The following is a 70,866-nucleotide window of genomic DNA, read 5'->3' as shown; positions in this document are numbered from 1 at the left end:
CATCTTAAGAGTTAAGTCTCTTGACTTGAGAACGAGAAAGGGCTGAAAAGCTCTACGCCTTAGTGACTAACCTCAACAACGTGGAGGTAGGAAAGCCTTGGTGGCGAGCCGAACCACAGGATAAATCATTGTGTCACTTGTGCTTGATTTACATTACTGGCATGACATATTGTGGTTGATGTGATTTCTAAGTTTTTTAGTCGATTTACTTGTGTGTGATGTTTCTACCACTTCTAGCTCTTGATCTGTGATTATCATACCTGTAGTAAGCCAGAAAATTTCTCCGATCTAGGTTTTTGTTCATGGATTTTGAACTGTGACTCAAAGTTGTCTGCAGGAGCAGCAGTGTCGCTGTTCTGGTCCGGCAGTGTCGCCCTCCAGAGCGGCAGTGCCGCAGGGTTAATTTGATAAAAGTTTGAGTATTTGTTTTGACAGACCTATTCACCCTTCCTCTAGGCCAACCAGAGATCCTACAGCATCGCATATCACTTGAAGAATAAATTCGTTGAATCTAAGAAAAAATCTAGAAAAATACATGTACAAGTTAAGAACTTAAACCCAGATTAAAAAATGTCAGCCGTATATAAAGGGTTCATTAGAGGCTAAGCTAACATAAGCGTCGTGCGATCACGGGTTTGTTAGACGAGTTTTTTAGAATTTGTTTGCCATAGCTGAGAGCACACTACAAATCAACAATTTTAAGAGAATAATGTTCATCTTACTTGTGTTTGCTGCGTTCCACACCACTTCCAAGTGCTACAATAAATGCATATAGTACTTCAAGCATTACTGTATTGCGAAACTTGAATAGGGAAAAAGGTCAGAAGTACTTGTTTGAAGGAGACTACAAATAATTATGAAATCCAGAGACCATTTACTCCACCCCCAGATTGCAAATAAGAGTGTAAGGGCAGTTTCAATGGGGATTTCATAGAGTTTTATGGGCATTAAATATGCTGATATGGCACTATCTCGATGAAGAGAGAGAAGATAAAAGTTTTATGGGAGCAGAGAGAGTTTCATGGGGATGAAACTCTTCTGCACTGTTTCCAAAATATGGGTGTGTTGGAAACTGTGAGATGAAACTCCCACTGAGACTGGCCTAATACATATATACTCAAGGAATTAATCAATGTTGATTTCATGACACACATGTAATGCCTACAGGCGGATTAAATCACACAAGAAAACGATATTTCAACATTTCAATACTTTATGAAGCACACAAAGTTTCTGTATATATATATATAAAATAAAGTCACACACTTGCATACATCGTATATAAGCAGTGATCTCTCTTGATACAAGGTAATTCAAAAACCCATCACCCAATCAAGAAAAGCAGTATATATAGAGGAGTACGACGGTAGACACTACGTAAAACCCTAGATATCTACCACACGACGACTCACACGAACTAACCTTAGCTGACATCGTCGTCTTCCTCTCGCTTTTGCACCGCCAGAGGTAGCATCCATCCAACGCCAACATCACAGTCACACTACGGACAACTCGACCGACCATGGCTCGAGCGTCACATCTTTTCTTCCATTATTTTTCTACCTTTAGCACGCATTTAATTTTCCCAACCAAAGAAATAATATTGGCGGGGAAATATTATGGAATACCAAGCACGGCAGTCCTCCTGCTGTCCTACAGACGGAGGAGGCCGCGGATGCCGTCGGCGGTGGCGGCCTCCACGTTGCAGGACGGCGCGGCCGGCGCCACCAATCTGGTGTCCCTGGCAGGGGACGCTTTCACGACGAGGGAGAAGCTGGGCAGCGGCAGGCTGCTTGGCGGCGGCGCCAGCACGTGCAGCAGGTCCTGAACGAAGTTCCTGGCCACCTCCTGCTCGAGGTCGTCCAGTGCCTCCGTCACCACTGGCGCTGGCGGTAGAGGCGTCGCCCGCTCCAGCGGCTTCTTCTTCTGCGGTGCGGACCTCTCCATCGTCGGCGGCGGCGGCCTTGTCGGCCTCCTCCTCCTGTCCCTCTGGCGCGGCGGCGCAGGGGCTGGTGCTGCTGCTGCTGAAACTGTGGTCGTTGCCGCTGCTGCCCTGCCGGCGGCGCGTGGCGCCGGCGGTGGTTGGGGTGGAGCTGCTGGTAGGCCGGGGAAAGTGGCGTACTTGGTGGCGATGGGTGGGAGCGGCAGGAGCGGCGGTTGGTTGGACGGCAGGAGAGGAAGAGATGGCGACGAGTATATCATCGGAGTCGGAGACCTCGCGTATGGAAGCGTGGGAGCGGAGGTCCAAGCGCCACCTTTCTGCAGGTGATTGTATGGCTGCCACGTCGGGAAGGAGCTGTAGGAGCCGCCGCCCGGCACCACCGGCCTCGCGCCAGCTGGCCCCCGCCGGCTGCGACCAAGGAACCTCTTCGGGAACTCAAGGCTTCTGCTAGATGATCGATCCAGGAGAACGTTTTCCATCTTGTTTTTGTTGATCTATAGGACAAAAGCTCGTTAGGTAGTCTTCGCGCTATTTTGCTCAAAAGACTGGTTTTCGATACTGATTGCGGAATGGAAAAGGAAGTATAAAAGGAGAATTCAGATGGTTAAGGTTGAGAGAACTTGTATTAGTTTGAGTGAAATAATTTGCAAGAGAAGAGAGCTAGCAAAATCCTTGGGGAAGAGAAAACAGCAAGGATGCTAGGATCGGTGGAAGGCGAGTTTAGATCGAAGAAGAAAGAAAAACAAAGAAAAAGGAAGAACGAAGGAAAACCAAAGAGGAAGAAAGAAGCTAGATGTTATCTTCCTCCTGCTATCTAGTGTAGAGAGCGAGGGGATGGCCTTATGCACAAAGCCCACCCTCCACCTCCGGGCTACAGCTCGGTGGCATGCAATGCTCCTCTTTATAACAAGAGGAGAAGGTCGAGAGGTGGGTTAGGTGGCACACCGTCTAACGTTTGGGGGGAAATGTATGGGAGGGGATTTGACAATTGACCACAAACTACCGCGCCCTAGCTCGGTTCCTTCTCTACCACTAATGGCAGATTTACACGTGTCGATTATCTCCTAGGGTAATTTAAACATAACTTTTGGTGTGATGCCCCTTGAGAGAATGGTATTTTGTTCTTTGCCAGTTGTGAGTATTGTTCTCAAGAATACTAGCTACCACAGCCTACCACTCAGGGGAAAAGATAACCAAGTATAATGCTTCTCTTTCCTTTTTGAGGAAGCAAGTATACTCTCAAATTACAAGCAATTAAGTAATGTTTCAAGTTGTCTTTAAGTCAACTATTCTAAATTTTGGTTACAATTTCTTTTTATCTTAAGTTTGGAGTGTTTGAAAATGATTTGAGTATCTCAAAATGCATTTTCGTAGCAGTATAATTTTGCCATATTTTCAAATATTTTTTAAAAAAATTACTAATCAAAACTGTATTTCAAATACTTCATGCATAACTTTTTTCACTTATCTATATTTCAGGTGTGTTGATTTTTTGTTGTTGTCTAGACAATTTTGTCATTGTTTGACTATAGACAAAAATGTGAATTGTCTCTTCTAAGTTGTTTAAGATTATCACAAAAATTGAAGCACCTTAAATATAACAACTCTCTAGCCTTTTTTTAGAAAAATGCATTACTTATATGTAATTCAGTTTAACTCTAGTAATTTAAACCTTTTGATTTGTAAGTAACCATATATCTCAATGATTTGAGCTTCCTCATAACTTCTGATGATTGTAAAGCAAGTATGTTTTATAGGAAAGCATAAATGGCCACATGATCAATGCTTATGGCCTAGACCTTATTTTCATTGATTACTTCATCCATAAAAGAATATGGTTCTAGCATAATACCTAGTCAAAAAATATCTTCAGTTGGACCAAATTTATACAATAAGGTATTGATTTTTATGATATCAAATACGTACCATTGGAATCATTATGGAATATCGTATAACTAGCTCCAGCCAAAGCACGTCAAGGCGATCCAGGAATTGTTCCGCATCGAGCAAGAACATGCTGACTCCGGCAAACATGCGCATGGAGAGGTCGGTGTACCGCGTCCGTGCCGAGACACTGAGTTGTTTAGTTTTGCGAGTAATTCCGTTTTGTTCCGGCGCTAGGTAAGCGTGTGGTGTAGCCCAAGCTCTGTAACTTCAGCAATGAATTCTTTGGCTTGCATAGTGTAATTTCAAACTCTTTCTACCTAAATACCAAACGCGTAACTCTCTATATGTTTCCGAAAAAAGATATTATTTTTCATATATAATGTACCTAAATATTGATATCTTTTTATAAATTTGGTTAAACTTCTAAAGTGTTTAACTAATGAGAGAACTAGAGTTACATCTTTCCCGGATGGAGGTAATACCTCACAATCGCCACCAGTATTCTTTGAGAAATGGGAGTATGGAATAAATTAATAATGCAAGTGGGGTGGTTCTGCAAAACAAAAATGCCGACAGGCACCGCACAGTTTAGAGGCCATGCCAGCCGCAGACTTGGAGAGGAAAAAAAAACAGCATGGTGTAATAACATCGATGTTTCACAAAACCTGGAGTATTTCTATGACAGTGGGCCTCGACGAAGACGCCGGTCCCACAGGGCAGTGAGCACGGCAAATGCAGCGCCACAAAGATCTCACGGCCCGATTAAGTTTCCACTGTAGCGCGAATCTGGAGGACAGGGACCGACTGCGCGTAGGTCGGCAACCGCCAAACCGACGCCAGCCGCCGGATGGGGATTCTGGCAGGTGCCGCTGGGCCGCATCGGGCCGTCCGTCGGTTTCGGCGCTTTGAACGCCGTGCGGGGACTCGCGGAAAGCGACGCCGCCTTGCTTTCCTCCGGCCTTTTTGCCGGGTCCACCGGCCGGCGCCTGGCGCAACACGCGGGGTTTTTTGCTCAAAGACTCGCGTCAAGGAAGTGCCTGGCCACTTCCTCTGAACGAAGGCTGTAGCACGTCACCGCCAAAACCAATGCAAAGCGCTGGATTTCGTGATGATCAGATGCACGCATGGTGAGCGAAGTTGAGCCGCTGCTACGTGCTGTTTGACAGTTTGAGGTACACGCTGTGGATACAAGCTAAGGGCTCTTTGGGCCCGTTTGTTCCATGGGACTATAGTCTCCCCATTTTAGTCATATTTAGTTTTTTAAATTGTCAAACAGGAACTAAAAGAGAGACAAAAGTGGGTTAGTCCTGTAGTCCCTTGAGAGATGGGTTTTTGGATTACTGGCCCAACTAGACAGTCTATGCCTTTCAATTATTGCCTGTCCTCACCCCACCTGTAGCATTAAGAAGGATATTTTTGTCATTGTCCAGCCGCTTTACGGTCTTTAGGCCTTTGAAACAAACAGAGTTGGGACTAAAGTTTAGTCCTTATTTTAGTCTCCTGCCCCTGAACTAAAGAACCAAACATACCCTTTGGATTGGAGGATTCTCGGAGGAAAAACATAGGATTCAGGTTCCTACGGTAGAAAGTACTGTTCATCCCTTGGAAAAGTGGAGAAAATTTTCCTACGGCGCTGATTTCACGAGAAACCTATGAGAAGAAAACATCTAGTCCGACATCTTTGTTTCTCTTCCTGTCGCATAGGATCGAGGCAAAATGAGCTCTAACATACTATGCAAAGGCATCATCGGAACCAGATCGCGTGGAGCAGGTGCTTCAGGCGTTGTTTGTTGAAGTCGGCCACTCGTAGCCAAATCTCGGCGGCGCATCGCACGTCCGTCCTCAGGCGGCGGCGAAGGCGACGGCGAGGAGCTGCGAGAGTGCTCGAGTCCGTCCTTGTTCACTCCACGTGACCCACAGCGCTCCAACTTCTCAACCGTGCATCCACCATCCAATATAGAAGATACAAATCAAGGGCCAATTACAAGAAGTCGCGCCAAGAAACTACGAGAGCATGTGAATTCATTCCTAACTGATTTTAATTTTAATATTTCTGAGAATGTTATACTACCTAAATCTTCTATCTTGATGTTACTTATGTGCACACATAAAGAGGTGGAGGATACGTGGCCTAAGGATACCACTTTGACAGAGAAGGACGATCGGAACCAAGGTTTTCATTATCTGGTCCAGTCTGATAAAAACCGACCCGAGTGATAAACGTATACCAAGATTTTCTCATCATCTGTCCCATTCTGATAAAAACGGACCAATCCGATTAAAACAGATGAGTATTTCCAGAACAGAATGATGGTATAACTTCCCGTGCAAAACTATACCATTCTATAACATTTCGTGATGCACACTGTACATGGATGGAAAGCTTATTGAGTCTACTTTCACACCCAATAAACGGTTCGTCTTTTGAACTTTCCATTAGGGAGTTACAACTCTATTAGTGGAGACTGCTCAGGAGACCAACAGCTGCGCGAAGACTCATGGAAAACCATTTCGTGGAAGCCTTTTCACATACTCTATCTTTTCTTTTTCATCTCATGTTCATACCTTCTAGGAGGGTTGTTTCTAGTATAAATATCCCTGTGCTTCTAAGCAAGCGGAGACTTTTGATAATTAGAATACAAACCCTTTGTTCAGATGTGTGCTAACAAAATCAGAGAGAGATCTCTACCCCTTTGTTCTTGTGTTTTCTTCACGAAGATTACAGAAGCGACCACGTCATCGGCACCCAATCAGTGCTCCTGGTCCATTGACTCTATGTTGCGTAGGTTGGATTCTTTGAGAGTGTGGTTGGACGAATCTTTGGTTCAGGCTACCATATAGAGACAGAAGTTGGCTCCTTGTGTGCGTGTCGTCAGATTGCACTAGTTATCACTGCTTGCAACAAGTTATCGGTTGCTCATCGACTAGTTATCAAGATCAAGATCCTACGTTGCGAAGATCGGGGCCTCCACCGTGGGATGAGCGGCGTTCATCTGCGGGAGCAGGACTAGCGGCAAGCGAGGAGAGAGAGACGAGATATACGTGCTGCTAGAAAGGAGACGGATAATATAACGGTTGGCTTAGAGCTTTTTTATATATAAATATAAATATTGTTCTCTATTTTCCCATGAAAAATAACGTTGTTCTTAGGAGATAATCGTGGTCATTTCTCTAATGAACTAACGCACTGTTGTTTCCTATACTTTCTAATAGGGTTCATCCAAACACCCCATTACACAAGATTCCTATGTTTCTAAATCCTCCGTTTTCTACTTCAGTATTCGTGTGTTTTTCTTATTCCTATGTTTCTCCATTCATGTGTTCCAAAGGGAGGCTAAGACGGCGAAGAATCTGATTGATGGTGCGGCTGAATCGAGCGAGTAATCTAGGGAGTTTAAACAGCAACATTTGCAGTGCTATATTGCTTGATCAATAATATATATGGATCATGAGGCAGATTCGAATCGAAATACTTTGATTTATATCTATATATCAGTATATGATTAAAGTTTCCGGTGTGAATATAATACTGTAGATCATAACTCACTCGCTCTTTACGGTGGAACAGGTATAATGGGTTGCAATATTCAATTTTGTATGGGTGCTCACATTTTTCATGATTTATTTTATTTTAAGAATAAATCACACTATTCTTTCAGTAGAAAATAACATCATGTTTCCAACTTTGACTATATTGTTCTATGTTTAGGGTTGATCAGCAGATTTAGCATAAAATTAAAGTTACATTTAATGGGGCTCTGATAATCTACACTATTGCCCACACTGTGGTCAATATTGTAGCAATTTACTAATATAATTCCCCGTTTCCCGTAAAATATAGAACTTTGACCAACAATTTTCTTTTCTTGCATTGTACCCCCTCCGTTCTAAATTGAGTCATTTTGGCTTTATTTCTAGTTACATATATAGATTTGACTCTGTATCTACACATAGAGTATATGTTGGTATATCGCAAAAACTATGTAACTAGAAAAGACAAAACACCTTACAATTTGAAACAGAACAAATAACGGTGTTTATAAAAAAATAGAGAAAATGTTTTGCATATTCGAGAAAAAAAATAGAGAAAAAAATTGTAAAAATGTATATGTCTAAAGAAGATATCACGGGTTAATAAGCTATGCAACTCATACCGTGGAATGCTTGGAAAGAGTGAAAATGTGCGTTGCATCTTGCAAAACATAAGCTTAGAGCATCTCAAGAGCCTCTTTAAATCTCACTCTCTAAATCATCATTTGGAGAGTCATTTGTATAAAAACCGCTTTATATATCTTTTCACTCTTTAACAGTTTTTCTATATCTCGTGCGCAGTCTAGAAAAACATTCTCGTCTTCTATTTATGGCTACTGAAAATCTGGAATGGAAGATGGCTATATTTGGACAACAATTTAGAAAAACTGTTGGAGGATTGTTTTTTACCAAAATCTCTACTTCTATCATTTAAGAAGGAAATAGAGAGTCCCTTGGAGATGCTCTTGATAGCCGCCATACAAGTTGCGGAGCAAAGGTGGAGAGCTACTCCTGCGCCTAGGCCCAACGCACGCAACTCGCTCGCCCATGCCCACACATGCGCGGGGACCACTCCAAACTCGCTCCGTTTCCCGCGCCTACATACACGTAGCAGCACAAGCAAGCAGCAAGGTGACCCATGGCGACGCACTAGCAGCAGCAGCAGGCAGTTGCGGCTAGCCACTGTCAGCCAACCACCACCACCATTGCAACATGTGCTCTCTCGAGATCTACTTGTGAAATATCCAAATGAAACACTTGCAACATACGCCTAAAACAGATGAAACACTTGAAACATGCATGTATAGCATATAGCATAGCAATATCTGCAACACCAGATCTATTTTTTCAACATCCAGATAAAACATTTGCAACATACGTCTGAAATAGATAAAACACTTGAAACATGCGTGTATAGCCATTGCAACATGTGCAACACCAAGATTTACTTTTGAAACATTCAGATGAAACATTTGCAACATACGTCTGAAACACCAGAAACACTTAAAACCTAGCCTCGCAACATGTGTATTTTGTCATTACAACATATGCAACATTCCAGATCTACTTTTTGCAACATCCAAATAAAACACTTGAACCAAAGGTCCGAAACGTCTGAAGCACTTGAACACATAGCGTTCGCCGCGCCGCCACGGCATATCTGGTGGTGAACTACGGTAGATCGGCGAGGACAGGGAGTGGATGGAGGCCGCCCTGGTGGAGGCGCTGGAGTGGCAACAACGAGGCCCAGCCGAGCATGGCGCCGAGGAGAGCCGCTGCCCAGAGGGGCCCCATGAGGAGAGTCGTCTCCTAGGGCATCCCCGATGCCGTGGGTTGCACTAGCACCCTCACCACCACCGACAACATGTACCACATCGGAGCCCGCCGGCGGGGCTGGAATTAATGGGGTGGGGGACGGACGCAGTAGTGTGTGTGTGTGTGGGTAGGGGAGGAGATGAGGCGCGCGGGCACAGCGTAGGATGCAGCACAGCCCGGGAATGGGGAGCCAAGCGTCGCGGGCGGGCACGCGCGTTGTGGGAGGGAGTGAGCGGCATGGAAAGGCGGCAGCAGCAAGGCGGAGTGTGGGCGCGGCAGCATTCGAGGATGGGTGCGGTCACAGCGATGATTCGAGAGGAAAGTGAGTAGAGATTTTTTTTTTTTTGGCAACGCGAGCAGCCGTGCAATTGATAGTGTTGGGCAGTTCGAGCGGATAAGGCCCACCAACGTGGGCATCCGGATGATCAGACGTTCTACCCACGGTATTACCGATTATTTATATATATATTATGGGGTATATATGTGTATGAACGAGTGCAATAGTAATGAACGTTTGTGTTTGTCTTTAAAGAAAGAAACCTCAGTATTTTTGTTTGTGCATTTGCCTCACCTTGCAACTAACTGAAGCCTACATAGGGAAGAGTAGTAGGAGAATGAAAGTGTAGGTTAAAAAACATGAATGGAGATACCTCGATCAATCGTAAAGATGTGAATGCTTAGTTTGCTTACTGGAGAGGGAAAAGTGTATGTATATAGAAGGGTCGATCTATTCTTTACCACTACTCAAGCCCAAGCATCCCTCTTACACCAGCTTGCTGATGGGAGATTTTGATAAAAAAAGCTAGAATTCTTTAGAGAAAGTGATGCTGTGTGATGACCCTTTTGCGTGGCTGTTCCCCCAGGGGGAAGAGACGATCTACCGTGAGCATCGTGGAAACCACGTGGGCTCACGATAAGGTGAATATCTCTTCTTTTATTTGAGGATAGACGGTTGAAGATTTGTTAAGCACCGACCAAGTTGAAAAAGAGGGCTTCCAATGAAATATTCCTGCAGAAAAGCAAGTTAAAAACTATGGGACCGGTACGGTAAAAAAGAAGCTACACTAATTAATTAAGGCTATCATGTGCCGGGTTTTTTCAGTATCTTTGACGAATTTAGCGTGTAAAGCAAAACATCATAAACCCTCCCTCAAACTGTACAACTTGTGCTCTATCATTTTTGCTTACATATTTGGTAGGAATAAAGTGATTTTTGTTGCACACCCAATTTCCCTGCAATTTCTCAAGGTCAAGTAGAAAACATATTTGAGATTGTTTTTTATAAGAATATATCTAGGGTGCTCTTATTTTTCTACCTAGATTTATTCTATAATTTAACAACATGGTACTTTCAATGGTACTCTCTCTGTCAAAAAGACCGTTGTTTTATGAACGAATCTGGACAATGCTATATGTTCCTTGATATGGAGATGTCTATGGTGATTTTGCCTATATTGATATCTATTGGCTCATTCTCAGTCTTTTAGAGATGATCACAAGGTAGGATATATGCGTGCGCGTTCATATAGGTGAGTGTATGTATACGAATGAGTGTCTACTGTGTTTCAAAAAAAATCCAATGCGACTATACATGTAATCCTTTCTTTTACTTCACACATTGTTAGATGGATGCATATCCGATGGAAACCCGGATAAGTGTTGGGAATTTCAAAGCTCATTCAGAAGTGTACTTTGAAGCCTCGATTTTTTATTAAAAAACTTGGCATATATCTACAGCTGTGTGCCAAGTTTTAAAAAACTTTTAGCGATCGAAATACGTTTTATCTGGGTGTATTCCGCGAGTATACGAAACTGCTACAAATATTATATTTTGGATTAGAGTTGTACACAAGAAAAGCAAACTGTTGGGGTACAAATGTAGGTGTGCAGCTGCATCGGCTAGCTAGATCTTTTCTTGGTTTCTCCAAGTGGGCATATATAACACATGTGCAGGTCAAACAACCTCCATGGACGGCGCTCCTGAAAATAATCTCTTATGACCAAGTTGCCCGTTCTTTTCTGCTAATGACGAGATCAAAGAGGCTAGTAACCACCACTATTCCATATAAACAACCTGGTCATCATTAGCAGCTCCTCCAGGCCTTTCCAAACATAGTTAATCTACTCGAATCATCTTGAACCATGCATAGCGGCAGCGGCAGCAACCACCCCTATATAGAAATACTATTTCTCAGCTCCCATGGCGTGTGCTCTGGAATGTATGTATGTTAGCGCTGAACCCGTGAGATAGATCCATCAAAACTTTTTTCTGAGCTAGGCGATGGATGGATCGAAGACAGGAGGGGCCCTTGGAATTTAGAACGATGAATTGAGGGTAGCTAATTCCGACAGCTACGTCTAACTAATCTGGGGAGGCAAACAAACGCCATTATATTCCGTAAGGCTATTCTGCAGTTGGTCATACAATTTACGATAACATGAATATGCATTTACGTCGTGTTACTATAACTCTCGGTAATATTTACCATAATATTATAGTAAATCACTTAGTAAGGAGTTACTGTAATCTCGTAAATTAGCATAGTAACTATCGTAATTCAAAGTGGCCACAGAATAAATTATTCTATGGCCAGCTGCAGAACAGTAGTTCTATATATATGTTGACAACATTCAGTCATCATAACTTTCGCAAAACACACTTGCCAATATAAAATACAATCGCAATGTTCGCTGGTTAGTTTCTGATCTAATAAGCCCGGCTGATGCTGATTTGTTATAAGATGAAAACACTGTTGGCTGGCTGATAAGCCCTGACGGAGACAACAAGCCAACAAACGGGCTGTCTCCGTCTTGGATAGATGGAAGGTGGTTTAATTTGACACCAGAATGCGTCATGTATGATAAATATCGCCCGGCAGCCAAGGCTGTCTCCGTCTTGGATAGATGGAAGGTGGTTTAATTTGACACCAGAATGCGTCATGTATGATAAATATCGCCCGGCAGCCATGGTCGCACTTGGGCGCAGATGGCGATCCAGAGCCAGAAGTTTTTTCTGCCGTACGCGACCTGCACCGGCACCGCCACGGAAAAAGGCAGTCGCACGGCCGCGTCAGCCAGCGGCGCCACCATTTGCTGGGCTCCGTAGAAAGCTGTGGATTTGTCGGCTGATTTCTGCCAGGACGGGTGGACTGCTAGCTGCTCGCCTTTTCGCTCGCCATCCTGAATTCCTGAGCCTGAGGTGAGCGAGCAAGGAAAGGAACCGCATGTGCTCGGCATGCCGGCCGTGCCGTGCTGCTGCCTGCTGCTCTAGTCAGCGCGCAAGCGTACCTTTCTAGGCGTGCGTGCGATGTGATGGTAGTAGTAGGAGCCTAGGAGGAGGAGTACAAGAAAAGGTGGGGTCTCGGCCGGAGCGAGTGCAGATATCAATGGCGGCAAATTAACAGGCCACGATCGTCTAGCCTGTCAATGTAAAAAAATCTCATGGTTGTAACACGCACTGTGCCATCCATGCTTTGACTTGAGAGGCCACGCCCATCAGTTGCACGACACGGCTTATACTGGCTACTCCTTCGGTCTTCCTCTACGCGCATCCATCACTTTGCATGTAAATTTCTTTAATTAATACTACTATTGCAGTCAACAATATAATGCAATTGTGACCTCTGAATTTCAACCTAATTTAGTCAGAACTCTCCGGCTAAAGTGTAGGAGTCGCGTCAGTCAGCTAACTCGCATTTGACATTTCGTGTCATCAATCCTATACAGGCGTTTACTATAGATACTACCAGCAGTACATAGTACACTAGAACATACTACTATACGCGTAATTAATATAGGATAACCCCGGGCAGGATAGCAGTGTTGGATCGGCCTTCTGCTGAGCGCCAACCATCACGTCCACAACATCTTGGTCAAGTTGCGCGATGAGCTACGTAACAAACAGCTCGCGCAGCGCAGCAGGTTCACAAATCACAAGCGAAAAACCTCGCGGACCGTGGCTGGCGGCAGCTTTTTTATGCCGGCCCCGCTGCCCACCGTTCCGGCCTCGGCTGCTGGTGGCTGTGGCGCCTCCTCCTCTGCTCGTGCCGCGCCGTCCGACGAAATAGTGCCACTGTCCTGTGCCCCTCCTCGCGAGCGGTCGGCAGATTTTAATTAGCAGCCTGCCGGGGGGCTCGTCAATTCATGGAAAATGCAGTTAGTTTAGCTAGGCCCAGGGGAATGTAACGAAGAAACTTGCTGCTAATGCTCACTGCTCAGCGAACTGAAAACGAAACCACACGTTCTACTCGTTGGTCATGGGCACGCACAGCAAACTTCTCTTTCGTACCTTGGCATCACGGCGACGGAGAGTCGAGGCGAGTCTGTGGTCTCCGTGGTAGTCCTATGCCTGCAGCCTGCCAAGATGGACCTGCCAACGACGGCACGGAAACGCAGGCAGACACGCAGAGTTCGCGCCGACCAGAAGGGGACGGTTCGTTCGACGCACCAGCATTGACAATTCGGGAACGGGGAACCCAGGACAGGGCAAGGCCAGATCGCAAAGGACGCGTAGTGGGCTGCATTTCAGCCCACGTACGATTGAGTCTCGTTGGTGCAGACAAAAGGCCGAAAGCAGCGCGGCTATGCGCACGAGGCTTTTGTGGGTGGGCCTTTCGAAGTTGGCCACCTGCTGCGTGCGAACTGCGAAGTGACCGAGTGGGCTTACCCGCACCGGGCCCGCTGAATTTGGCTGAAAAACATGGTTCTAACTGAATTGTCGTGAGAAAAAGCACCGTTCCGGCTAAACAAAGAAGCCGAACAAGCCGGCTTTTGTGAACAGCCGAACGGATGGCTGATGGGCCATATTTTATTCTGCCTTACGGGCTTCTCAAGGAATAGGCCTACGTGGCACGGCCTGACGCAAAAATATTCTGGAGTGGGGCTCTGATGAGTCTGAAGAAGAGCCATGTTTCATTGTTATGAGTGCTAGGAAAAGTAAGTCTTCCAAGAAGAAATACAAAAAGAAATCCAGAGTGAATAAGAACCAACCTTCTGTTGGTTCTGATGCCTCTGTGGGAGATGTGTCTAAGGTTAGTCCTAGATTCAATCCTAGGGACAGAAAAGCTATTAAAAAGGTTATTAAATGATAGGCATCTTATGGAATTGTAGAGGGGTGTCTAAAAAGGGTCTTAGTTCCTATATTAAAGAACTAATTTGGGACCATAAACCTGATTTCATTGGATTACAGGAGACCATGAGGAAGTCTTACTCTGACAATTTTTTCAGAAAATTTGATAATGCCAAAGAGTTCAGCTGGTACTGGACTCCTTCTAATGGCAAGTCTGGTGGAATGCTAAGTGGCATTAAAAATGATAGATTTGATGTTGAAAGTTTTGAGAATGGTGAATTTATGATTATTGCTAATGTGTTTGATAAAAACCTGAAGAAACAATGGTCTTTGGTTAATGTTTATGGACCTGCTCATAATGATCATAGGGATAGTTTCCTTGCTGAACTTGCCAACTTCTGCTTTAAGGCCAAATACCCTATTCTCATGGGGGGAGATTTTAATATCTTGAGGTTTAGCTCTGACAAGAATAAGAAATTTGTGGAGAACAATTTTCTGATGTTTTTAACCATATCATCAATACTTATGAGCTTAGGGAGCTGCGGGGTAAATTCACTTGGAGTAATAATCGCAAGAATCCAACTCTTGAGAAGATAGATAGAATTTTGATGTCCAGCTCTTGGGAAATGGAGTTTCCCCTCTGTAATTTGAGAAAAATTCCAAGGTACATGTCTGATCACAACCCTTTGATTGTGAGGACTGACCTTGATCAAAATATTGGTTCTAGGCCTTTTTGCTTTGAAACCTCTTGGTTACAGCGTGCTGAGTTTTCTTTGAAGGTGAAAGAAATTTGGAACAGAAAGGTGTGTGCTAAGTCGGCCATTGATACCTGGTGTATCAAGATGGGCAGGGTCAAAAAATTTCTTAAGGGGTGGGGCCAAATCTTGAAGGGTCACACTAGAAAATATAAGTAGATCCTTAAAGAGGAATTGGAGAAATTGGAAAAACAAGAAGAGGAAGTGGTTCTTTCTGCTGAATTATTAGATAGAAAAACCTTTATTCAAACTGAATTGCTCAGGTTGCTGGAAGAAGAAGAAGCATACTGGCACAAGAGATCCAATAGCTTGTGGTTGTTGAAAGGTGATAATAACACAGCCTTTTTCCATAGAGTGGCAAATGGGAAAAAAAGGAAGAACATCAATTTTTCTCTAAATAACAATGACCAAATCATTGCGGGGGATGCTGCCCTTGTGGAGCATGCCACTCAGTTTTATAAAGATCTCTTTGGTCCTTCTACCCCATCTGGAATTCACTTGGATCCAAACTGTTGGGATGAGTCTGAAAAGGTTAATGATCAGGAGAATGAGGAATTAGAAAAACCCTTTACTGAAACTGAAATAAGAGAAGTAATTTTTTCTATGGAGAAAAACACTGCTCCTGGACCTGACCACTTTCCAATTGAGTTCTATCAGCACTACTGGGATTTCCTCAAGAATGACCTAGTGGCCCTATTCCAGGATTTTTACAATTTAAATCTGGATATTGGGCGTCTCAACTACGGTATTATTACCCTATTACCTAAAGTAAAAGAGGCTAATATATCAAGCAATACAGGCCCATTTGCCTTCTGAATGTTATCTACAAGATCTTTACTAAAGCTTTAATGCTAAGACTGGATAAAGTCATGAGTAGAATTATCAACAAAAGTCAATCTGGCTTTTTGAAAAATAGGAATATAATGGATGGGGTTATGGCCTTGCATGATACTAAAATCAGGAAAAAGGATGGCCTTGTTCTCAAGCTGGACTTTGAGAAGGCATATGACAAACTCAACTGGGAATTTCTTTTTGAGTGTCTCAAACAAAGAAGGTTTTGTCCCAAATGGTGTGAATGGGTGAAATTAGTGATGATCTCAGGTACTGTTAGTGTGAAGGTCAATAACACTAATGGGGGTTATTTCAAATCTGGAAGGGGGGTTAGACAGGGTGATCCTTTGTCCCCTTTTATGTTCAATATTGCTGCTGACTCTCTTGCTAAAATGATGAATTTGGCTCAGGAAAGTAAGTTGATTACAGGCTTAGTACCTGAGTATGTGGAAAATGGAGTAGCTATTCTGCAATACGCAGATGATACAATCCTTTGTATCCAGGATAATAAAGAACAGGCTTCCAATCTTAAATTACTGTTGTATTTCTATGAAGCCATGTCTGGGCTCAAGATAAATTTCTCCAAAAGTGAGGTTATCATGGTGAGTCAGGATGAATGCAAAAGCTTAGACTTCTCCAATATGTTTAATTGTGATGTTAGGAAATGGCCCATTAAATACCTTGGTGTGCCTGTAGCTGGATCTAGATTACATGTGACTGATTGGGTTAATATTGGTGAAAAAATGCTGAAAAGACTTGATGACTGGAAGGGTAGTTCGCTTAGTCTGGGTGGCAGATTGGTGCTTATAAATTCATGTTTGAGCAACCTTCCAATTTATGCCATGTTATGTATTGGCTGCCTGTTTCTACTATTAACAAAATGGACACTGCCAGGAAGAAGTTCTTTTGGCAAGGGGTTAACATGATGGACACTGCCAGGAAGAAGTTCTTTTGGCAAGGGGTTAACATGAAGAAAAAATATCATTTGATCAAATGGACCAAGATAACTAAGCCCAAGAGTAAAGGAGGACTGGGGATAAAGGATTTAAGGAGGATGAATATTAGTCTTTTATGTAAGTGTTGGTGGAAAGCTGAGAATGGAACAGGTATATGGCATGATATTATCTCCAAGAAATATCTCAAGAACGGTAGCATCTCTCATTTGAAAAGAAAAAAAAAAGCAACAAAAATTCCCCTGTGTGGAATGATTTGCTGAAAGTTCGACCCGTCTACTTGAAGGTTAGATCCATGGTGGCGGGTGATGGAAAGGCTACCAGCTTTTGGCATGATAAATGGTGTGGACTTGTCTCCTTGGCAGACAAGTTCCCAAATCTGTATGCAATTAGTGAAGATCAGGAGTGTTCTCTTGCGGTCATGAGACACAGAAATTGGAGGTTAAAATTTAGAAGATGGTTGTATGAGGACCTACAAATTCAACTCAGGTGGCTCTATGATATGATGCAACGTTTTAACACCAATGATGAAAGGGATAGGGCGAAGTGGGACTGGGAGAAATCTGGTGTCTTCTCAGTCAAGTCAACTTACAAATATCTCTGTAAGGAGGAATATGGTAGAAATGTCAAGAAAATATGGAAAGCTAAGTTGCCTTTGAAAATTAAGGTCTTCATGTGGTTAGTTGCTCGGGGGGTTATTCTTACTAAGGATAACCTTAGCAAACGCAAGTGGAAAGGTAACATGTCGTGTGCTTTCTGTACAAATCAAGAGACCATCCATCATATTTTCTTTGAGTGTTTAACTGCCAAGTATGTTTGGAGCTTGCTAGCGTACTCTTTAGAAGCTGACTGCAGGCCTGGCAACATGGATCAGTACTGGATATGGATTGGTAGAATCTGTTAGAACAAAACACAGGTTTGGGGATAAAATTCAGATTTATTAGCCATGCCACAACTATGACAGGTTGGGGATACATATAGGATAGCTTGCTTGAATCTTAAAAAAGCTTGCTTGAGCCTTAAGAAAGCTATAGCATATTCTAGAGATGCTAAAGTAGATGCTAGAAATAAAGATAAGGGCTGACACAGCTACCAACTACTCTAGATAATTATCCTAAGTAGATAAGGACAAGACTTATAGTCCCACAAGGTCCTAAAATGCATGCTGTTGGTCTAGCTGCTGTTTGCTGGGCTATCCGGAGGACTAGAAACGCCGTATGCTTTGAGGAAAAGAAAGTGAAATCTGAGATCGTGTGTATGATTTGCTCCTTTCTGACTTACTGGGCAGGTTTGCTTAAGGAGGACTTGAAGCAGCAGGTGATCAAGGGAGCGGAGGCCATCAAGACGGCGGCCCTCTTCTTCCATAAGCAAGATGCACAAGTGCGGGAGAAGGATGACCGCCAGTTGATTCCTTCCGTTGGTTGCTATCCAGCCCGTGCCAGGCCTTATCAGCCAGTGAACAGTATTTTTCTCTCACAACACACCAGCATCAGCCAAGATTATCAGCCTAGAAACCAACCAGCGAACAGGCTCGATCATCTCCGTGGATGGAGGCTGGGATAGGCTTTTTTGGCAGGATGTAGTTATCTTTTCTTCCTTTGATGGCTATGAACTGTTTGGTGTATGGCACCTGGTGGAGTCCCCTGTGTGTGGGGGGTGTTTTGGTTTGACGTTCCGTCGCTTAGTTGCTGGTGGTCATGGTAGCTTTTATCCTTGCATGTGTTCCCTCTGTCATCATATGCCTAGATTTCAGTCTTTAGTGTCGCTCTGGTGTGCGCAGTTTGTTGAACTGTTAAACTCTTTGTAATTTTGTTGCTCTGGTAATGAAATTCGGTTTTACCGTTGTGGAAAAAAAAGAAATAACGAAGGAACTTTGGCCGCTCTTGAGCAAGCAAAAGCAACATCCGTGCAAATGAGGGCGCCGCCAGATCTCAGTGTGAGCGTCACTGAATCGACAAGGGTGCCTTTGGGTTACAAGGTTCGGGCCTCATCTTCTGTGGGTAAATGAACCCACGTTTAATCTAGTCCGATTCCTCATGCTGGGCTACAACTGCGCAACTTTTGGGCCACCCTGGACTATAGGCAATCATTCGCACAGGTATTTGGGCCCCCCTGGACTATGGAATTGCAATCGCACAATTTGGGCCTCTGGACTGGACTGTACAGGCTAGCGTAGCGTGTGGCTCCGGTCCGTGTCATTCACACAGTACTGTTGAATTTGGTACCCAAAAAAAAAAACTGTTGAACACCATTAGTTCTGTGATTCTGTCCGCCTGTGCGGCGCGTATGCAGTAAGCACCGACAAAAGCACAACCTCCTGACGTGCCCAGCTTCTCCTGCCACATGTACCAAGATTGCGACCTTTAGATTAACTGTGTGTTCGCTGTTCTCTTCAGATCTGAACACTTGCTCTTGTCCCAACATCTACATCGCTTCCTTTGAATCAACCGCAGAAGAGGGTTGGAGAGCAGATTCTCTACGTACTTCAGAAATTGAGACTGGCGCCTCCAAACTACTTTACCTAATCGTTTTATGAAACTCTGACATTCTTCGAACAAAAAATGGAAGCACAGAACAGCTTTGCTCTGAATTGTACGTAGAAAGGTGTTTTCTCAAAAATTGTAGGTAGAAACGATAGCAAGTACTAAGCACCACAGTCGGAGAGAAACGCGATCAAATAATCTGAAGCAGCTTATGGTACACTGGAGCATTGTTCAGTGGAATTCTACGTCGCAGAGATGGACGTTTCATTAATCCCCTGCTACTCCCTCAGCTTCTACTCCACCCATCAACATCAGCACACACCACGCCTGCATCATCTCTCCAAAGAAACCGAAAATACCAAAGCAAACACACGCGAAGCCTCGTCAGATTGGCATCATCGACGCTATCGCTACGGGAGCACACCAACGCCAATTAGCATCCGGCCGATCACACACACACGCACGCAGGGTCGCAGAGAGGCAGGAGTACAGAGTAGTAGGAGCACACGCACACGCACACGCACACGCACACGCACAGGTAGGAGAAGAGTGCAGCGCGGGCCTCATTGCGCGCGGCCTCTGATGACGTCGAAGCCCATCTCGGAGGGGTCGGTGGCCTGCACCTCGTAGTGGACCCCGTCCAGCAGCCGCCGCAGGCCTTGCTTCGACGTCGCGTACAGGATCTTGGCCCTTATCCTCGACGCCGCCGGTGACCTGCGCCAAAAGAGAAGCGCAGCACCAAGCAACGAATCCAGTCCACCCGTCAGAAGTCAGAACAACTGCCTGCGCAATAACCCACTGGAAATGCAGCGCACCAGCAGCCAGCAGTCGGCAGCAGAACCATAGCGCTTTATTTAACAAATGGAGGAAGTTGACAAGTTAACAGTAGTTAAATAATTCGGTCGTGCTGCTTACTCGTGGTGATCAAGAGCCTGTTCGCTTGTTGGTTTCAGCCAGCCCAAACCAGCCAGTCAACAGTGTTTTTCTCTCACAACAAACCAGCACCAGCCAACCTAAACCAGCCCAGAAACCAACCAGCGAACACGCCGCAAATCTTGTTTGGTGGTGTTGTTGCCGGACACGGACAGATCGATCAAGAAAGAAGTATATAAATATAGTTGCTCTCGTTTTTGCTGACGGATTTGTTGTCATAAATAAAAATATGGTTCATAAACTGGAGGATTGGACAGTTTTGCCTATGGCTGTCATCGTGGGCGATGCTTTGCTTTCGGTGGGCTGACAGATCTAGACAACAGGTGGATTCAGGCTAGATCAGATCTGATAAAATAGCGGGCGTGCTTAGCACTGCTGGCTTTGGAACAAAATAATGCGTGTAGAGAGCGCTCAAGACAACAGTGACAGGGAGAAAGGGAGGCCTGGCCAGGGCTTAGCAGGAAAGTTTGGTCCCCGTCATGATCATGATCCCAGCGGGGACGAGTGCCGCAAGCAACTTTTTTCCCTGTGGAGAAAAAACCGAAAAAGCTTGGCGCACCTTCCTGCTTTGTGAGATAAGGATGCGGCACTGATTGAACAGTCATTAGATCTGCAGATTTCTAGTCAATTGTGAATTGTGTGATGCCTTCCTGCACCTCTAAGGCTCAAGAAGACAGGTTTGCTTTCCTTCAGACGAGCGACAGGACATGTTCTACACTGCTGCCCTGTTCGACTCGCTGAAATTTGGCTGACGCTGCTGATTTGTTGGGAGAGAAAAATACTATTTATTTGCTTTCCTTCAAAGTTTACTAGTAGGAAATTACAATACGCGCATTCTGTCGAACCAAACAGTTTCGAGATTGCCTTGACTTTTCAGTTGCAAGATGCCGTTTCTTTCGTCACTTGCATTCTTAATCGGACTTACAGCAGTTACTATGTTTTTTTACGACTACGATCACCAAACCCAGTTTTTTTTTTCAACTGTGGAAAAGACGGACAGGGATTTTGTTTCAGGGCTGCCGTAGTTTTATGATTCGCGTGCGCATCTTCCAAGCTGCATGAATGCTTCTAGAGAAAAACGTTGACAAATACGGTTTCGGCCTTTCGGGCAGTTGGCGCTGCTACCGTGTAGGTTGGGCTTATGCCTTTATGGACAGTACCGTGGCAAGGCTACTCTGTACATGAATGCTCAAATCAGCAATGAGTAAATGGGAATGGACCGGATCGTTCCAGCATCCCCGTACCGAATTAATTGATTCTTCTCACTTCAGTTTACCAGGTTTAGTGGTAGTACTACCTTTTCTAACAAAATTCCATGGCTGGATTAGCAGTAGTAATCAAGGAAATTAGAGGCGATCGAGCGGCTCAGGATGATTACCAGGCGATGAAGAAGATCTTGCTCTTCTGGCAGTTGTCGACGGTGACGAAGTCGAAATCGAAGACGGCGTAGCGGCAGTCGTCGCCGGGCAGCGCGGCGACGAGCTCCTCGTACCCCTCCCCGGGGCCGCCCACCTTGTCCACCAGCACGGCGCGCGACCGCTCGTCGATCTTGAACACCACGAAGCGGTGCACCTTCTTCCACTTCATCTCCATGAACCAGCGCTGGCACTCCTCCTTCACATCCATCCCCTCCGTCGCCTGCAAAACACACGCGCAGGGCACAGAGCGCCGTCGATCCTGAGCCATGGCTGCTTGATTTCACGAGAGAGAAGAAGCGGCTGCGCCATGACCGGGGCGGTGGGTTTTACCATCTTGTAAGCCATCGCCATGGCTGCAGGCTGCGGATCGTTGCGGATGAACGCCCTGGCGAGGGAACGGTGGTATTCTCTGCTTGGGTTTGGGCTCTCTTTCAGGAACCCTCCTCTCTCAATCTCCCCCAGTCTCCCCTGCTGCGGGTTCTTTTGACATTAGGTGAGGGTGGGTCGACTTTATAAAAAGAGTGCGGCAAAGCAGCCCAAAATTCCCTTCTCTCATCGAATGGAAAAAAGCAATAATGCAATAGGCACATACTATCCCCTGTTTTTTTGGTGCTGTGTTTGCTTACAAGCGAACCTAGAATAATAAAAAAAATATTTTACAACATAATTATAATTAGGTTTATAATTAAGGTTGTGGGTTACATTAAGCTTGAACCATAAATTAGTAGGTGGACAGCAATATCGCAGAGACAAAATAAGGGAAGCCGCTAAGCGGTGATCAAGAAAAAAAGAGTTTGGTACATATAAGAATTTAAACAGGGCATGTTTGGTTCGTCTAGTAGCTACTAAATTTAGTAGCTTTTAGTCACTTTAGTAATTTTTTAACCAAATGTTATGACTAAAAGCTACTAAAGGAGCTTAGTAATTCTAGAATTACTAAAAGTGACTAAACTGTTTAGTAGTAGCTCGAACCAAACACCTCCTAGATAGATCCAAATTTTACATCCATTTTGAAAGGCACATAGCAAATTGCATCGTCTCGTCCTCGCTCTCGTCATCATCCCGATGACCACGCAGGAGGCATTGCGATCTCCCAAGATTTGCACCGGTCATTACCAGACTTGCGACATTGGACACGGCATAGAGGCTAGTAACCTAGCACACGCCTCGCCTAGGATGTAAAACGTCCCCGGCCAGCGGCCACCCTCGCCGAGGCTCGTCACCACTCATGACTCGTGAACCGTGCCCGTTGCAGTCCATCCTTTGCTTGCAAGGTAAGGGAGGAAGAGAAAGCGGTGGCCGTTTGCCAATCGGCGACGAGCACCGGCACGGCACTCGCGAAAAAAAGGAAGAGAAAGCGCGCATGCACGGCACGGCGGTGGGGCGGACGTGGGGGCCGTTAGCAGAGCACGGCCGTGGCCTGGCCCCTTTTTTTTTCCAACCCTTTCCCGGTTCCCCCCGTCTCGCCATCGCCTGAGCAGTCAGTCGCTCGCTGCTTCACGTTTTCATTCACGAGCGCGTGTCGGTGGTCGGTGGGACGGACGCGCAGACAGGTGCGCGCGGCCAGGCGTCAGTGGAGCGCAGATCGGGGTGGTTCTTTTTTTTCGGGCAATTTTGTCTTCGCGTGACAGCGTGTACGTGGATTTCTTGGTGTGACGAGGAAACTCGTCTGTGCGAGTTTGAGATCTGCGGGCGGCAGGCCGTCTCTTTTGATTCTCTTGCGCGCTCTTTTGAATTCCAACGCCCTCTTCTTTTTTTCTCGAGAGCATTGATGACGAGGAGGAGGATGACTTGCTTGCTTGTAATGCAACGAGACGGCCGTACAGTGGTGGGGTGGGGGGGCAGAAAGAGAGGTCGCAAGCCAAAACCCAAAAGCAAACGGACCTCGCACCAGATAATTGAGAAGCTTTAGGCTGTCCGCACCGGGCAGCGCTAAAGCTGTACTGTGCGCGTGGTGCACACGGCGCGTCTGTAAACAGCCCGGGAGCGTACCGGCGCTAAAACTGTCGGTACGCTACCGGTAGCGTGCGCGTGGTGCGCACCGTGCGCCTGTAAACAGCCTGGGAGCGTACCGGTTGCACAGCAGACCGTCACAGACCGCGCGCGAGAGCAGCCCGCTAAAACACTGTAGCACACTGTAGTAATGAGAGAGAGAGTGTTGTGGAGAGAGAGAAAGAGGGAGGGAGGGGAATAAAATATGGAGTAGTTGGTATAGAGTATGGGATAGAGATAACATGGGTGCGAGAGAAATAAGGATAGAGTAGAGAATCTCGATGACTAGGATAGAATATTTTTTTTTAGAGATGGAAATAGAGGTCGACGAGTACGGATAGCCTGGACATTGCAAATTGCAATACGTTGCTCGTCGAAAGAAAACAGAGCATTATGGGCGACTAGATTGCGTAGCATTGTACCCCATTGAGATTTTTGGCAGGTATTTTAGCGTCTGGAGATTGCCGGCAGAATGTGAGTTTTTGCTGAAGCACAACAGAAGTCATAAACCAGGCGCATCCAACGTATGATGACCCTAGCTAAAATAGCCCAAATTAGCGTAGGACTAGAGCCGGTGTCCTGACTGTCATAATACATGTTGTCGGTTAGAACCTTTCCTTCTTCATATTTAGTAAACACACTAGATAAAAGTAGATAATAAGAGCCCATTTAGTACGGCTCCGAGGTGTTTCGGCTCCTATACTGTTTATGCACTGTAGCATGCTAGAACCGGAGCCGGTGGAGTCAGATATTCGAGCTTCCCTAGCTTCGTGAACAGTAACCACGCTACAGTGAGAGAAAAAGGTGGGGGGAGAGAAAAATAGCTTCGATGCTGCAGTGCTTCTACAGTGTTCGTTGTAGGGTGTCAGCCGGAGCCCGGCCAAACAAGACCTAAATATACACAAGATAAGGAGACTATTCTTTATTTCTCTGAATATTCATAATTACAACGTAGAGCTCCTACGTATATATAGTCCTGCCAGGACCGAAGAGTTTGATAAGAGCCCACGTATAAACAGACTAGGATTAGGATTCCTCCTTCTCTTTTCTTTTTAGGATAAAGTCCGTATGTTTTATAATACTCCCCTTTGAGCGATTACCACGATATGCACATGCCTCATTAAAAACTCCATCCGAAAATCCAGTGGGAAAAACGACTCTTGGAGAAAAGAGCCTGTTCGTTTGTTGGTTTCAGCCAGGGCTTATTAGCCAGCCAACGGTGTTTTTCTTTCACAATAAATCAGCACCAGTCGGGCTTATCATCCCAGAAACCAACCAGCGAATAGGCTGGTTAATTGCATTGCACATGTGTCTCATTAAAAACCTTGTGAGAAACCTTCAAGTAAAAACTCACATATGTAAAAAGAGTACAACATTTAACCTTCTCGGTCATGCATTTTTTAGGTTATTCTATTTTTTATGAACAAATATTGATCTTCATGATCTATGCATAAACTTCAATGTTTTGGCAAATATGATCTACCTGATATTTGTATTTTTTGTGATTTACCTTCAATGTAGATTTAATCAAATATGCTCCCCCTCATAAAACCATAGTTTGAACTTCATTGTTCAAATCTCACTTTTCATAATTGCGTGATTAACTAATGGTATGCAGTACCATAATATTATATCTTTCAAAAGATGGCTCCCATTCTTCTATGAATTATAATATGAGTATAAATAAGAGCAATATGCTTCATGCATAATGACCACTTATTAGTTGTGCAAAACAAATAAAATTTATCTTTCAGGGTAATAAATTCTTTCAGAGGATTATGGAGGTAAATAATTTTCAGTATTCAATATCTTCTAGATAGTGTATCAAACTTATACTAGAGTTTGAATACTTATAATTCTTTCTTAATGGATTTTCAAATTATATGTTCTACAAATCTTCGAGATTTTGATTGTACCACTAAATAATAAATCCAATCTTGCATTTGGTATTTAGGGGATAATTCAATTATCAAAGTCACAATTATTCTTATACTTTCTATGGTATTTAGAGGATATTATCACTTTAATGCTAGCTTTTCAATACTTTTTTAAGTGTTTATATGACACCTATATGGTGTTTATGATTTCTCATTTGCTTTCTCTCAGGTCTATATTTCACTTCAGAGATTAATGGTGTTTATTTAAAAATCGACTGGTAAATCCTTCATGGATTAATTCCTTCGAGGATGTTCCCATTCTTAGCGAATAATATTTCTCTTCTATGAGATAGTCTCTACTATATGAAAGATTATCATGTGATATACATAATAAAATAGTGTTATTCACTACAAAGCGTTCAATGACTCTTTTCCTTTTATGACATGCTCTTCTTGAGACTTCAATATTCATTCAGGAATATATTGCACCTTAGACTTCTTAATACTTCATATGAGATTTAATTTTCATATGTTACGATTTCTATCCTTCAGGAACTATATGAATTTTCAGAATCCACTTACTAACTGCATATTTCATATTCATTTATTTCATTTGCTAGAGGTATAGTAGAACATTTATTTCTTCTTAGTAGGAGATTCAACCTCAATTGTTTTTTCATTGACCCGATATAATCGCTACAGGTGACTTTGCCATGGACTTTGTTTTTCGGATCCGGGTTCTCATAAGAGAAACATTTGTAATTATAGAGGTAGTGTTGTCGATAACTTTATTTTTTCCCAATATTCTCACAATGTGATTATTCTATTTCTTTGTCATTTCCCAAACAAGAGATGGTTTATTGTTCTGCGTACCCAATACTAATGATGCATGCGCCAAGTGTGTTGGATTTTATCTTCATGATGATCCTCCTCATGAGGTGCTTAACCTTCTTCATGGGGTGTTCTCTTCATGAGAATGGAGGAGTTTGTTTTTTTAGTTGACAAGTATACATTAAACTAGAATCCACAGATGTCTCCATAGATTTTAGCTTGATAGTATATAATATTTAGTTTACTACTAGTAAACACAACTTCTGATTTATAACTTCAAGTTACTCCTCTCATTTTTCCAAAATATCTGGCATATGCTATGCTTCATGCTTCACAACAACATTAGTCAAACTATTGTTTGATTTAGTGTGTGATATTGTTCCTACTTCAAGCTTCGAGGAATATTTTCTTTAGATCATTTTTCTTATGTGGAAATAATATTTAGCATTCAAAATAGGCTTTCTCTTCCTCTAATGCCAATATTAGATCTTTAATAGTATCGGTGCAGAAAATGACCAACAAGTAAATATTTATAGTTTTGCCGCACGTTGTGATCAGAGGTGGCCTATCACTCAATGACACAGGGTTTATACTGGTTCAAGCAACGTGCCCTACGTCCAGTTTGAGTCGGTCGGTGACTTTACTCCTGAGCCTAGGTGCTCAAAGTTTGCAGTGGGGTTACAAACGAAAAGGAGAAAGATAGGGTGTGCAAGTGGCCCGGTCGGCTCCGGTCGAAAGGGCCGAGAGCGACAAGAGCTCCTCTATGAGCTAAGTGTTCAAGCATGTGCTTGAGGTCCGAACCTGGTGGTTCTGTGGTTGTGAGCTAGTGGACTTGATCGATCTAGATTAGCTTGTATGAACTTAATCAACTGAGTCTCTTGGGAAAGAGCGCATCCCCTTTTATAGATGAAGGGGATGGCCTTACAAGTGAGAGGGAGAGAGTTCGTATGCTTCTAAGTCTTGTTGCCCACGCCGGCGGGTATAGGAGGATGGTAGGCGCCCACAACACTGTTGGATGTCAGTTATATGTGGGAGATTACGTTGTCTTGTTTTGGGTATCACAGATGTCGGCACCTGCATATATTGTTGATGCCTAGAGGCATGTGAGGAGTTTCACTATGTTCACTCGGTACGGTAAATCCCGGCGTCCACAACACTGTCGATGCCTAGAGGCATGTGGGGGGCCTTACTATATGGGAGTTAACGGCGCCCACAATACTGTAGAGGAAAATGTCGGCGCTTACAATATTGTTTGTGTCAGGGTGATTGCAGAGTACTGTTCCTGCAGGTGACAGGGTACGGTCCCTGGTATCATGGTTTGACTTGAGCGCCTTGCCTTGCTTTCTCCGTTCGTTCCCTAGTCCTTTTCGGGCGGGCGTCCCTGGTCGGTTGGTCCTAGTCGACTCTGGTTGCGCCAGTCGGAGAAGAGCAGTGAGCAGGGTCTTTGCATACCCTAGTTGTAGACGTGTGCTCGGAGTCAGAGGTAGTGCTTTACTAGGCCTTCTGTTCGAAGAGACCGTCCGGAGGTGGCTGGAGACTAAAGTGAGCGCTCCGGACGGAGAGGTGGGCTGGAGTCGACAAGCGGGCGTTGTTCCTCCTCGGCTAGACCTTTCGGTCGGTGACTGGACCGCCCTTCTGGCCTATTGTTTTAGACTCTTGGGCTGGACCATGAGTTGGGCGTTGTCTGCTTGGGCCCAGGCTTTGTAGGGAAGCCGGTCTACGAGGGACCCTAGGTTTATGAACCCAACAGGAGCCGCCAAGCCCCCGGGTGATTCAGGCAGAATCGTCCAGAGGATTTTTGTCTCGATGGCAGGCGTGCGCGAGCGCACCCATGGGTGTAGCCCCCGAGCCCCCGGGCGGTTCGGGCAGAACTGTCTAGGGGGGGTTTCGTGTTGTCAGCGGGGGAGATTTTTGTTTTGTCGGCTGGTGCGCACGAGCGCACCCACGGGTGTAGCCCCCGAGCCCCTGGGCGGTTCGAGCAGACCCATCTAGGGGGTGTTTTGTGTAGCGGGCGTGTGTACATGTTTTTTAGTTGAGATGGAGTTTGTTTAACCAAGGCGTCGTTGTGTAGTCGAGGCGGTTTAGTTGTTTTAGGGATCGGGTGACACGGAGCTCGTGGATCCTGACGTCGATGCGCGCTGCGGGATCAGGCAAGGTAGTTAGTCTTTTAGGGATCGAACGAGACAAATCGTGTGGACCCAGGCATCGGTGCACGACGTGGGATCAGGCGAATCAGAGTCGTGGATCCTAGCCTCGGTGTGACCCGTGCAACTGAGGTAGTTAGTTAGTTAGTTTGGGATCGAGCGAGCCGGAGCTCGTGGAGCCTGATGGGGTGAGTTCGAGGTCGTAGACTCAGGTGGTTTTGGAGCGCAGTCGGAGTGTAGCCTGATGGGGCGAGATTGGGGTCATAGACCTAGGTGTTTGGAGCACAGTTGGAGAGCGTAGCCGGATGGGGCAAGATTGGGGTCGCAGACCTAGGTGTTTAGAGCATAGTCAGAGCGTAGCTGGATGGGGCGAGTTTGGGGTCGTAGACCTGGGTATTTTTGGAGCGCAGTTGGAGCATAGCCGGATAGGGTGAGATCGGGGTCGTAGACCTAGGTGTTTGGAGCGCAGTCGGTGAGCGTAGCTTGATGGGGCGAGATCGGGGTCGTAGACCTGGGTGTTTTTGGAGCGTAGTCAGAGCGTAGCCGGATAGGGCGAGTTCAAGGTCACAGACCTAGGTGTTTTGTGTCTTGAGCTCCCGAGCCCTATCGGGCCTTAGTAGGGGTCGGTGTGAGTTTTGTGTGCATTACCCCGTCCTCGATTCCTCACACCGGAGGGGCTGAGTTTTGTCGCTTGTCTTGATCGCTCAGGTTCGAGTGACGCGCTCGGTGAGTTCGCTAACGGGTATGATCGAGTAGAATCCAGGTCTGTCGTTTGTGATGGGGTCGGCATAGCCCTCTTGTGACATTCCACTGCTGCTTTACCTGCAACCCAGCAGATGCCTGGGTCGTTCCAAAGACCGACCCAGGTGGCCTAACGGCCTCCCCTCGATGGAGATTCTGTGGGCTTGGCAAGAGGTTTAGGATTGAACGAGAAGGTTGAGATGACCCTGTCTGTCAGACTGGGCGAGGGCCGCATGGGGCTCATCTACGTTTTTCTTCCTTGTCTCTATTGGTTGCTCATGTCGAATGAGTCAACCGCCGCTTCGTGACACAACACGGAGCGTTGTGATGTATTTCGTTGCACGTGCGATGCTTAGTTCCCGAGCCCCCGGGCGGTTCAGGGCCTGAATCGTTTGAGAGGCATGGGCATATGAAATGAATGCACGTATGGATGTATGAAATGATTATAAAGAAATAGAGGGGGTTGGTAGTGTTTACCTTGATGACTTAAGTGACGGGGTTTGGAAAGCTTCAGTCGGAAACGTCCGACCGGGACCCGTGCTTGTCATTCGTGATGGAATCGGCATGGCCTACATGGGGCATCCTTTTACTTCCTACCTGTCTCTCGGTGTATTTTTCTGAGCCGTTCGATCGACCTTAGGAAGCCCGATGGTCTCTCCCGACGGAGATCCTGTTTTTGAGTTTTTTCTGAGTCCTACCTAGGGATGCGGAGAGCCGCCTGTGTGTGGTGGCGCTTTGGTTGTTGTGCTCAGCGTGCGGCAGTGGCTGGCATGCGGTAGTGGTGGGACATACCCAAGCCATGTCCCATCTGATCAGGAGCTGTTCCGTCGAGCAGGGCATGTCTCATCGGTTAGGGTGCATCTAATCTGCATTAGATGGGAAAGAGAGAGGGTTTTTCGCTCCATCGTTTCGTCTTTCCTGATCGGCGTGCCCTCCCCTAGCAGTTGTACCCTTTTCCTTAAGTAGGAGAAGGGAGAAGGTTTTCGCCCTGTTCTTTCGCCTTTTCCTCATCTGCCGTCTCCTTTCCTTTTTCTTCTTACCGTGAGCGTTCTTGAGAGCCGCTGTGGTTTCTAGGAAAGAAAATGGAGAGAGTGAAGGAGAATCGAAAAACTCACCAATCCTTTTTGCGATCCGGTGCGAAATGTCAGACTAGAGGTCGTCCACTGTGAGGGAGTCGGTGTTGAAGGCCTTCGTCGTGAAGGGGTTCCTACCGCCGAAGGAGGTGACATACTAGAGGGTTCCCGGGAGGGAGGAGTTCCCGCAACCTTGGCCTGGCGAGGTGGTGTCCTTTCTCACCTTTCGTGAGCGTGGGTTACGGTACCCCGCGCACTGGTTCCTATGTGGGCTCCTCAATGAGTGGGTCTAGAGCTGTAGCACCTTAATCCAACGGGGGTCCTGCACATCGTCGGCTTCGTCACCATAAGTGAGGCTTTCCTCGGGATGGAGCCGCACGTGGATTTCTTCCGGCAGCTGTTCTCCGGGAGAGCTTTGACAGCGGGGAATCCGGCCGAGATAGCGCCGGTGGGGGTTTTTGCTCTGCAGCGGAAACTGAGCATGGGAGGCTCGTATCCCGCATACACTCCCTGCGACTCCAACGGGGGGTGGCATAGGGAGTGGTTTTACATCAGGAATCCAACAGAGGCGTCGTTCCTAGCGTTCACCAGCGGGAGGCCGGAGATGCAGGACAGTTGGTCGTGGGGTTGTGCCTGTAAGGAGAAGCATAAGGTGGGGGTCATCGAGGAGGACCTCCGGAAGCTCGTAAAGCACGGCCTTGATAGGGTGTAGCTATTCCACACCCTCTACCGCCGCCAGGTTGCGCCATTGGTGGAGAGGACGCGACCGATGTGGATGTACAGCGGCCCATCGGACCTGGACCGTGTGTCGCCAGAGGATATGCCGGATGACGAGGTTTGGAGTTGCCTTGGCCGGATGCTACAGCTGAAGCCCAAAGAGAGGGTTGATGGGAAGCCTGCACCTTTCAACTCCATGATCGTGTCGAGACTAGTATGCTCCCTTCTATTTCATCCATGCTTCTACCTCTGCTTTTCCTATTTCTTGATTTCGGGCCATCCGTTCTGTAGGGGCTTGGAGTTTATAAGTCCCGACCACACCTTTCCAAGGGACCAGAGGGCATGGCCCGGTAGGCTGCCTAGAAGGAGGTGGCAGACGCCAGGAAGAAGAAGAGGACTAGGGAGGTTCGGCGGAAGCAGGAGAAGGAGCAGGAGATCACCCATGCGCGTGAATGCCTGGGAACGTAGGAGCGACGTCGAGTCAGAGCTCACGTCAGAGGATCCCATGGATGCAGATGACATGGTTTTCTTCGAGGAGGAGGAAAGTCGGGAGGTTGTTGTGACCTCGGTGGAGCATCATGACCCTACGGCGACGTCCGCTGGTGATGAGCAGGAGGCGGAAAAGCGCGTGATGGTTCACGTGTCGAGGAAGCATGTGGCGAGTGCGGACGTTGCCAGTGAATGGAAGGCAAAGCGGATGCGGTCATCGTGACCCTTGGTGGCATCGCCGGTCCCATCCCCACCTACCGTGCATGTGGCCGAGCAAGCCAGGCGGTCCAAGGAGTGGACGGGCACCAGTGCATCGCTGGGAGCGGTGCCAGCGCGTGACTCATAGCCGGAGGATGCCCTGCCTGCCACGGACACGGCCAAGCATGCCAGGCGGTCCGAGGAGCGGACTGGTACCCGTGCATCGTGCGACTCAGCCGGAGGATGCCCCGCCCGCTGCTCCGGTCAGGGAGTCCCAAGCCGAGGGTCGTGGCGACCCGTAGGCCGAGCAGGAGTCGGTTAGGAGGACTCCGCCCCGGGCTAAAGTGAGGGGCATGGGGCATAGCCTAGGAGTGCCCCTTGCCCTGTAGACCCATCGACATCGGGTCCTACCTTTAGAGTAGTGCCGCTTACCCCCCGGTACTTTTTTCTTTGTCCCTTTTCGATCTTTTGTTGTTGAGCCTTTTATGACTTATCTGCACTTTTTATCAGTGGTCAGGCGATGTCAGGGTTGAGCATCGCCCCAACTCCCATGTAGGAGACTTGGGGGCCCACCCTGCAGTGTGTCGCGGCGAGCGACGGGGGGAACAGGGTGGCGGCAGCGAAGTCTTCCCTTCCGAGGGTGGTGTCCCCAGGGTCGGTTGCTGGTATGGTGGTAGCGGCGGCGGCGGCGTTGGCGGCGATCTCGATGCTGACTACAGAGGTTGCGTCGGAGGTAACTCTCGTGGCCCCTCCTCCACCGGCTACGGCGGAAGAGGCGAGGGAGGCCAAGCTCCCTGGCTCACCGGGTGGAGGGCGACACAGCTCACCCTTATCGTCGGAGCCGAAGGCGTCGGTGGGGGGCATGTCCGGGATGGAGTCAGAATGCCCGACGACGGCCCATGCAACTAAGGTGGTGGATATCCCGTCGGACGACGAGGTTGATGACATGGTGGAGCTTCCGATATTGTCACGGGAGCTGGCAGTAGTTCAGTTGGAGGTTGGGCCCTCCGGCAGGCTGCCAGAGGATGACCTAGAGTGGCCCTGCCCTGAGGACCTGACAAAGGTGCGGTTCATCCTTTAGGATTCATAGGAGGGTCAGCTCTAGGACATCCTTGGGGAGCAAGGACATGCCACGGTGTTCAAACTCGCTAACCTGTCCGTGAGGCTCGGAGTCACCTAGGAGTGGGTTAAGTCCGCTCAGCAGCTCACCGTAGAGGTGAGTTTCCCGTACTTGTCTTTGACCTCTGAATCTTTTGTTGGTTGCCTTAGCATGCTTGTTTTTCGTAGAGTCTAAAGGGGATGTCGTCCTGCAAGTCTCGCTTCCTTCGAATGGAGCACGTCCGGATGGTTGAGCTTCAGTGTCAGCTAGAGTCCACTCGTCGCGAGTCCCAGGACCGCGTAGCCGAGGCAACTATGGTGCCGGTGGAGGGGCAGTGTGCAGTAGAGCGGGCGACTGCCGCCGAGCAAGGGCTCGAGGCGGTGAAGGCCCGCCAGGCGTAGACTGAGGTGGGGTTGCAGACATCCTTGGCGAACACCAAGGCGGTGCTTCAAGAGTCCTTGGTGGCCCTTGAGTCATAACGGAGCGCCCTGGAGTTGGCGCGGAAGGCCCTAGAGTCGGAGCAAAAGGCCCGGTCGGAGGCGGACTAGGAGGTGCTCGCGCGTCGGGGCCGGGTGATGGGGACGGAGGAGGCGAACACCTAGCTGTGTGCGCAGGCGACTCGATAGGTGGAGGAATTCTCCATCCTTGAGAACTTCCGCATCGGTACATGCCTTTTCTATTTTTTGTCACGTTGGTTTTTACCTTCAGCCTATTTCTGAGCTTGTCGCCATTCTTTCAGAGCTGGGTGGAAGGGTGAAGACGCTAGAGCAGGACCTAGAGATGGTCAAGGCGACCATTAGCCGGAATGCAGAGGAGCTGGCCAAGTCCCATAGAGAGCATCATGCTCTCGAGGGAGAACTTGACCAGATCCGCAACGTTGCCCAGCTCTTCGTCTCAGAAGTCTTTGGGTCGGTGCCAAGCACTACCACGCCCACCGTCCAGCTAGCGGAGGTCCTAGATGCGGTCCGGGGTGTCGGGGGTGCTTGGCACCAACCCAAAGACTTCGGTGGGTCCTAGATGTTCTACAGGGTGTCGGGGGTGCTGACTTCGGTGGCGACGCACCACCTGAACCTGGACTTCGCTACTATCTGTAGTGGGTATGCTGAAGGCTTGAGCACGGAGGATATACAATCGATCAGGGAGAGCTTGCTACCACACGCAAGGTCAGCGGCAGAGCAAGTCTCTGCTCAGTGGGTAATGGACGTCCGTCGTGAAGACATGGCCAGAAGCATACGTGGGGAGGACGTTGCCTAGCCTACGGATGGCACAGAGCCTGGGTCGGAGGTGGATGTCGCCCTCACTTTGACCGAGCCGAACATCGTGCCGCCGGGCAATGAGCAGCCCATGCCTTTGCCGGTCGCACCGACAGCAGATGTTGCCGAGCTGATCTAATAGCTTGTAAAATATAAGTAGTTTAGTGAACGTAAAAAGTTTAAGTTCATGGGGGAGCCCCCGTGTAAACATTCCCGTGCGCTTAATGACTACAGTTGATTTTGTTTTTTCTGATGGAGTCACTCCATTCGGGGAAGCTTGTTCCCTTTTGTTTCTTAATTTTCCCTTAGCATAATTTTGTTTTTTATTCTTTCTCTCTCGTACCTACCCATTTGTCCTGTAGACTGCAACCTTAGGAGCCCGGGGCGTGGCCCATAAGGTTCAGCTGCTCGTAACCATAGGGAAAGGTGGGGTGCGATCGGTCGGAATGTTTTAAAGCAAAACTACGTAAGGAAAATTAAAGGAACGAACTCCCCTTTTAATTGGGTAGGAGGGAATTTCACCATATGATAGTAAACAAAATAGAGAGGCAGTAGTGGCCCCTAGTGGAGCCCCTGAGTGCCCTGGGGTGAAAAGTGTTTAGGTCGGGGTGCTTTTGTAGGAGCATACGTTAAGTAAACAATGGTAAGACTAAAACTTAGGGGAAGGAAAACGACATAGCTATTCGAAGCGTTCGGAGAGAATAACGTCGTTGTTGTCCTTTAGTCGGTAGGCGTTCGGTCAGATCACTTCAACCTTCAGTCATACAGATCCTAGCCTGCTACGCCCTTTTTCTCGATCGCTGCTTCTTCGCCTTTTTCTTCCTTTGGCACGTCGGCCTACCACAGAAGGAGCTTGAGGAGCTAGCAGTCCTTATAGAGGTGTTTAATGGGGTAGTCGTGGTTGGCGCACGGGATCTCCATGAGCTCGTGGAAGTGGCCCAGAGGGTCCTGCTGGGACTACGTGCCCGCATGATCAGCCATGGCGACCAACGTAGAGTTGGTCGGTCGGCGGCGATCCTTTTTGTTCTTTTTCCCCTCTGCGTGGAGGGGCCCTCATCCTGATCCTGGCGCTTGGCCTTACCTTTGCCCCGACCTCCGTTGGAGCATGGCAGGAGTGGCGTTTGCTGGAGGTTTTGGACAAAGGTCTACGGTCGCAGGCCATCAGGGTTGAGACTCCGGTCACTGTTGCGTATGTCTCGGTTTGGCCCGAGCCACGTGCAGATAGGTGGTTGGTACGGAGCGGTCATCAAGTCAGGACGAGGTGCCAATGTGGCCCTTTGTGCTACGCTCGGCGACCATCATGGTGATTGGGTGGAGCGACCCATCTGTTGCGTCCCCATTCCCCTGGTGGGGAGTGAGGTCACAAGTTGGCATCATGATACAGAGCTTTCCGCTTGTTGCATGGCGGCGGTCTCCACTAGTACTCGGAGGTTTTAGTGGATCACCTGTTCATGAGGGTCATTCGGCTCGAACAGGCCACGTAGAAGAATTGTCGCGGCGATGATGTTCTGACTGGCCCGTGCGAACTATGGCGGATCGTTCCCCCTATCCATGGTGTTGCGCTGGACCGGATGGGCGCGACCCCGGGCGTCGTTTGCCGGTCTATGCGCACGGGGCGTAGTATGGTGCACCGAGCACGCTGGCGTAGTCGGCGGCTGATGCGGCCACTATTGTCGTAGTGCCTCGCCGTGCTTCCGTGTGAGCTCGGGGGTCTATGCACGAGAGTTCGATGAGGTGTGAGTCTATGAGGACTCTGCTTCCATCGGTGGGTGTCCCGGAGCGTCCAACATAGCGCACTCCTAGGATGGACAGTGGCTAGGCACCATGTCGTTGATGCTGGAGCCATCACTCTCGCCATCGTCATCCATGAGGTCGAGAAAATTGGTGGGAGCATAGCTCGCCATTCCCACAAATTCGAATGTGAGAGGGGCGGCACTGGCATCCTTTAGAGCCCCTGGGCGTAGGCGTCCGTGGAAGACGCGAGGCCGTAGGGGAACCGGTCGTACATCGGTCGCATCGGGGACAATGGGGTTCCTCCGGGTAATTGGCGTAAGATAGAGAATTGTAAGTAAATAACAGCATGTACGTTACTAACAATGGGGTTTAAGCAGAGAGTTTGCTCAGAATGAAGCACAGATGTCGCGTCGTCAAAGTCGTGCGTCTCGAAGTCGATGGAGGACGCCCCCTCCGACTGGTGCCGGGACATGAGCCTCCTCACAGAGGTGTAGTACGCCAAGCCAATCAGCGACGAAGTCCAGACTTCTGAAGAGGAAGGCCTGGGATGGCTCGAAGACAGGTGGAACCCGCATCTCAACCGGTGGGGGAGCGGGAAACTCGAGCGAGCCGGCGAGGGTGGCGTAAAAGTGTGCCATCCGATGACAAAAAAGTGTTGAACGTGCAGCGTCTTCCCCACGGACGGCGCCAACTGTCGGTGCAGAAAGTGACCAACAAGTAAATATTTGTAGTTTTGGCACACGTTGTGATCGGAGGTGGCCTAGCACTCAATGACATAGGGTTTATACTAGTTCAGGTAATGTGCCCTACGTCTAGTTTGAGTCAGTTGGTGACTTTGTTCCTGAGCCCAGGTGCTCAAAGTTTGCAGTGGGTTAGAAACGAGAAGGAGAAAGATGGGGTACGCAAGTGGCCCGGTCAGCTCCGGTCAGAAGGGCCGAGAGCGATAGGAGCTCCTCTATGAGCTAAGTGTTCAAGCGTGTGCTTGAGGTCCGAACCTAACGATTCTATGGTTGTGAGCTAGTGGACTTGATCAATCTAGATTAGCTTGTATGAACTTGAATCAACTAAGTCTCTTGGGAGAGAGCGCATCCTCTTTTATAGATGAAGGGGATGGCCTTACAAGTGAGAGGGAGAGAGTTTGTATGCTTCTAAGTCTTGTTGCCCACGTCGACAGGTATAGGAGGATGGTAGGTGCCCACAACATTGTTGGATGTCAGTTGTATGTGGGAGGTTACATCGTCTTGTTTTGGGTATGGCAGATGTCGGCACCTGCATATATTGTTGATGCCTAGAGGCATGTGAGGAGTTTCACCAGGTTCACTCGGTACGGTAAATCTCGGCGCCCACAATACTATTGATGCCCAGAGGCATGTGGGGGGCCTTACCGTATGGGAGTTAACGGCGCCCACAATACTGTAGAGGAAAATGTCGGCACCTACAATACTGTTTGTGTCAGAGTGGTTGTAGAGTACTATTCCTATAGGTGATAGGGTACGGTCCCTGGTATCATTGTTTGACTTGAGCGCCTTGCCTTGCTTTCTCTATTCGTTCCCTGGTCCTTTCCGGGTGGGCATCCCTGGTCGGTTGGTCACAGTCGGCTCTGGTTGTGCTAGTCGGAGAAGAGCAGTGAGCAGGGTCTTTGCATACCCCAGTCGAAGACATGGGGTCGGAGTCGGAGGTAGTGCTTTGCTAGGCATTCCGGTCGGAGAGACCGTCCGGAGGTGGCTGAAAACCAAAGTGAGCGCTCCGGTCGGAGAGGCGGGCCAGAGTCGACAAGCGGGAGTTGTTCCTCCTCGGCCAGACCTTTCGGTCGATGACTAGACCGCCCTTCTGGCCTATTGTTTTAGACTCTTGGGCCGGCCCATGAGTTGCGCGCTGTCTGCTTGGGCCGAGCCTTTGCGGGAAAGCCGGTCTACGAGGGACCCTAGGTTTACGAACACAACAAATAGCATACTTCAAAAGATATCCCCTATGATGGGCTTAAAATAATTCAAATTCATGTATCTCCTACTATAAGTGGAGGCCCATTCATATATGCTATGATAGAGATTTATGAGATATATTAACGCATATAGGAATATTATTCATTAATGCAGCGAGCTAAAATACATAAAGTGCACTTAAGAATGTCCAGCATTCCTACAAACTCAGTGATGTTATCCCCCTGATTTGCACATATCATAGTTTAGAAAACTATTTCATTGTCTAGCTTATTTATTGTTTAGCCAAAATAATTGATCCAAGTACTCGTACATAAAAAATGGACCATATACTTTAAAAATATAGAATACACAACATTCAAACTCACATGGAATTTTTTTAGACTTTCTAATTGCCATTAATGCAAAATCTCCCAAATGCCTTTTTTTTATAAATCTCAAACCATCATAAGTGTGTTATCCACCATATTAATTTCATAATTATTTGTCCCATCAATTAGGTTAGTCTCCGTCGAGCAAATTTCATATTAACTCACTCCCCCTGATCTTAGACTGCTTGGCCCTAAACCAATCTATTGCTTATGCATACGATGCATTGAGAAAGCCAATTATTCCTTAGTTCAACAAGAACTATATAGACATAGTGTGCTAGCTAGCTAATTTAATTATGAGGGATGTGCAAAGGTAGCTACTAGCTACAACTATAGCTGCTATGCTAATATTCATGCAAGAGTGGAGATAGTTGCAGCTCGACGAGAGTGCACAACATGGTGATACACATTTATGTGTAATGTGGAATATCAGTACTCAATCCAACATAATAGATAATAACAAAATGCAAAGCTACAAGCTTGCAATTAGTGCAATGTAGAGAAAGTTAACTCAGCCGGAAGAGACGCGGTTAGGACTTCAAATCCTAATACATGCACTAAAAAATAGATTTAGAAATGCTATGTCTATTAAATATACATTACCCACATTTTCTTATGCCTTTACCCCAAATTCTTTCCCTTTTTATGGCATAATTACTTCAAGTAATAAAATGCTTCATGCATCATCTATGAATAATCATTTCTAATGTTCCATAGAATTCAATCGTACTTCTAGTATTTATTGGTCGTGACATAAAATTCACATATCCAGTATACTACTTAGTGTACAACAATTGATTTAGGGTAGGACATAAACTTTCAGTTTCTGGGCTGAAATATTAAATACTTAGTTTATGGATTATACTATTTTTTGACTAAATTGGTCCTTCTATGATCAACTCATATGCCAGTATAGTCCAATTATTCAAGTGCTTCTAGAAAATCTATTTTTCTTCTACCTACATGGTAGTAGTGAACAAAGAACTATAACTTTCATGGTTAACCGAGGCTTCTTTGTGGATAAAATTATTGTAAAACTTATTTAGATAGGCAAAAATAGGTAATTATTTATATGCGAAACATATAAGTTTTATTTATTCCATGCAAAGTTAACACATATTACTGCAAGTAAGAATTGCAACTAAGAATATTAAATACTTCATATTAGTCTACAAGCTAATAAATTAACCATTACTCTTTTATGAGTATACAAAAACCACTTAATTCAACGGAAATTAAAACTTAATGCACCACCACCACTAGTACCAATACTTCAGGATAGTATAAGTTTAAAGACAATACATGTAGCACATGGTTTAAGTTCTTCTAGAGAAACCTTAAAAAATTCATTACCCATTCTTGCATGTCTTAGCTTCTATGCTTGACATTTAGCAGCTTCATGCATGCTTTATTTCATAGTGGTGATATGTAATCATAATCCTTCTAGGAGTGCAACATATGCAAGTCATATATTCTTGTTCATAGAGTTGTCTAAAAATTTTAACTCAACTTCTATTTAAGTCATTTCTAATGATAAATTTAAGTACTTCATGTATTACATTGCTCTTTGAGATTCTATATACAAGAGACATTTCTTCGAGAATATTCATCGATAAAATCTTATTTACCATCTTGTCTTCTATGACATTTAATACAAAGCTTTAGGCCATTGTATTTGTTTATAGAGTTGTGTATATATCTCGTATGGTCATGTAAGCTTGAAAATTTAATTTTCAATATTTTTGACATTATGTAATCATAATATGGGATATCTTCTAAAATTTCTCATGCTGTGAGTCCCACAAGACCTTTAAGATTTATTATGGTCACGTACTCATTCTTGAGAGTAATACCAGGAACTATAGTGCTTGAGTCTACTCCACTTCAATGGTAGTAGAATGTCCTACTAAGATTTAACAATGACCATGCTATATAATTCTATCATTCAGGACAAGTCCAGGATATTCCCTCTTCATGAAGGTATGCATATATATCATTATAACTGGAAACATCATGTGCGTATAGGTTTACTGTGTGTAAACAAGTAGCAAGGTTTAAAAAGATAGTGGGTGGTTATATAAAATATTCTTTGAAGCATCCTAGCATTTTTCGGGATTATGGTATATATGCAATTTTTTAGAATTATTAATACCAAACATTTGTTCATCCTAAAAGTTCATTATGCTAGGAAAAACAAATATGAGCCTCTCAAAGGTGATAAGTCTAAGGTCGGTAGGATTTGAATGGCCCATATACCTTATACCATGTTGTTATTATAATCATTGAAGATTTTATTCTTGCAATTACATGGTATGGAAATTCAAAATGAAATTGCACTATCGTTTTTCAGAACTAAAACGAAAGCACAGAAAAACTTTCAGAGTTAATATACAATTTAATTCAGAAAAAGCATCTTCAGAAATTAATTGTCTATATAATTTTCAGAATTAATCGTCAATTAAATATGCTAAAAATTTTGGAATATGAGTCTCGTAGGGGTTTCAAAAATAGAGAACTCATGGATATTTTATTTACTGCAAAACACAAGATTTTCAGAATCTGCTATATATAATCCAATATCCATGATATATACTTTCTACACGAAAAAATTTATATAATCATGATAGCCATCCATCCAGGCTGTGCACCCTGCAGAAACCTTCTTTTTTTTCTGTCTCTGTTCCCTTTACTCTCTCCGTTCCGTGGAGCCAGTACAGCTCGGCAACGCGTCTTCCTGCGAGGAGCCGAGCGGTGGGTCGTGACTCGCGGGTGCTCGTGCAAGCACGGATGCTCGCGTGCGAGCGGGCATCTTCTTGCGTACAGCCTTCTGTAGTTTCGCGTTCGAGCGTGCAAGAGCCAAGAAACGGGCCGCGTGCGGGCGGCGGCGTTCGGTGGCGGGTCTGCGGCGGCGCGCATGCAAGCGGCCGGATGACGCAGCGCGGCAGTTCGCGTATGGGCAGGCGGCAGGGTGCGTTGGCTCACGTGCAGGCGAGCGGTGGCTCGCGTGCTAGCGGGCGGCGGGGCACGTCGGCTCGCGTTCGAGCGGGCGGCGAGGCGCAGCAGCTGCAAGTGCTGATGTTCGCGTGCAGGCGAGCAACTACTAGAGGAGATCATTCTTTGAATATTCAAATTGGTGACTACAGTAGAGTTTCTACTACCAGTAGATCTAGATATATGTAAACCGGTGAAAGCAATCGGCTTGCATGCAGGATAACTCACGTAATCTCGTACTTCATGTACGTGAACATGTATCTCCTACCACAAAAAAGAAAATATTTTTTAATACGACATTATAACGTGGGTTCATCATCTGCCTGCTGTGTTGCCGCACCCGTCGCTACCTCGGTCTGCCTTCTCCAGCGATCATCGTCCTGCCTGCTGTGTTCCCGCACCCGTCGCTCCCTCGGTCTGCCTTCTCCAGCGATCATCGTCCTGCCTGCTGTGTTCCCACACCCGTCGCTCCCTCGGTCTGCCTTCTCCAGCGATCATCGTCCTGTCTGCTGTGTTCCCGCACCCGTTCGCCGCGCGACCGCGTCCACGCCGCAGAAGAAAAGCCCGATCCACACGATCACCGCGAGTCCATGCCGCACAATCACCGCACGAGACATCGGTAAAAAAGGAAACCGAGCCTCCAATCTCCTCCGCTCGAAATCCCATCGGTCACCGCCCTCGCCCGGCCTTAGGCCAAGCAGGGCCAGGAGGCAGGGGCGCAGGTCACACATCCGTTCGAAGGCAACAGCGTGCGGGCGCGGCTTCGGGCATTCGGCGGCATGTGGCTCCGCTGGTCGGGCGCGGTTGCCGACGGGCGGGCTGCGGCAGGCAGGGCTATCATCCGTCCTCCTGTATCTCGGCGGGTGGCTGCGCTACGCTACGTGCCTGCGCTTGCCCGTGGGCTTGCCTGCACGGCTGGTCAGGGGTTCAGGGCGTCACTGCGTCAGGCGGAGCCAGAGTGGCAGACGGCAGCAGCCGCGCGGGGTGCCCCTGGCCCCTGCTGCCTGCAGTCGGCTGCTGGCCTGACCCTGCTATGACGATCTTGTTTTTGGTATTTTTGATTTTTTGGTGAATCAGTGAATCTGAATGGTGGGGATTTTTTTTGATGAACCAGTGGATATGAATTGTGAATTCATGAGTGCTGATGGATGCGGAAGGAGATGAAGCCGTGAGTCTGCCCTACCTCGTATTTGTGGCTGGGTCCGCCACTATCTGGCGATTTATGATATGTGGTCTTCGATGCTGTGAGTGCTTCCTCGCCCTTGGTTTTTCAGCTTCTCATCTGTTGTGTGTTGATTCATGTGGGGAATCCATGAGTGGAATTTCTCCTTGCCTCTTGCTTCTGAATCAAGGGGCATACCTTCCAGGCAAGGTAACAACCCTATTGGCTATCCTTATGATAGCTTGAAGATGCGCTTCTGTTGTTCTGATTCCTAACTACCTGGCCATTCTTTTGTGATATTACGTTAGGATTCAAAGTATGCATAGTAGTGACTAAATACAAATCATGTTTCAGGTATATGATACTAACGACATCGGCAGTATCAACATTTGTGAAGTATATATTCTATGTCAGTGACATGCTAATGGAAGGTCAATGGGAGAGGAAGGCAGTGTATACAATTTACATGGAGGTGATCAGTGCCCTTGTGGACTTGTATACATGCTCTTCTTCTTAAGTTCTATGGTACACCTTTCAAACTATAGTATAAACTATGGTTGACGATTCATTATACTGAGGAACTATGGTGTCCCACTGCAAGAATTTTTTTTAGTTATATGAGACCTTCAGCAACTTCAGAATTCGCATTGCAGATGTACACTACATAAAGATCACTTCGAACATAAATGAACACTTTCCAGATGCTACAGTTGAAGAGTGGCACAATTTGAATATGGTGATATCTGTAACTGATCTTTGTAGATTCATTTTATCTTGTTTGACTTTTCATGTTTCATCAAAGCACAGCATGATACTCCACATGCAGCGTCGCTTTCCTCTCTCTCTCTCTCTCTCTCTCTCTCTCTCTCTCTCTCTCTCTCTCTCATTTTCAGGGTTGAATAAAGAGTTCATTGTTTCAAAGTTCTAAGTAATAGGGTTCAGAGTTCTAAGCTATGTGCAAGTTCAGGCTTAAAAAAAATTAGGTACAATGCACTGATTCAAATATTTGAGAAAAAAAAATACAGTGAACCATGTTGTGCTCTTTATCTCCTAATCATCTTGCATTCTGAATTTTTAATTTTTATTTTTAAATCTCTTATCTGGTTTTCAGTTTTAACAATGTTACTTTAGAGAACTAAAAAGAACAAAACGTGGTTCACTGTATTATCTGATTTTTACAGTACTTATACATGAAAATATTAGCATGTTCATCTAAGCAAAGAGAGAAAGCAAAGAGGATGACCCAGTAGGTACCCTTTTTAGAGAACTTCCATGCACATCCTAAAGTGCGCAAACTCTTGACGTTTTCAGTTTGCATCCTATTATTGCTGTTACTTTAAGCACTTGACATTGGATAAGTTGGTCGAAGGGCAATGTCAGCACATCATACTCTGCAATATATTTCTAATTAGCTACTGAACGCCAAAGAATGAGGATCCATTTACATGATTTTTTCTTTTATTTAGTTGTATGAATATACTTTGCCATCCAATCACAAAAACTTGTCATTGGGTTGTTTGGAGCTATATTAACCAGCACGAAACTACTAAGTTTATTTAACAGAGAAGTGTATCTGTTGTATTAAAAATATTTGGACACATGCTAACATCGAAGAATATCTGTTGTATTAAAAATGTTTAGACACATGCTAACAGAGAAGAGTATCTATTGATTTTTTCTGATTGTTTTCAGAAAAGGTGCTCATATATGCATGTATAGATCTCTAGAAAAATTGGTCCACCGACTACAAAGGAATATCTGAAGTGTGCTTTTAGAGTGCAAATTAGCAAAAAAGCCCTTATTCAGTGAAAACAAATTGTTTTTACGTCAAACATGCATATGTTAGTTTTTAAGTTCAATTGTAGTTTTAATCAGAGACCATATAACTAATCTTGGGTGTTGGCTTCCTCCTTTCAGTTACCATTCTTTCTATTAGGAATATACTAAGTTATTACCTCTGCCCAATTATTTGCAGTTATATCTCACTGTGTCATGTACTCTTGTACTAATTTAACTCAAGATAATGTTGGAGTCTTTGTAATCTGCAGTGTAGTTTACTGGTAGTGAGCAGGAGGCAGTTGATCCACTTCCAAGTTCCAAAGAGCCAAGGTATTACTGTTATCACCTTATAAAACACTGTCATGTTGAGGTGTTCCAACCATCTGATCCTGTTAGGGTCGAATTTTTGTGAAACCTTAAATGACTAACCTTTCAATTTGATTTGATGCAGGGGAGGAATAGCTGGTTGGATGCGTGATCAATGGGGCCATTCTAAATCACGCTTGGTCTTTTCCATAGATCATAACACTTAAAAGCAAGCATTGGCTTGCATAACTTTTGCTCAATGTAAAGTGACAAAAAAAAATTAGTTTCGTAGTGGGCAATAGCAATTTTTATTTGGGTGCATGTATGAACATTACGCGGATTGCATGATACATGGTTGAATTGAGATTCTTTTTATTGCATTCTCTAGAAAAATTGCCTCAACATAGATAATTATTGGCCCATTGCAACTCATGGGCATAGACCTTGACTGTGGCCGCATCTCAGCATGCGTGGCAGACCATCTCAATGTGGAAGAAAGCCGGTGGTAGTAAGACTGAATTTTGTCTGAGATCACGCTGGTGGTAGTAAGACTGAATTTTGTCTGAGATCACTGTACGCTGCCCCGTTTTAACGGACATGCCATGGATGTCGTGCTCAACTGCTAGGCGGCCGATGCACACGTCATTCGGCAATGACTCAGTTGGATGATGCGCTGGCCATGTGCACCCAGTATAGTGGATCGCCAACGAGGGACGAACCTCGTACAAAGGCAGATTGCTGCCAACAAGGAAGATGACAAGGGAAGCGACTGTGTAAGCTGCCTTTTGACGGATAGGGATCTCGCCACTGGGGTTCTGGACTTCTGGAAAGACTCCAACCGGTATCCGAGTAAGATCGCGCAGCTCTAGCCTACGATGATCTGGCATTTTGAATTCTTAATGCAACAGAGCTTCAGCCTACAATGATCTACGTGCGATCCCATGATCCTGGCTGCATCCCATGTGCGGCATGCGATCCCCACGCACGCTATCCACCCCTGCACGCTACCTCGTGAATTGCATTGAAATTTTGCTGGCCTCCTATAACTATTTGTGTTTTAGAAAGGGTGAGTAGCTTTGTTGCAATTTCAAGATCCGGAACTTCTCAAGTATAATGGTCTCATTATACTATGCTAGAATTATAGTCTATTCATTACAAGTCTTTTGTATTGAATTAAAAAAATTGCCTACATCTTATTGAGTTACTAATTGCAGATACTAATGGAACAATGTTTAAAAGCGTCAAAGGCATACTAAACTAGATCATAATTCAATACTAGAGGCATATGGTTGAAGACATGTTATATTATCTCAAATATGAATAAGGGTGGCCTTCCAGTCCTGTATGAAGCAAACTGATAATTTAGAGAGATGGTTAGTTCTAAAAGGTTGAGGAGGAGGAGCAGTCTTGTTACGGTAATAATACAACACATTCATGCTCAAATTATCAGGGCATTATTTGTTCCTGTTGTAACGTACATAATGGTATATATAGTAGAGTTAGTGAGCCTGCGACGCCGCGCTCTATGTGACTGTGTTAATTTCACGAACTTTGCTTTTTGGATTAAATGTCACTTTAACATCGGTATTTAATTTCACAGTATTCTTGTCTTATCGTGCGATCCATGTGCTTTTAGTATAAAAGTTTAGTTGTTCCGTAGCAACACACAAACATATCGTGTAGAGCGTTTGGCATTATCGTAGAACTGTCTGCTTGACAGCGATGGTGCATGTCGATGTAATTCAAATCGGTAGCAGGCAGAGATAGTAGATCCGTTCCACTAACAACGTCGGAGATGTCGACGTTGTCGAAGTAGTCGCGGCGGGACGTTTTTGATGCCGACGGCTTCAACGGCGTTGTCGATGAGAGCTTGTCCTGCTAATAACTTGTTATAAAACATGTTACCAGTTGTTAGGACATTTTTCTCTCTGTCTCTCATGATCAACACAGTAGATAAAAGTAGATAACAAATAGACACAAGATAAGGAGACTATTCTTTATTTTTCTAAATATTCGTAATTATAATGTAGAGCTTCCACGTATATATAGTCCTGCTAAAGCCTAAGAATTTGATAAGAGCTCACATACAAACGGACTAAGATTATGATTCCTCCTTCTCTTCTCATAGTATAAAATCTCTATGTTTTACACTACTGACCACTTCTTTATAGCCCGTAGACGTGCTCGTGCTTCCGGATAATGAGGGCCGAGGCTGCGCAGCTATAAAAAACCGTTCAGACTTCAGAAAAGAGTGATCATGAGCCCTCGGCTGTAGGCTAATAGACAGCCCTCAAGCATCTACGTTGATGTTACGAAAATGGAGTGGTGAAAAAGAAAGGCAACGGGGAGAAAAACACCCGGCACACAGAAACCCGAGTGATAGTAAAAATCCACATGATTGAAACATACTTAAGAGCCTCTTTGGAACACTGATCATAGAAATGTAGGGAGAAAAAAATGTAGAAATAGAATACATACAGTTGAATTCCAAGGAATTGCAAGGATGGATATTGTGATAAAACTGGGTAACAACAGCAGTAATGCTGCTTATGGGTCGTCTGTCCATCCGGACGGACCCGTATAAGTTGTCCGCTCGCTTTGCGCCTTGCCCGTACCGTCCCCGCCCACGTCGCATGTCCGCTCAGCACGCTACACGCCTTTGCTCTGGGACGGACCCCGCCCGGACTCGTGCCTCCCGTCGTTGTCGTGCTCCATCCGTCTGCCCCTGCCCTTGACGAGGTTCGTGCCGTCGACGAGCTCCACACCAGTGACCTCTGCACCACTCCGTGGCATCAAGCTCCGCGTCGACGAGCCTCCATTCGTCCAAGCAGCAAGCAGATGCTACGCTTAAAGCGCATGTTGCAATAGTATGTTTCAAGTGTTTCAAATGTTTCAGAAGTATGTTGCAATTGTTGTATATCGACGTTGCAAAAGTAGATTAGGATGTTGCACATGTTGTAATGGCTATACACGTATGTTTCAAGTGTATGTTCCAAATATTTCATCTATTCCAGACGAATGTTGCAAGAGTTTTATTTGGATGTTGCAAAAGCAAATCTGAATGTTGCATATACATGCAAGTTGCAAACATATATTTCATGTGTTTTCAGGTGTTTCATACATATATTTGCGAGTGTTTCATCTGGATGTTGCATATGTTTGCAATGGTTTTCAAATGTTTTTCAGGCGTTTTCGCAAGTGTTTCAGACGCTTGTTTCAAGTGTTTCATTTGCCTTCTTTTTGTATGTTGCAACTGTTGCATTTGGATGTTTCAAAATAGATCGGGTGTTGTATATGAGATGCACGTGGCGGCGGTGCAGTCGAAGTTCGGGGCGGTGTGGGCGACGTCCGGGGTGGCGCGGGACCACTGTTGGTGCGCTCCCTTGCAAGCCCGAACACGACGCTCGTTTTGCTCCCTCTGCGTGACAGCGTCCGGATGAACAAGTCCGTAACAACAGAGAATTTCTATAGGATTTGCAGGAAGTCAATCCTTTCTAACAAAAAACTTGAGGGCTTGTTTGGATTGCGGGAAAAAATCCATGTTCCTGCGTTTTTCCTGTAAAATTGAACTAGTTCCCGTGAAATTCCTACGTTCCAAACACACTCTCGTGAGGAAATTTCATATAGGATATTCTATTCCTCCAAATAAAGCTCTCTTTAGAACGTGGAATTTTTCTAAAATCTATGTTTTTCCTATGAAATTGAAATTTGAGTTGATTTCTGTAAAATTCTTGTGTCGAGATTGAAAGTGGGAATGTTTGGATAGAGGCATAGAGCTTAGTAACAATGTGAAAGTCCAAAGGAGCACTAACAATAAATGGAGAAGGTTTAGTAGCGGAAAATAAGATAAAAGGGAAACACACCCTACAAACACAATTTCTCTAAGCTTTTATAAGTTGAAATTGACATCAACCAGTACTCTTTTCTCTCCGTCTCGCTTTCTTCTCTGGCTTAATCTTGCTATCATAACTCCCCTTTGCAATTTGCTGGCCTCGGTTCGGCAATCATTGAGCGCCGACAGAGCGCCTTCCACGCAAACAGAGCGCCGCGTCCCTTCAACAAATCAAGAGCTGTATAGCCTGCCGGGGGAGTAGACCCCATTGTCTACGCAACGACGACGTCGACATCTGTCTGACGCAAAAAATCAAGAGCTGTCGCTGAAGAATTTTATCGACAGCACTGCACGGGCGATGAGCACCCGACGTGCGAGCGATACCTGCTTCTGCCGACGAGGAAACCCCGCCAAACACGACAGCTTATCCCGACCTGTTCTCGTCCTTGCGCCAACGACTAGAGTTTTGAAAGGCTGGGTTCCACTTCCATGGGCTCATGGAGTCATGGGGCGACACGCCCGTCTGCACGCGCGAGCCGACGACGATCAGAACGCCAGTGGACCGGCACCACGCACCAGAAAGCGATGGAAGAGGGGTTGAGTGGCTGACAGGCGCAGCACATCGTCGCGTGGATCCGCGCCGCGGAGGACACTACTCGTATAATCAAGGGATATGCGACAAACCTTCCTGTCAGTGGCGTACCCGTGGAGAGACTCCAGTGATCAAAGGGAATCAAAGGACATCGAAGTCGGAGGGCAGGTGTGTGGCTGCTAATCCCTGCTATAGTGCTATGTGCCATGGTTGAATGACGATTGCGAAGGGCGTCTCCCCACTCCCCAGTCCCAACTTTCAAGAACTAGTATTCTCCACCGCCCAAGATAGCAGCGGCAGGCTCAGAAAAGGTCCGTCTTTGGCTCACGATTGAGAGCTCGAGATTGCGGAGTCACGAAACAGGTGTCTGTGATCGTGCCGAAACACTCAGTTGTACAGATAAAGCGAAATTATGTAGAGAAATTCAAGATAGAAAGTATCATATTTTATTTCAGCCTCCCGTGACCCGTCTTTGCACCGTGGTGTTCCACCAAAAGCAAATCGTCGTTATAAGATCTCGCCGCTGTTAGCCCAAAATCTAACCTCTCCTCACGAGATAGATGTATATTTATGAATGCGTGTCCCGACAACTGAAACGACCGTCACCATATCCACTAAGCCGACACAATAGGAAATAGTTCAATCAATTGAAAGAACAAATCATTAGAACTAAAACACTGCCATCATCTATTTGGCAATACTACTCAACCTAACCTAAGTTTGATTCGATACCTCAAGCTTAGAGCATCTCCAGGAGTCTTTCTAAAACTTATTGTCTAAATCATCGTCTGAAGAGTCATTTGAATAAAAATCGTTTATATCTTTTCTACTCTTATATCTTATGCGCACTCTAGAGAATTAATATCCATCTTTGGCAAACAAAAAATCTAGAATGGAGTATTGCTATATTCAGATATCCAATTAGACAAGCTGTTGGGAGAAAAAAATCACTATTTTAGGAAGAATATAGTCTCAATTGCTCTTATGCATCTAGCATCAGGAAGGATATAACAATTAGGAAGAATTATAGTCTCAGTTGCTCTTAGGCATCTAGCATCTTCTACCCAAGTGCCACTGGGTATCACTGTACGTGAATGCAAATGGCTAGCGCATAAACTCCAGATATTTTCGATGCCAGCCGCCTCATAGTCGCTGTAAAATTCTAGGGCAACGGCTTGTAACCAACCAGATCGGTTTACACGAGAGTGAATGGCCAGTTTATCGCATCAAAATAAACACAAGGCAAAGAGAGCTTCAAACACGAAAATCACTTGAACATATATGGAGAGAAGATTGTTGCAGTCATAATACAAATTCCCTCGGCATTAAGTTATAATCAAAGCACTGTTACATGAAGATAAGCAAATTCCATGAATCCAAGAGAGTAAACGCAGCCAATGGAGACTGATCTTCACTTTCTTTGTGCGCCTGCAAAGTCAGAAAGAGATGTTAATTTCCTGCTTACAGATGAGGCTAGAGCAAGAGGAATGATAGCCAGTGGTCACACTATCACTAAACAGAGTTAACCATGAATTGACTTATGTGCCTCCACTACCCAAAGATTGCAGACTTGACGGGATCATGGCACTGCACAGTGTAACGAATAACGCTGTACGTCCATATTGTCCATATTCATATATTACCTAAAGTACTTTTACTTTACATCAAATCAAACAGCATCTAAAGCCTGAGAATGGCTAGGCAGCAGGCACACCAGCTCTTCTTTTAAGTCAGCGTTGAAACAGCAGATAAGAGCTGAACAAGCTATGCTGAATATGCATTTCAACAGTGGATGTGGATAGATAGAAATATGTATGGAATAATGAACTCTTACATGGAAGCGTGAACATGGCTACATCACTTCTTCTCATCTTCTGTTTTGTCTGACTTGTCTTCCTTCTTCTCTTGCTGTTTAAAAAGAGAAATAAAGAAACCATCATATTTCCACATACATACATTACCAGACTAGTCAAGATTCGTAACATTACAGGATAGCAGTTCATGTGAACCGGGGGTTTACTGCTTTGGGCATATTTTATTTTCACCAAACCAATGTATGCAGACCACAAATGGGTACACAACAATTTGACCCAGTACCGCTGTCTAAGGTATTCGTGTGCTCTCACCTGGTAATGTGCTACTATTTCCATTCCATAAGACCAATTCTGCTTGTGGACCATAAAGAACTCCACATGCTATCTTAAACAGCAGAGCCATTACTGGCAGAGCTCAGAAATCTGCGGATCCTAGAGCTATGGTTACACGTGGGTTGTTTAGATGAACTGTTTTCTTTCTGTTCTACACAGAAGACAGCACATATTTGGAGCATACAAACTCCAGATAAGGTGGATCCATTAGCTGGTAATAGTTAGCTAGCTAATAGTTCATAGCTAATATTAGATAGTTTGGTCCATCTAGTGAAATAGTTGTTAGCTGGGTATTCAGCTAACAATTAGCTAGACCTGTTTGGATCCAAGGAGCTAATTATTAGCAGCTAACTATTAGCTCTATGGATCCAAACAGGGGCTTAGTTACTTAAATCTTGCAATATATATATTCTTATTTAGTCAAGGTCCTGAACAATACTATCATGTAGAGGCAACATGAATTTCATTGCATCACAATACTGGCAGACCTTCAGTGTAACCCAAAAAAGAACATACCTCCCCCTGGCTGTGCAATGATGCCAGCAAATCTTTAACAGATGGATCATTGGGATCAACACCAGGAAGCTGTTATTCCACACAAAAAAAGGACCAATAAATTATTAAAACAGCAGCTAAAAATGTACCTGTATGTCATTAGTTCATAAGAATAATACATACCGAATTAAGGATAGATGACACAAATGTTCTGTCTTCAAACACCTTACTCATATCAGTGTCACTGGACATGTTTGCATCCTCAACAGACATTTGAAGAGCTGCATATAAACAATCAGAGCATGGGAATATTAGAGAATGAGGTTGATAAAAGAAATGAGATTGTAATACTATAGGTATCAATAGAAAAGAAAACAAGTGAAACAAAGAAAATCTAAGCAACATTTTTGAGTAATGTGAAGATGTGATGTTGAATGATACGATCTATTGGACAGCCAGAATATATATAACAAAGTATGTTCCTTAATGAGTTATGTACAGTTTAACTGTTCAAGAGGGCTTGTCTATGGGCAAAAGGCAGACTGGGTGCACATTAATAGAACTTACAAATATATAGGAATGAAATGAACTCACAAAAAGAGAGAAGTGTTTGGGGATCATCTGATATTAGGATGAGGTGTGGGCCCTGGGAACATATCACTAATCCGCTAGATGGTGGCTTTTTCAACTTGGTGATTTCTAATGACTACACTGAATTACTGATCAATACTACCCATGATGAAAATGCTTATGTTTAAGTTAATGCTGGGAGGAATAATTGAAGATGTTGGTTGTTATATGTTTCCTATTGGAGCAAGAAGTGTTAACATCCAAGTTTTCATGTACACACTAGAAAGCAGTGGTTTTCCATTTCACTGCCAGAATTAATTGATAGCAACAAATACCGTATGTGCTAGAATTGTTGAGGCTGCAAATATAAGAGAAAACACACCCAATGCCAAGTCAGGGTCAACTGCACCAGCTTCTGCCATAGCAGAGTCAGTCACAGCTGCAGATCCTGAAGCACCACCCTCCATTGACATTGCAAGTGCCTGCTGTAGTAGATCGTCATCATCCTGTGATCACAGCTATGTTAGCCTTCTGATGTCCACTTGGATTACATTAACTATTAATATAAATAATATACAATACAAATAGTACAAATGGAAGATACAGAGTCAGGCACTTTAATTGAAAAGGGTCTTTGCTACTTGCAACCTTTATAATCAATATTGCAACAGACGACAAACTGGCATATAATCATAGTTTAAACTAGCACAAATTAAGTAGAACTTGTGATTGGAAACTTTGTTAGTTAAAAAGTTAAGCAAGGAACACTAGAAATTATGTACATATGTGCCAAGAAAAGATGCACCTGGCCAATATCTTCCATATTTTTATTAAGCACGGACAAAAATAGATTATGTAGGGGGGGGGGGGGGGGGGGGGGGGGGGGGGAAGGAGGCAGCGCATGTACCAAGCTACTTTAGCATTAATTAATTAATGCACTGGCATATACAGGGCTACCTATAAGGTTTCAACATATGCTAGTGTAGTGTCTGCTCTGACAACAATCACTAGCAGATCATCATCTAAGTTTTAATGGTCGTTACAGAAAGTATGTAAGCAAATGCACTCTCAATTTTAAATGAAATCGCTGAAAAGAGTTCATGAGAGTACATACAACTACCAAAACTTGAAGCATTTGAGGCAGGTCAGAGCATTTTTAGTTTGTAACTGATGGACAGTGATAATACCTTTGGCTGTTCTTTCTTGTCGCCAGCAGCAGCATTTGAGGCAGGTTCTGCTTCAGCCATAACAGAATCGCTGTTTGAGCTTGAGGCATTGTTATTTTCGGTATTAGATGTATCTTCTGCAGCCTTTTTTGCAATAGCCTCTTGCCTTGCCCGCTCTTCTTCCATAGACAACCGCAGTGCGAGTGCCAATTCTGGATCTACATTTGGGTCCACACCAAATTCAAATCCAGATGCTCCAGTAGCTGCGGCAGCTGCTGCGGAAGCAGCAAAACCGCTTCCGCCTTCTTCACCGGTAAATATAGGAGTGCTGGGTAAAGAAGAAAAATAAGGTTAACATATACGCAGCATAAGAAAACTTAGAACCCAGTAACATGGCACAAAATTACCTTAGGAGGACATCAGAGAGGGCATTATCACCAGGAGGGACATGAACAATGTGACTGCTATCACTGCTGTTAACAGCAGCAATCAATGCTTCAAGTTTCTCAGGTTTTTCATCATCGGATTCACCAAAGTCAACAATGTCAAGAGCAACATTGTTCTTTTTCAGCTTCTTCCCGATTGTCTCCAAAACTTTCTTGTCGTACTTCACAGGACTGATACATATGACAAGACTCATTAACCTAAATTCAGACAAAATTAATAATGGCCATATAAGTTATGCCACTCCTGCATACCTTCCGATGAAAGCTATAATCCTCTGCTGCTGCCTCTTGTTCTGGCGATGCTTAAGCGCAAGCTGAGCAACCTGGATTGCCGCAGCCAAGTTTGCCTCAGCACCAACTTCCAACCCTATACAGTACATTGTTGTGCATCACTTGGTCAGGAAACTACAAGTACCAAAGTACCATGATCTAACAACTTATGAGATAGCTTAAGCAGTTGCACTGAATCCCTAAACTAATTGGCAAAATCCTCTCAGCGCGATAGTAAAGCAAAGGTTTTGGGATCGATGTGAGCTTACCGTGCATACAGGCGAGAATCTTCCCGAGGTCGCTGGTGGGAGTGACAAGCACGCGGACGCCCTTCCCGGCCATCGTCATCACGCCTACCGTGTTCTCCGGGTTCGACTGCACCCACCAGCAAACAGCAGCAATCAGATCCGGAATCCCAGAAACCCTAACCCACACGAAACTGGCGATTGGATCAGTGGACGGGGAGACCGGCGTGGGTACCTGGGTCTTGGCGCCGCAGATGAGGTTGACGGCATCGGCCTGCGCCTGGAACCGCGACGGGGCGTAGTCGCCGTTCCGCATCCACTCCGAGTTGTCTATGCAGATCATCGTCGCCTGCAGGGGAAAGCGAAACCGAGGGGAGGAAATTAGTTGGGGATCGGAGTTCACGGACCGAGAAACGGCAGCGGGGCGCATGTCGTACCTCGAGCACCATGGCGCCGCCGCTGAGGGTGTCGCCGCCGCTGTCAGGGGAAGGTTTGCGCTGGTTTGCGGAACAAGATAGAAACTTTACTAGGAGTAGAAGGGACGGGTGCGTTAGTCCTTATTTGGAGTCGGAGGCTACGGGCGTACTGTAGATTGGATTCCGAGTCCGAACCCAGTACTCGAGCCCGACTTGGCCTGCGCTACTGGCGGCCGTCGGATCACGAATTTGTGATTCGGGATGAACCAGCGCCGGTGTGAAAATCACTCATATCCTCGGTGGTAATATTTTTATAGGTATTTTGATTAGAAGGAATCAGACAAGAATTATTTCATTATATATTAGAAGCTGAGAGCTAAATAAAATATGCTTCTCGCTGCTCTCTCCGTTCTAAAATAAATATACACGTCTAGTCAAGCAAATTCAACTTTGACAAAAATTTATAGGAAATGACATAGACATTTTGTGGGGTATTAACCCCTATACCCTTACGGCTAGGCTTGGACCGGTCTGGATCAATGGGTCCGGTTCACCAAAAGACGACGTGCGGCCCGGCCAACCTGTTCAGAGTCCCGCGCAAGGAGTCAAGACAGATTTGGCGATCAAGCAAGATCCTGATCGGTTAGAATATGAATCCTTATTCGACCACATATGGCAATTGTAACTGGCTAGGATTAGTTTCCAGATCTGTAACTGTCGGTGTTTTGGACCGAGGGAGTCCTCAACCGACTAGTGAATTTGGACTGCGTGCCCCTAATCCCGAATGGTGATGCAAAGAGACACAAGGTTTATACTGATTCAGGCAATCGATGCCCTACGTCCAGTCTGAGAGATCGATCTTGTATTCCTTACACCAAAGTGCTTGTGGTAGAGGGTTACAAGCAAGGGGAGAGAGGGAGCTAGTCCCAGGTCTCGACGAGGTGTCATGTGGGCTGTTTGAGACGTTGCTCTCAGGCGGCTGGGATGTGTGTGTGTGTTACAGGGTGTTCTTCTCCGTGAGCTCTCCCTCTCTCTAAATGGCCTAAGTCCTCTCCTTTTATAGTTGAAGGGAGGACAAGGACAATACATTGTGCTAACTATACGGCGTCGTGCCAACAGGGGCGGCATGGCCGAGCCCTGTGGCCTGCTCCTGTGGCGGCGTGGTCGTCGGAGTGGTCTGTCCTTAGAGCACTGGGGCAGCATGGTGGTCACATCCGATCCTGTGCGTCATGGGAGCTCCAGGACTGCCTCGGAGTGGGTGTGGCGGCAAACGTGCGAGCCGCTGTGGACTGACTGTGCATGAGGCCGAGGCTTGGTTGGTGCCAAGGCTGCACCGCCATGGAGGGGTCTCGGCGGACACGAATCCCGAGATAGCTGAGACCCTGGTGCATAGTGCTGAGGCCCGGAGAGAGCGATTGATCCGGGGTGCTGGTTTGAAGATGGTGATGACCCGGGCCAGGCCGCCCACGTCGTGTTGTTTTCGAGGCGGGGATCGCGGGGCACAGTGTGGTGCGGGCGCTGGTCGTGTGCACAGCGTCAGGATACAGTGACCGGTAATCCCCGCCGTGCCCTGTCCTAGCTGGTATGGTGCTGATGCGACCCCATGTCCCGTCGGCCATTCTACGGTGTCGAGCCATCGTCCAGCTGAGATTGCGGAAGTGGTTGACGTATTAATGGGACATGACGTGCTGTTGGGAGGGTCGGTCGAGGCGGGGGGCGACGGGCTAAGGACAAACCGGCCTCGAGCGATACGGAGAATGAGGCCTCGCGCGAGACGTAGATCGGACTCCTTGCCGAGGCCTTCCATGAGAGGCCTCGCACGAGGCAGAGATTGAGTCAGGATGCCGAGACCTCCTGTGCGAGGCTCAAGGCGGGGCGGTGAGCCTGGTAGGCTCGGACGTGGCTGGTGAGAAGCCTACGGCTTAGCTTCTAGCTTTGCTTTTTGATGGGATTTAAGTGACCCTTTTGATGTTTGCTCGGGGTACCCGGTTCTACGGTACCCGATAGTAGCCCTCGAGCCCCCGGAGGAGTGCGTGCACTCTCCTGGGGGTTTGCCGAGGCTTGGTTTATAGCCGCTCCCGTAGGAATTGGGTCTTGTTTCTTGAGGTTTCGGTGGGTGCGCGCGAGCGCACCCGCCGGGTGTAGCCCCCGAGGCCCTGGAGGAGTGGAGTTACTCCTCCAGGGGCTTTTTTCGTTTTCGGGTTTTGAATGAGGAGTTTTTATCATATTTGTCGAGCCCACAAGTGCAAGTTCGGGTCGCGAGGGTCTCGGCGAGGTTGCAGGAAAAGCCCTCTAGCCTCCGCACGGAGCGAGAGGTTCGTTAGGGGTCCCCCTGGCTTTTGGTACGACCCTCATGCTTCCTTTTTGCTCAGAAGGAGGGGTGGAATATGCCAGGCTACCCTCGATGGGCACGAGCGTGGGCACTTCCGGTGAGCTGTTATCGGGTGAGTCCGAGTAGAGGCCCGTGCCCCGTTCGCTAGGGGACGGCTAGCGGTCCAGAGACACACTCCAAGAGTACCAGAGGGTTTCTCTAGTGGGTGCCGAGGCCATTCGCTGGGCCTCAGTGGCTCGGTGCCTCCCTACCGTGGGATCCCATTCGGAGACTTCCCTGCCAGTCTCGGACACGACTTAGGACGCCCCGAGCGATAGTTCGCTCGGGCCTTGGCCATTCGTAGGCTCGCCCCGAAGTCGTCCCTGACTCGGTTGCCCTAGGGCGGCTATCAAAACCTCTGGGGGCCCAGCCTTCGAACCCCTAGACCATAACGGGCTCGGTGCACTTTATCGTATTTGTAACGAAACTTCTAGCGTGGACTTAGATCGTTTGTCTTTGTATTGGGTGCAGGAAGAGCCCCCGAGCCTCCGCCCAGAGCATGAGGGCGATCAGGGGTCCCCTAGCTTTTTTATTCGACTCTCTCATGTCCTTTTCGTTCGGACGGAGGGTTTGTTTACTGAGCCCATTCAGGTGCGAGCCAGAGCCGCTGGGTCTCGGCATGGTTGCAGGAAGAGCCCCTAGCCTCTGCACGGGGCGAGAGGGCCGTCGGGAGCTTCCCTGGCTTTTTATACGCCCCTCGCGCATGAGGGTTTGTTTGCCGAGGCCCCTTTGGGTGTGAGCCTAGGTCGCGGAGTCTTAGCATATCTGCAGGAAGAGCCCCCTAGCCTCCGCACGGGGTGAGAGGGCCGTCAGGAGCTCCCCTGTCTTTTTATACGACCCTCACGCTTCCTTTTCGCTTAGAAGGAGGGTTTGTTTTGCCGAGCCCCTTTGAGTGTGAGTTGGGGTCGCTAGGTCTTGGCAAGGTTGCAGGAAGAGCCCCTTAGCCTCTGCGTAAAGCGAGAAGGCCGTCAGGGGTTCCCCTAACTTTTTGTACAACCCTCACGCTTCCTTTTCGCTCGGAAGGAGGGGTGGAATGTGCCTCGCTACCCTCGGTGGGTACGAGCAGTGGCACTTCCAATGAGCTGTTATCGGGTAAGTTCGAGTGGAGGCCCGTGCCCCATTCGCTGAGGGATGGCTAGCGGTCCAGAGACACACTCCAAGAGTACCAGAGGGTTTCTCTAGTGGGTGCTGAGGCCGTTCACTGGGCCTCGGTGGCTCGGTGCCTCCCTACGGTGGGATCCCATTCAGAGACCTTCCTGCCGGTCTCGGACACGACTTTGGGCGTCCCAAGCATTTCGCTTGCTTGGGCCTCGGCCCCGTATAGGCTCGCTGAAAGGTCCTAATATGGCTAGAGGGGGTGAATAGCCTATTTAAAAATCTACAAATTAACTAGAGCAATTTGATTAGTTTGACAAATAGCGTAATGCAAACTTGCTCTAGCTCTACAAGGGTTGCAAGCCACCTATCCAATAATTCTAGTTGCAATGATTACTTAGGCACACAAACTTGCTAGTCTAAAGAGCTCAACTAGATGAATATAAATAACAAAGCAAGCTCTTAATTCTAATTACACTAAAGAGCTTGTATCAACTAGTTTGCAAGAATGTAAACAAGCAAGTAGGGTGATTATACCGCCGTGTAGGGGATGAACCAATCACAAGATGAAGATCAAGCTAATCACCGGGAGAATGCAAATGACAAGAGACAATCGATTTTTCTCCCGAGGTTCACGTGTTTGCCAACACGCTAGTCCCCGTTGTGTCGACCAACACTTGGTGGTTCGGTGGCTAAGAGGTGTTTCACAAACCTCGTCCACATGATAGGACACCGCAAGAACTGACCCACAAGTGAGATAACTCAATGACACGAGCAATTTACTAAAGTTACCTTTCGGCACTCCGTCGGGGAAGGTACAACTCCCCTCACAATCACCGAAGGCGGCCACGAACAATCATCGACTCGTGCTGATCCTCCACTGCTGCTCCAACCGTCTAGGTGGTGGCAACCACCAAGAGAAACAAGCGAAATACGCAGCGCAACACGAATACCAAGTGCCTCTAGATGCAATCACTCAAGCAATGCACTTGGATTCTCTCCTAATCTCACAAAGATGATGAATCAATGATGGAGATGAGTGGGAGGACTTTGGCTAAGCTCACAAGGTTGCTATGTCAATGAAAATGCGCAAGAGTGCACCCTTGAGCCGGCCATGGGGCTATAAATAGAGCCCCAATCAAATATAGCCGTTATACCCCTTCATTGGGCAAAACACGCTCTGACCGGACGCTCCGGTCATATTGACCGGACGCTGGCCCTCAGTGTCCGGTCGCCCGATGGACGCCACACGTCACCAGCTTCAAACGCTGTTCGTCAGATTTCAACGGCTACAAAGCTGATCGGACGCTCCGGTAAAACTGACCGGACGTTGAAGCCCCAACGTCCGATCATTTCTAGTAAGCTCCTCGAGGTATATTTTTTTGACTAGACGCGTCCGGTCCACCTTGACCGGACGCAGACTAGCGTCCGGTGCTCAACCCTAGCCACTGTGTTGTCTGACAGCTCGACCAGACGCAGCCTTTCAGCGTCTGGTCGCTGAGTGACCCAGCGTCCGGTCAGTAGACCGATGCCAGCATCATTTCGACCAACTCCATTTCAACTCTAACTTCTTCATCCTTGCTCAAATGTGCCAACCACCAAGAATTTTGCATCCGGCGCAATAGAAAATAGGCATTCCATTTTCCTGAAAGCATCAAATCCGGACCCCAAACCCATCTCAACCCTGCAAATACCACCTCCTTTATAGATGTGCCAACACCACCAAGTGTATCACCTTGTGCACAAGTGTTAGCATGTTTTCACAAACATTTTCAAGGGTGTTAGCACTCCACTACATCCTAAATGCATATGCAATGAGTTAGAGCATCTAGTGGCACTTTGAAAACCACATTCCGATACGAGTTTCACTCCTCTTAATAGTATGGCTATCTATCCTAAATGTGATCACACTCACTAAGTGTCTTGATCACTAAAACAAAATGGCTCCTATATTTTATACATTTGCCTTGAGCCTTTTGTTTTTCTCTTTCTTCTTTTCCAAGTTTAAGCATTTGACCATCACCATGCCATCACCATTGTCATGATCTTCGCCATTGCTTCATCACTTGGAGTAGTGCTACCTATCTCATAATCATCTTGATAAACTAGGTTAGCACTTAGGGTTTCATCAATTAACCAAAACCAAACTAGAGCTTTCACTCGCCCGCGGTCGTCCCTGACTCTATTATCCTAGGGCGGCTGTCGAAACCCCTTGGGGTCTAGCCTTCGAACCCCTAGACCATAATAGGCTCAGAGTCTGGTTCCTTCATATGAAAGGAATAGGCTGGGGGAATATCTTCCCCATTGGCTCGGCAACGGGTGGCATGCCTTTTGAGGCGGTTTCCTAGGGAGGTGGAACGACGCCTGCTGCCGTAGTGGCCGAGCGTGACGTGGTGGATGGGACGTAACTGTTCCTGCATTTAATGAAAAAGATGTGGGCGCATGGGCTGGCAAAATCGGCTCGTGGTTAACTATGCCAGATCAGGGGGAAACTTCCCCGATTTCGTTGCCTGTTCGTTTTGCCTTCCCGCTGCATAAATACTCGAAGAGTCTCGCCCCTCCTCACCTTACCTTGCCTGCATTAGCTCTGCCTCCGTCGAGCCATCGCTAGAGCAGCGGGTGCCAGGAAGAAGAAGGGAGAAGAGCGAGCCTAGGGAGAAAGCGAGAAAAAAGCGAGAGCGTGGGAGAGAGAGAAAAACTCACCGCCGCATCCGATCCCTCCATCGCACTCATGGCCGACGACATCGTCGTTGTCGAGGCAGACCCCTGGGATCCTTCCGATGTTACCGTGGAGACACTCTAGTCGCTCGTCGATGGTGGACTCCTTCGTCCGGTGACAGACCCCACCAGGCCGGAGTGGATTGCTCCGTACGGTGAGCCGGAGCCGAGGCCTCGCGACGGCTACGTCGTGAGCTTCGTCTCCTTTCACGAGAGCGACCTTGGCATCTTGGTGGATTGATTCATACGGGCGCTCCTGCACTACTACGGTGTGGAGCTCCACAACTTCAATCCCAACTCCATCACTCAGGCGGCTATCTTTGTTGCCGTCTGCGAGGGGTACCTGGAGATTGCTCCCCATTGGGAGTTGTGGCTCCATCTATTCTGGGCGGGGCACACCACCAAGCCAACGGGCACGTCAGGTATGAGGAAGGTGACGAGGGCTGGCGGCTGCACTCTCCAAGTGCGCTAGGACCGCCAGCACCTCTATATCCCAGCCCAGCTCGCATCCTCCAACCACCGATGGTACACGAGCTGGTTCTACCTTTGTAACGATGACGGAGGACTTCCCCCCTACACTAGGCGGATTATGGGGAGCTGCCCAGAGAGATGGAAGTACGGCATCCTGAAGGATGACCAGCCCAAGCTGTAGCTGCTTCTAGAGGGGTTGGCGAGGCTGTGGGGCCATGGTCTTACCATGGCTGTGGTCATGGCCGCCTTGCACCACCGGAGGGTGCTGCCGCTGATGGCTTGACGGCAGTGGCTGTTCGAGATGAAGCCGAGTGAGCCCATTGAGGGCATCTAGATGTCCTCCTCTGCCCTTTCTGACGAGAAAATTCTTTGTCAGGTGGGGGAGACGGTAGAGGCGAAGCTGAGGGGCGATAACTTGACCCCTATCGTGATGCGGCCATCGCGGGGGTTCCTCTCACTGGTAAGTCATGTGCCGCTGTAGCCTCTGAGCCTCCTTAGTCTCCCCTTACCCCTTGTTCCCTTATGCGTGTCCGTCGTTCCTATAGGGGATGAGGGACGTGCGTTCCTCTCCGTTGCCCATTCCCAAGGACGCGAGGCGGCGGGTGATCAACCGCGCGCACGCCGATGTGTAGAAAAAATGGAAAGACGCCAAGGCGGTGAAGCGCACAAAGCAAATCCTCACGTGCGAGGAGCTAGATAAGCGCCGCCATCAACAAAGGAAGGATGGTCTCCCATTGGAGGAGTCCCTATTGCCGTCGCTATCGACGGAGGCCTCGGACGGGGATGATGAGGGCGAGGTGGGGCGAGGTCATCTGGACCATCTCCCTAACGTAGTGGAGGTGGTGCCCAGGGCGTTGGCAAGCAGCCTAGCACTCCCAGGAGGAGGAGGAGAAGTGGACCTGGGGTCGGCGATTGCCCGCTCTAGGGCCGAGGCCAAGGCCGACACACCTAGGGCATGGGCGTTGGGCAAACATGCCGTCAGCCCGGTGGGCTCGACGGCGATGGTGGAACAAGTGGCGGCGGAGGCGACGCTACCGCCCCCATAGAGGACCGACGGGGCGCCAGGGTCCTTTGAGGACTGGCCAGCGCCGATGGACATGGAGGCGATGCCTCTGCCACCGCCACCGCCTTTGCAGATGAGGTTTGCTGTGGCGAAGCAGTTGCCGCCCCGTTCAAGGTAGGTGTATTTTTGGTAGGGTCATAGTGCCTTCCATTCGCCTTTTGGTCTCGTGCTGACCCTGTAGGTTATTTTTCCTTAGTCGGAAGCGGCCTACGGACGAGCTTCCCTTAGCGCCCCTTAAGGTGCTCAAGGCGAGCCCTGGCTCCTCCGCCCACTAGGTGGCGGAGGCACAAGCTGCTATTCAATGCGGCGCGGCATCGGTGAGGGCCGACCCAAAGGAGCCGGCTGCCCAAGGAGGGGCCATCGAGGCGACCCCTACACAGACGAGGGAGGGAGTGCTTCTGCCCTGCAAGGGCGAGGCTCACATGTCGGATGGGGCCGGTGTGCCCTTGGTTGCCGAGGCCCCCGGGGTCTCTAAGGCTGAGGCGACGAAGGCCAGGGCGCCCAAGACTGTAGAGACCGTAGTGCCCGCGGTCGGTGTTTCTGCGACCACCGAGGCCACGATGGCGGAGGCCGGAGCCCCCAACACTGTCGAGGCCATAATTGCAGAGGCCAGAGCCCCTGAGATCACCAAGGCTGACGTGATGGCGGTGACGCTGTCTGTCTAGGAGGTGGAGATGAAGGCGACGGAGGCCTCGGTGGCGCCCTTGGTTCAGGGCCCGCCGTTGTTGCGAGAGAGCGTCTGGGAGGCGGAGGTCTATCCGATCTCCTTCGATGATACTTCCCAGGCACGGGAGGTGGTCGACGCCGAGGAGACTGGTGCCATGGAATAGCCAGCTTCGATCTTGGACGAGGGAAGCTCGGCCCTCGTGTGGGCGCGACCCAAGCCTCACGGGTGGGATCACCCGTGGGTACTATGGCGGAGCCGAGATGACCCTGAGGGGGAGCCTCTGTTTGCCCTTGAGGACACAGCCGAGGGCGGGCACTGGGGCACCTTCGAGCAATACCGCTAGCTAGCAGAGCGGTCGCTATGGACGGCGCTGTCCGTGGTGACCGATGAACTGCCCGGAGTCGCCTAGGTTCACGTTTTCTTTTCTCGCGCGACATTATCTTTTTCTGGGTTTTATTGCAATCAATGACCCCTGTTCTGCTTCCCTAGGAGCTCGAGACCTAGTCCCTTGGGAAGTCGGTCTTTCTCCGGTGGGAGAGGGGCGTCTGGGACCAGCTTCAGTGGTAGAAGGGCCTTCTTGCCAGCACCAACGAGCTCCTATCGGCGCAGAGCGCGGAGGTAGAGGACCTCTGCCTTTGTTGTGCCGATGCAAAGGTCGAGGTGGCCATGGCCCAAATGCAGCTCGCCCCTCTAGTGGTGCGGGTCAAAGAGTTGGAGGAGGAGCTCACCCATGCAGTCAGCGATCGGGATGCCTTCAAGGGCCGAGCCGTTGAAGCTACGGCCTCGGCCACGGCTCTCGCGGGGCAGCTAGGGGTGGAACAGAATGCGCACCAGCTGACGAAAGGTGCCTTGGATGAGGCCCTTACTGCAGCTGAGGCCTCGTGAACCAAGGCTGTGGTTTGGAGGGGGACGGTCGAGGGTGAGTTTTGGTCCCCTCATTTTGTTTTCCTTTCCTTATGTTCGCTCCCTAACTTCCTTGCGTGACGCAGAGCTGGGGAGTGAAGCTTCCAGGGCAGCCGAGGCTTCTCGGGTCGAGGCCTAGCGCTTGAAGAAGGAGGCCAAGGCTTCCCGGGCCAAGGCCCTGCGCTGGAAGGAGAAAGTCGAGGCCTGTCAGGTCGAGACCCGACGCTAGGAGCTGAAGGCCAAGGGTGAGTTCCGTGGGCTTCCGCTCCTAATTTAGGTTGTTTTTTTCCCTTGCTCAACCTTATTCTATTCTCCATGGTGCAGAGTCAGAGGCGGAGGTTACTCGGGTAGCCGAGGCTTCCAGCATAGTGCAGACGGTGCTCAAGACCGAGATCAGGGAGCACGAGGCGCTGAAACATGCCGCCCTTTCCGCCTGCGAGGCCTTGGAGGTTGAAGGGGTTCAGTTAGGCAGCTCCCTAGGGAGCCATTTGATCACGCTAAGCAGCCAGATGCACGAGCGGCTCCGAGGAGCGCTGCACACGGGTGTCAAGCGTGTGTTGGCCGTCATCTCTTCTCACTACGTTGGTGTCGACCTCCTGGCCATCAGTGATGGGTATGTCCTGCCTGATGATGACGAGGAGGCCGACGCGGCGGTCATGAAGCTGATGGAGGTGGCAGAAGGCCCTGGCACGGTGCTAGCGACGCTCTTCGAAGAGGAGGTGGTTCCTCTCCTACCATCTGCCGGTGCTGAAGGCCCTGAGCCTTGACCTGGGCCCTAGGGGCCATGTAAAAATAGAATAGGAATTATTTTTGTATCGTAACGCTTGTGGCCGTCGAGGCCTTTCTTTTTGAAGTATTCATGTTTCTTAGTTGTTTTTCTCATGTTTTTGAGCCTCTGCCCTCTGTTGCTCCTGATCAGATTTTGTTTGCAAAACACCTCCTTGGGGCCTAAGCCATCCCTTGGGTGAGAGGTAGTGAGGGAGTGCCGTAGCCCGGAGGCGTAGGCCGTCTCGCGACTCTATCGGCCTCTTGCTTAGGAAACAGACTTTGGCCCAAGGGGTTTTTACAACCGATTCGTCAGAGCATGCTAGAGTCTTGGCATAGGATTTTTTTTGAAAAACGACTGAAGAATGGTGCGTGGGACCTAGGGGGAGTCCCCTATCTAGCCCCCGAGGGAGGCTTGGTTCTACCGAGGCAGAGCCGAGTCTTCCTTCCCGTGTTATTGTATTGCCGAGACCCACGATGGGCTCAGGGGGTTTCTCAAAAAAATTAGACCAACTAAAGGACGCTTTTTAATTGTATTCCAAGAAACAACATATACAATGTTTGGAAATTTAGGGATAAAAGCGACATAGCTGTTCTATGTTCCAAGCGTTGGTGAAGATTTCACCCTTCTCGTTGGCCAACTTGTAGGTCCTAGGCTTCAGTACTTGGGCGATGATGTACGGCCCTTCCCATGGTGGGGTCAGCTTGTGGCGGTCCTTGTTGCTCTGTGCTAGCCTCAATACCAGGTCACCTACCTTCAAGTTTCGCCTTCGAACATGTTGGGCCTGATAGCACCGTAGGCTCTGCTGGTATTTGGCCGAGTGTAGTAGCGTGACGTCTCGGGCTTCCTCCAGTTGATCGAGGGCGTCCTCTCGGGTGGTGCGGTTACTTTGTTCGTTATAGGCTTGTAGCCTCGGGGAACCATATTCCAAGTTAGTGGGGAGGATGGCCTCGGCCCCATAGACTAGGAAGAAAGGCGTGAACCCCGTGGCTCGGCTTGGACTGTTCCTCAGGCTCCAGATGACCGATGGGAGTTTGGCGAGCCATTTCTTGCCAAACTTTTTCAACTGGTTGTGAATCCTTGGCTTGAGGCCTTGTAGGATCATGCCGTTGGCACGCTCTACTTGGCCATTGGTCCTTGGATGTCCTTCGGCCGACCAGGGCACATGAATGTGGTGGTCGTCACAAAACGTTAGGAACTTTTTGCTGGTGAACTGTGTCCCATTGTCGGTGATGATGGTGTTGGGGACCCCAAACCTGTGGATAATGTTAGTGAAGAACAGCACTGCCTGCTCAGATTTGATTCGATTGATCGGACGAGCCTCGATCCATTTGGAGAACTTGTCGATTGATACCAGTAGATGGGTGTAGCCTTTGGGGGCCTTTTGCAAAGGCCCGACCATGTCAAGCCCCATACGGCAAACGGCCATGTGATGGGGATGGTTTGGAGGGCCAGGCCTGGGAGATGTGTTTGTCGAGCATAGTACTGACATCCTTCGCATGAGCGTACTAGCTTGGTGGCGTCGGCGACCGCCGTCGGCCAGTAAAACCCTTGGCAGAAAGCATTTCCTACGAGCGTCCGAGGCGCCGCATGGTGCCCGCAGGTGCCTGCGTGCAAGTCCCAAAGCAGGGCTTAGCCCGCCTCGGTAGTGATACATCGTTGGAGGACACCTGAGGGACTTCGCCTGTACAATTCGTCATTGTAGAGGACGTAGGTCTTAGCTCGGCGTGCAAGCCGTCGTGCTTCGGTCCTGTCGCTGGGAAGCTCCCCCCGATCAAGCCAATCGAGGAACGAGATTCGCCAATCCACGTCCTAATTAGTCTACGGAGGCTCGGTGTTGACTTCCATGACCTTGGGCTCGATCGAGGGGGTCTCAACAGCAGAGGGGGTGTCGAGCTTCACCGTGGTTTCCATAGGTGGGCCCTCCTCTGTTACCAAGGTGTCGGGTACTGTAAAACCGGGTACCCCGAGCAAACATCAAAGGGGTCACTTAAGTCCTATCAAAAAACAAAGCTAGAAGGTAAGCCATGGGCCCCTCACCCACCACGTCCGAGCCCGCCAGGCTCTCCGCCTCGCCTCGAGCCTCATGCAGAAGGTCTCGGCGTCCTGACGCAATCTCCGCCTCGCGCGAGGCTCTTCATGGAAGGCCTCGGCAGGGGGTGCATTCTCCGTATCGTGTGATGCCTCTCACGGAAGGCCTCGACAAGGAGTCCGATCTCTGTCTCGTGTGAGGCTCCGCTCTCCGTCTTGCGCGAGGCCTCATTCTCCATATCACGTGAGGCCAGCTTATCCATAGTCCGTCGCCCCTGCCTCGGCCAGTCTTCCCGACAGCACGTCATGTCCCATTAATACTTCAACCACTCCCGCAATCTCAGCTGGACGATGGCTTGACGCCACGGAATGGCTGACGGGACATGAGGTCGCATCAGCCCCATACCGGCTGAGACAGGGCACGGCGGGGACTACCGGTCACTGTATCCTGACACTGTGCCCACGATCAGCGCCCACACTACACTATGCCCTACGATCCCCGCCTCGAAAACAACGCGACATGGATGGCCTGGCCCGGTCCATCACCGCCTCCAAGCTAGCACCCCAGATCAACCGCTCTCTCCGGGCCTCAGCACTATGCACCTAGGTCTCGGCTACCTCGGGGTTCGTGTCTACCGAGACCCCCCACTATGGTGCAGCCTCGGCACTGACCGAGCCTCGGCCTCATGCACCAGCAATCCACAGCGATCCGCGTCCTGGTCGCCGCGCTTGCTCCGAGGCAGCCCAGGAGCTCCCATGAAGCACATGGATGGACGTGACTAGCACGTCGCCCCAGTGCTCCAAGGATGGACCGCTCCGATGACCACGCTGCCATAGGAACAGGCCACAGGGCTCAGACACACCGCCCCTGTTGGCACAACACCATATAGTTAGCATATGTACTGTCCTTGTCCTCCCTTCAACTATAAAAGTAGAGGACTTGGGCCACTTAGGGGGGGACGGATAGAGAAGAACACCTGGTAACACACACATGCACACATCCTAGCTGCCTGAGAGCAACGTCTCAAGCGGCCCACATGACACCTCACCGAGACCTAGGATCAGCTCCCTCTCTCACCCAGCTTGTAACCCCCTACTACAAGTACTTCGGTGCAAGGAATACAAGATCGATCTCTCAGATTGGACATAGGGCATCGATTGCCTGAACCAGTATAAACCTTGTGTCTCTTTGCATCACCATCCGAGATTAGGGACATGCAGTTCAAATTCACTAGTCGGTTGAGGACCCCCCGGTTAGAAACACCGACAGTTGGCACGCCAGGTAGGGGCCTCTACGTGTCAGTTTTGTCATCCCAGCAAGTTCCGGATGGCAGACCCCGTACGACCATTACGTCTCAGCACGGTGGTTTGGTTTGGGAGCCTAGAGTTCATGTCTCTAGGGCATGAGTATGACATTATACTCCTCACTCCTCGGGCCCCACCAACCGACGATGAAGTCACACACCGGCAGCCCAAGCGTAGGCGGCGCCCGGGCGGCCGCTCTCGCCGCACTCGCCAAGCACGACGCGAGCAAGACCACCCTGATGCTACGCGAATCCGAGGCGGCACGCCGCTCCCTGCCGACATTCTACGACCAGCTGTTGGCATAGGGTCCCTGGCTGGGGACCTATCTAGCCTGAGCTTGGACAAAGGAAAATCGCCGGTGGCACACGGTGATGCCTAGTCATCAAGCTCTGCTCCACCACTTCCTGAGGAGTCAATCCCGACGGAGCAAAGTTCGGTGACGGCACCATCCCCATACCCCTTTGGGTTGAGAAATGCCATCGCCTCTTATGCTTACGCTTACGCTACCGCTCACAAGGATCCCTTATAACGCCGCTAGCGCTTCACTCTCGACCTGAGCACCCATGCCGACTCCTTAGAGGAGGACGAGGTATGGCCTGGGGTGGATTTCTCTAGACTCCATGACCCTAGGCTATGCGCCAGTTCTTGACCGCAAGCGACTACTGCTTCGGCTACTCCAACTTCGACGATGAAGGTGCTCATGACCCCACTCGCGAGTGTTTCCACGTCGGGCTCGGGATGCTGAGGGCGGGCGAGGAAGATGAGGGGCGAGTAGCCGTTCCCCGCTTCGCCCAGGTACAGGCGCCGCCACACCTCCACGCATTGTCCTACCGGTAGCACAGAACAAGAATCCCGCTCTTGCGCAACCTCAACGTCCAGACCTAGAATAGCTCCATGAGCTCTAGGCCAAGGTCAAACAAGACCGACTCCTTCTACAGCAGCTTCGAGACTCTCTCGAACAGGAGCAGCGAGGTCGCGGCGAAGGCGGAGGAGCCCGATAGAGGGCCCACGATGTACTTCACCGCATCCTCGACAATGAAGGGAGCGAGCAACCCCTAGTCTTCAATCGTGCTAGCCAGAACATCGTGGCTGCGGCAATGCTAGTCCACGCGATGCCCGAGCCTTCTACCATGGAGGGGCGGCGGGTCCGCGGTGAGCTCCGAGAGCTCCTAGAGACCACCACGGTTCAGCAGGTTGAGAGTTCCACCTCCCGACAGCACGGGGGTGTCTCGAACCTACCCGCGGCACCACCTTAGTAGGACAGGGAAGCCTCAGCTCGTCCTGAGCCCGCTCGAGCACCAATAGCCCACAGGGCCCCCATGTTTCTGGACCACCTCGGCAATCGACGCGAGGCGCAGGGAGACCACGAGGTGGTCAGCAGGCGACGATGCCACGACAATGAAGGGCCTGCTCGGGGTTACCACCCGCACCGAGGTGGCCGCTATGACAGCGAGGAGGACCGTAGTCCTTCTCCTGAACCACCGGGCCCTCGGGTCTTCAGCAGGGCCATCCGTGCTGCCCTTTTCTCGGCCTAGTTTTGGCAACCAGCCAATCTCATGAAATATAGCGGTGAGACCAACCTCGAACTCTGGCTAGCCGATTACCGCCTGGCCTGCTAGCTAGGTGGCGCGGATGATGACCTGCTCATCATCCGCAACCTCCCCTTGCTCTTGTCAGACTCAGCACGAGCCTGGCTCGAGCACCTTCCTCCCTCACAAATCCACGACTGGCGCGACTTGGTTAGGATCTTCATCGGGAACTTCCAAGGCACATATATGTGCCCTGAGAACTCCTAGGACCTTAAAAGCTATTGCCAGAAGCCAAACGAGTCTCTCCGAGACTTCATCCGGTGCTTCTCCAAACAGTGCACCGAGTTGCCCAGCGTCGGCGACTCAGAGATCGTCTAGGCTTTCCTCTCTGGCATCACCTGCCAAGACTTGGTTCGAGAGTTAGGTCAAAACGTGCTATGCTCAGCTGCCACGCTCCTCGACATCGCCACCATCTTCGCCTCGGGTTAGGAGGCTATTGGAGCCATCTTCCCCGACAGCGACGCTAAGGGCAAGTAGAGGGATGAGGCCCCTAAGGCCTCGGCCTCCTACCTCCCCAAGAGAAAAAAGAAGGGGCGCCTGGTGTAACACCCTCGGTGTTATATTGTAATGTTTTTACTTAAACACTGCATTAGCCTCATGCTTGTTTTTACATGTGTGTGATTTAGAGTATAAGTCGATATACGGCATTTGAAATGTTCATCCGAGACGAGAAATAAATGTTAAGTTTCATGTCGCTTTATATTGTTTAGTATTCTAAATGGATTTTTATTGAATAAAAATGATGTAGATCATGTATGTGAACTTTAATAAAATTTGTAGTACGTACTTAGTAGTCGACAATGAAACAGGTAGCTCAGAATTAGAATTCGACGCGAAACTGTGCACGTCAGCTATGTCGAACTATGCTGGACTGGCCACAGTCACCACTATTGCCTCGGCTGCCTGCCACCGCACGCATGTGCACTACGCACGAGTCCTATCAGCTCTACACCTGCGCGGACAGTCACCTGGGCACGTCTCATGGTTCCCCATCGTCATGTGCACGCGTACCTTGCGTTAATGACCGTGGATGTGCCAACGCCACTATCTCCGTTGTCGCCATGACCGATGGGACCTCTCGTTTTCAATTCATCGTGACCATAGCGCGTTAATGAAATTCGTCACGTCCGCGGCTCCGCTAGACAGCCAGCTGCTCGATTAACATCACCTCGCCGATCGTAGCATCTCACTATGCTCCAATTTTGGATTCATCGCTCCGCCTGCTCTATAAGACCGAGGTGGTCTACATAGACGACATGCCGCACAACCATAGCTTGCCATTTTCAATCCGCCATCACTGCTAGCTTCTCCTCCAGTTGCTCATCGCACTGCCCACTTCATTCAAAGCTCCACCGCCGTTTTACGTCTTCTTCGTGGCCGGTGGAACCTCGCCTG

The 70,866-nt window shown here is 47.9% G+C and overlaps 3 protein-coding genes and 1 long non-coding RNA gene across 5 annotated transcripts; 1 reads left to right on the top strand and 3 right to left on the bottom strand.

Moving 5' to 3' along the window:
• Positions 1-1,219: 1,219 nt before the first annotated feature.
• LOC136502495 (vegetative cell wall protein gp1-like) lies at positions 1,220-2,839 on the bottom strand. Its single transcript, XM_066497785.1, has one exon. It carries the CDS (start codon positions 2,419-2,421, stop codon positions 1,654-1,656), a length of 768 nt encoding a protein of 255 aa, XP_066353882.1. The 5' UTR covers positions 2,422-2,839; the 3' UTR covers positions 1,220-1,653.
• Positions 2,840-19,441: 16,602 nt separating this feature from the next.
• On the bottom strand, positions 19,442-22,104 carry LOC136548347 (actin-depolymerizing factor 5). The gene is made up of 3 exons (XM_066539912.1): positions 21,947-22,104; positions 21,577-21,836; positions 19,442-19,979 (listed from the first exon to the last, which is right to left on the bottom strand). Exons 1-3 carry the CDS (start codon positions 21,965-21,967, stop codon positions 19,829-19,831), a joined length of 432 nt encoding a protein of 143 aa, XP_066396009.1. The 5' UTR covers positions 21,968-22,104; the 3' UTR covers positions 19,442-19,828.
• Positions 22,105-41,413: 19,309 nt separating this feature from the next.
• On the top strand, positions 41,414-44,645 carry LOC136502479 (uncharacterized). 2 transcript variants are annotated; one of them, XR_010770614.1, is made up of 4 exons: positions 41,414-42,310; positions 42,583-42,753; positions 42,882-44,337; positions 44,459-44,645. It is a non-coding gene; the product is annotated as an uncharacterized lncRNA (long non-coding RNA). The 2 variants fall into 2 exon arrangements; XR_010770613.1 differs by having other exon boundaries at positions 42,583-44,337.
• Positions 44,646-49,984: 5,339 nt separating this feature from the next.
• LOC136502463 (26S proteasome non-ATPase regulatory subunit 4 homolog) lies at positions 49,985-54,646 on the bottom strand. The gene is made up of 11 exons (XM_066497784.1): positions 54,514-54,646; positions 54,312-54,425; positions 54,101-54,206; positions 53,814-53,928; positions 53,523-53,732; positions 53,137-53,443; positions 52,332-52,455; positions 51,563-51,660; positions 51,401-51,469; positions 50,572-50,645; positions 49,985-50,165 (listed from the first exon to the last, which is right to left on the bottom strand). The coding sequence occupies exons 1-10, from the start codon at positions 54,523-54,525 to the stop codon at positions 50,595-50,597; spliced, it is 1,206 nt and encodes a 401-aa protein (XP_066353881.1). The 5' UTR covers positions 54,526-54,646; the 3' UTR covers positions 49,985-50,165; positions 50,572-50,594.
• Between the last annotated feature and the right edge of the window lie 16,220 nt (positions 54,647-70,866).

This window comes from Miscanthus floridulus, chromosome 1 (genome assembly GCF_019320115.1).
Source record: "Miscanthus floridulus cultivar M001 chromosome 1, ASM1932011v1, whole genome shotgun sequence".
NCBI lineage: Eukaryota > Viridiplantae > Streptophyta > Magnoliopsida > Poales > Poaceae > Miscanthus > Miscanthus floridulus.
Note: the sequence above shows the minus strand (reverse complement) of the source record. Positions and strands in the feature narration are given on the sequence as shown.

Excerpts from the sequence above, each read along its gene's own strand:
- LOC136548347 (XM_066539912.1), bottom strand. The coding sequence starts at position 21,967 with ATGGCGATGGCTTACAAGATG. Across the intron at positions 21,837-21,946 it reads TGGCGATGGCTTACAAGATG|GCGACGGAGGGGATGGATGT; the intron begins GTAAAACCCACC and ends TGTGTTTTGCAG. Across the intron at positions 19,980-21,576 it reads AAGATCTTCTTCATCGCCTG|GTCACCGGCGGCGTCGAGGA; the intron begins GTAATCATCCTG and ends CTTTTGGCGCAG.
- LOC136502463 (XM_066497784.1), bottom strand. Across the intron at positions 54,207-54,311 it reads TCTGCGGCGCCAAGACCCAG|TCGAACCCGGAGAACACGGT; the intron begins GTACCCACGCCG and ends TGGTGGGTGCAG. Across the intron at positions 53,733-53,813 it reads ATTATAGCTTTCATCGGAAG|TCCTGTGAAGTACGACAAGA; the intron begins GTATGCAGGAGT and ends CATATGTATCAG.
- LOC136502495 (XM_066497785.1), bottom strand. The coding sequence starts at position 2,421 with ATGGAAAACGTTCTCCTGGATCGATCATCTAGCAGAAGCCTTGAGTTC.